This window comes from Quercus suber, unplaced genomic scaffold (assembly GCF_002906115.3).
Source record: "Quercus suber isolate HL8 unplaced genomic scaffold, Cork oak 2.0 scaffold_236, whole genome shotgun sequence".
NCBI lineage: Eukaryota > Viridiplantae > Streptophyta > Magnoliopsida > Fagales > Fagaceae > Quercus > Quercus suber.
In genome coordinates this window covers 247,786-319,874 of record NW_027069693.1, presented here as the reverse complement: position 1 = coordinate 319,874, position 72,089 = coordinate 247,786, and the positions used below count along the sequence as shown (strand labels likewise).

The window sequence follows — 72,089 nt, the reverse complement described above, 5'->3', positions numbered from 1 at the left end:
TTAAATATGTTTTATAAATATATAAAATAGTTCAATTGATGTATTAAATTATTATAAAAGGTTGGATTCTTTTTTCTAATTCATATATCGCTTATAAAATATTAAGTAACAGTACATGTTGCTTATAAAATATTAAGTAACAATACATCTTACATTCGTGTTTGGTCCCAAAATGTGTTGAATCAACCCTAGACTAGACTCTATTTTTGCAAACCGTGAATTTTGAATAAAATCAATAACCTTATGATCTAACTATTACTACATATTTAGCAAGATACCAAACAAAGAGTACAGGAAGATTGAGTAAACACAGAGAAAAGAGAGAGAATAATTATTATCTGAGTAAAAAATCCTATTGATCTTACTTAAACTAAGTAATACAGAAAAACATGTATTTATATATAATTACCCGCCTAACTGAACCCAAGAAATATGGAAACTAACTCCAAAAAATACGGAAAGCTCTAACGAAAGTAAAATGAAATTTCTCACACGTATATGAAAAGCTTTCATAAAAAGTGGTCATATTTTGTATGAAAGACTTTTAACATGCTAATAATATGGTTCGTATTGCATAAATTTTTCATGATTATAGTGATGTGTTGGTTAATAGAAGTTTATTTGTAATATGTTTAGGTTGCGTGAGGAGAGAGAAGAATTTTGACAATGATGTGACAAAAGGAGGAGAAAGGAGAGAGAAATGATGTGACCAAAAGGAGGAGAGAGAAAAAGAAATTTCGACAATGGTATTGGCATAATTACTGCTGCTGAATTTTTTATTGTCACATTTACCAATTGCCTAACTTCCCATGATTGAAAAAGAGGGGAGAAGCATTTGTATTGTGGCAATACCATTACTGACATAGGAGAGAGGAAAAAAAATTATATTGTGGCAATACCAATGCCAATATAGGAGAGAAGAGAGAGGAAAAAAAAATTTATATTATGGAAAAACCATTGCCCAAATAAGAGAGAGCAAAGAGAAAAAAAAGTTGTATTATGACTCTTAATTGTGCTATTAATTTGTTTTTTATGTTGTTATTATTAATTTATAGGAAACTTAATAATAACATGTAGTAAATCCTACATTTGTGATTTTTTTTTTCAATTTCATTAAAGTTCGTTGATATCAAAAGACAAATAAGTTTCTTTACTTTTTTATGGTGGTTATTGGTAATAATTTATTGTATATATGCTTTGTAAATATTATAAGAAGCATTGTAAATAATATGTGTAGGAGCATTTTTAATATTAAATAAATAAAATGAATAAATGTAATAACATAAATGTAAAGATGTGGGAGTAAATATGGGAGATGAGGAGTTAGTGTAAATGTTTAATCCCACATTGAAAAGGAGAGAGACTTTTTTATTCTTTTTAATTGTGGTGATTAATGGGCTAAAATGTATTGACTCAGATATTGGGCTAGATACGTGCGCAAGGGGGAGGTGAAGAGTGGAGGTATCAAATTTGGACCTAATTAATCAAAATAAATTGGGTAGTAATTTCGTGAGGCCCATTGAGCCTATAAATAGACTCATTCAGACTCAATCCAAGTTACTGAAATTACAATACACACAAAAGAAAAAATTAGAGAGATTCTTGGCAAGAAAGGGTGTTCTTTCTGGTGGAGCTTTGGGCTTGAACACTTTGTGCAGAAGTTGTTCTAGTCATACGACACTTGATTAGAGAGATTCTTGGCAAGGAAGGGTGTTCTTTCTGGTGGAGCTTTGGGCTTGAACACTTTGTGCAGAAGTTGTTCTAGTCATACGACACTTGTTGGGCTGTTGTATCCTGGGGGAGACAAGTCATAGAAGGTCTGCACCGGTTACAAAGTTTAGCCAACCAAGGGCTTGAATCTCCTTAAAGAGAGCGAGTGCCGCGCCTCAGTCCAAATAGTGTTGTGTAATTTCTCTTTACGTTAATAATATTCAGAAGTATTTTCAGTTTCTCTTTGTGTTATTTCTATTACCATTGTATTTGCACCAATATTAGAGAGATTCTTGGCAAGGAAGGGTGTTCTTTCTGGTGGAGCTTTGGGCTTGAACACTTTGTGCAGAAGTTGTTCTAGTCATACGACACTTGTTGGGCTGTTGTATCCTGGGGGAGACAAGTCATAGAAGGTCTGCACCGGTTACAAAGTTTAGCCAACCAAGGGCTTGAATCTCCTTAAAGAGAGCGAGTGCCGCGCCTCAGTCCAAATAGTGTTGTGTAATTTCTCTTTACGTTAATAATATTCAGAAGTATTTTCAGTTTCTCTTTGTGTTATTTCTATTACCATTGTATTTGCACCAACAATATGTATTATTATATTATAGTTAATATTGTGTGTATGACTACAATTTTCTTCTTCTTCTCTTTACTCCCTCCTATTTCGGCAATGATATTGCGACAATTCAAATATTTCTCCTTGCTCCTTTTCAGTCATGGGCAGTCAGGCAGTCATAGGCAATTGAAAATTGGGCAGCATCAATTGTTGTAATATCATTGCCGAAATTATTTTTTTCTCTCTTCTCCTTTGGTCACATCATTTCTCTCTCATTTCTCTTATTTTTTCTCACAATTTCGGCAATAGCATTGTCGAAATTTGTCTCTCTCCTCACACAGCTAAAAAACTTTGAACAATACACATATCATAAATAAACTCCTATTTAACCAATATTTAGCCAAAAGACTTAGCTGCAATACCTTATCAATTATTCACACTTTCTTGTATTAATTTACAACTCTTGGTATAGCGTGATTGGTAAATGTGTTGTTTTTCTTTTTGCAAAATTTCTTGATGAGCAATATATAGTGGATGATTCAAAATTTCTTAAAAGTTTAGTGAATGGCCTTAAAGCACGTGAAAGATGAATTTGGGAAAACTTTTCATCTGAAATGAGCTTTGAGGTAATTATTAGTCTTTACTTTTGCTGGTGGTTATATAATTGATTATAAAAGACATTTCTTTTTTGGAACCCTATGTAATTTTGCTAGTTGATGGCTTGATGCAATAGTTCTGCTTCAAAGTTTAGGCCGCCCTTTTACGAAAGTGTTATATTATTTTATTTTATTTAGTTCTTGTCATAAGTATGCATTAATTATACTTATTATTAAAATTTCAGTTTGACGGCCCCTACGATTATTCACATTCATGGACGCGATTAATGGAATTTGTGGTCCTTGATTTGGATATTAGCGAGCGACTTATAGATGCTCTTGAGCAATTTCTTGTTGGCAAAATGGCTGATGTTGTTTGTATACTTTATAATTTTGTTGTGAAAAAATCCACATTTTTACTAAGCTGCCTCAAATTTTGGCCTTCAAATGGCAGCTATTGGCTGAAAATGATGGATAGTTGGAAACAGAGTCCTTCATTTATGAAACTAATATCATTCTTAGAGATCCGAACAGAAATTTATGCTATAGTTTAGTTTGATTGATTCTTTTGTTAGTCAGTGATTAGTAAGATATGATATCTAGTGTTAAAAACTTATTTGACCGGGACATTTTTATACATTGTATGGAGTGTTAATGCGAATAGATGGAAATTACATCTCCTACATCAGGCATAATGATGGATGGCTGTGTGTTCATAAACACATCGTAAGTCATTTCTAACTTGTGAGTTGTGATAGGTTATCTTCTATAAACAATTCTATCTGAAAGAAAATTTACCACCTTTTTATAACTTTGAACTTAGCTACTTGGTTGAGGAAATTAAGCATAAAGAGGATCCATACATGCTCTTACAGACTCTTCTTTGTTTATCTTTAGACAAGGGCCAATATTGATCTACCTTTTGGTTTATGTTGATGATATTGTCCTTATTGCTTTTGAGCTCATCGGCCTTGGGGATCTCCATTACTTCCTTGGTCTTCATATCACTCGTACCTCAAAAGGCCTATTCCTCAGTCAATCTAAATATGCTCATGATTTACTTACCAACCACAATATGCTTCGGTCTAAGCACACCTTGTGCTCCTAATCTAAGTCTGATTCCCACTGATGGTACTCCCCTTGCTGATCCCCATGTTTATCGTTCGGAATCCAAAGCTTATAGATTATTCTTAAGAAATTATATAAATAGATTATGATTGTATTGTATTATTTTCAGTGCTTTCCAATATAATTTCACACAATTTTATTCAGAGTTTTCTCTCTACTTTTTGTTTCACCATTTTCATTTTCCTCTTAAGCTTACATTCTAATAGATTGTTGGGTCATTAAATAACGATCAAACTTGATTTGGCTTAGGTTCGTGTGCTTGACTGATTGTTCTGTTCAAATGTGTTTTTATTCTAAAAATTTAGTTTCTGGTTATCAATCATAGATAAACATCCTTGAAACTGAAAAAGGGAAATATCAAATGCATACTATAGGGGAAGTCCAAAATATATCAAATGGGCCTGTGATAGTAAGCCGAAAGGCCTAAAGGAAGAGCCCAAGAAAGAAAGCAAGACCAACTCAAGTAGAGCTGGCCCAACCCTGAGGAATCTTGAAGGCATACCAAGGAGGAAAAAGAAAAAAGGCATGATCACTAATAAGGACTCTGAAAGGAACCATCCGAGGTCCAACCCTTCATTGACAAATCACCGAGGATCTCCTTGTCCTCGGCTACGCACTAAAAGCCCTCCCACATCGAGAAGGCAAACAAGGGACTAAATGGATCAAAAAGCGAACAAGTATGAGTGCTCAATTTAATTATTGCTACTATGTACGTTATCTCACAATCTTTTCGATATCTTTTACTTGATTAAACTTTTCACTCATGTTTACTAAATTAATTGTGGTGGTTATTTAAATTATTCTTCCTTTTTTATATATATATATATATATATATATTTTTTTTTTTGGACACAGACATTATGTAGCAACACATACATTATGTGGCTACTTAAGAATATGTCCCATATCATTTTCTATGCTTTATTCTCTTAATATATTTATTATTGAGACCCCAATTCCAATAGAATAGAAGTGATTTTATATGATAATACATATCTTTGGCGTGAATAAAAGTGAAATCATTTTATATGAAACACACCATACTTTTTGTTGTTTTATGTAAGTGAAATTGAGAATCCTTTTAAGTTGTAATTAAATATAATTAACTAGGTCCTCGGAAAAAATATATACTTAATGAGGATCCTTTCCTAGCGGCTTCGGTTTGCTTTATGTTTTTGACATCCAATAGCTTCACTTGACTTTGCCCAACGTGTTGTATGCACTGAACTGAACATCAATTCCCTAGTGAGCTTCCAGAAACACAATGCCGAAGGCAATTGTGCGTATCTACTATCTACTCTCTTTTCCAATAGTGTTTCGCAGAAAAGCCGTAATTCTGTGTTAAGCAAGAGAATAGAAAACTGAAAAAGCCTAGAAAACTGAAAAAGAAAAGAAAAAGAAACTATCAGTGATCTGTCATCTTCTATTTCATTTCAGCAAAATAAAAGTAATAGTAGTAATAATAATAGTAATAATAAAGGAAAAGGAAAAAACAATATAAAAAAAAAAATCTCTTCTTGTTCTGCTAACCAAAATATTAAAGAGACCAAGCGGCTAAAGGTTATTCGCCAAGGTTATTCACCAATGGCATTACTGAAGGCCCATATTGTATTGCTTTGTCCATTATAACTTAAACTCATTTCATATATTTTTTATATTGTCCCTTATATATCTGATCCAATCAGCTAAAAAAGACTTGAATATCGGATAAAAAATGGCATATTACATAGTAACATAGGTTTGGTCTATCAAATTATAATGGACAAAGTATTTTTTATTATTCATCTTGAAGTGGGAAGGAGGGATTAATTTTTTAATTTTTTTTAGAGGGAAAGAGGTGAGATTAATTGAATTTGGACATCTCTATTAAAAATACCAAATTATATACAATTTGATTATAAGGGTCTTTGAAATTATAATGGGCTAAGCTTGTAGGGCATTTTGGAGCCGTAAATGGATGAGAAGGGCATTGTTAAATGTTTTAATATTAATTAATTTATTAAAATATTCCAACATATAGAAACATGTGAGGATGTTTCTGTAAGAGCATCTCCAATAGGATCGGTATCTGCGTATATTAGCTAAAGTTTGGAGAATTTATGCACTGTTTAGAGCATCTCCAGCAATACATGTATAAGCAACTTATTAGCTATAATAGAGAATGGAACCCAAAAAAACAACTCTAACAACTTCTCTGTACCCAATTTTTTTTTTTGGCTTATGAATAGTAGCCCATCAAGTCTGATGGGCGACTGTACATTAGCTATTAAATTTGTTGAATTAAAATATTACCAATAGTTCTATTATATTAATTCTTTCTCTCTCCTCCTTTGGATTTTTTTTTTCTCTCCGACATTCTCTCCGTTGCTTCTTTTTTTTTTTTTTTCTTCTCATTCTCTCCATTGCCGTTGCTTCTTTTTTTCTCTCCATTGTTTTTTTTTTTTTTTTTTGTTTGATTGTTTATTTCCAGGTTTGGGACTGAGTTCAAAATGGGTTCAGATTTAAGTTAATCTTGAAATGAATTTGGATTTGTGTTTGTGTTTGTTCCCCTGTTTTTGATTCTTGGTGGATACCGTGATGGGTTTGTGTTCTGTTTGCTATTGATTTGGATTTTAGGGTTTCAAGGGAATAGGGTTAATTGTTTATTTCCAGGTTTGGGACTTAGTTCAAAATGGGTTCAGATTTAGGTTAATCTTGAAATGAATTTGGATTTGTGTTTGTGTTTGTTCTATAATTTATTGTTCCCCTGTTTTTGATTCTTGGTGGATACTTGACATTAGTGTGAACAATGGTCCAAAGTTTCAATTTATAAGACACTGACAGTAGGGAATAAACTTTGAGGAAATAATGGCCCAAAGTTTCAATTAGAGAAAGCTTAACCATTAAGTACTTGTGCAATGATTGTGTGTTTTTTTGGTGGCAACAACTTGGGAAATTTGTTCCATGAGTCTAATGCAAATTATGCACATAATATGCTTCTAAATGACTCGGATTCTGATGATGATTTTGAGATAATTGCACTTCTTGCATTGGAAGAAGAACGATTAGAAAGAGAGGGGGCGTCAACATCACATCATGGTTCTTTCTAGACCGTAGGATCATCCAACGTGATCATGGGCAAGGCCACCAAAGACTTTTTCAAGACTATTTTGCAGAATCACCAGTATATCCTCTTAACGTATTTTGAAGGAGGTTTCGAATGAGTTGTTCTCTTTTTCTACGTATTAAATCTAATCTAGAAGAGAAAGATGAATATTTTGTTCAAAAAAGAAATGTTGCCGGAGTGCTTGGTTTGTTTCCCTTCAAAAGATGACTGCCGCACTAAGGATGCTTGCCTATGGAGTAGCGGCAGATTTTATAGATGAATATGTGAGAATTGGAGAAAGCACTACAATAGAGAGTCTCAAAAAATTTGTTGAAGCCATAGTCAATATTTATTCTACAAAGTACTTGAGGTCACCAAATAGCAATGACATTGCTAGGTTGCTAAAAGTTGGTGAAAGTTGTGGATTTCCAAGGATGCTAGGGAGCATTGACTGCATGCGCTGAAATGGAAGAATTGCCCATCAGGGTGGAAAGGTCAGTATACTGGTCATAGTTGTGAGCCAACAATTATTTTGGAAGCAGTACATCATATGATCTTTGGAAATGACATGCATTTTTGGGTTACCTGGGTCTCATAATGACATCAATGTGCTAGACCATTCTTTTATATTTACCAAGCTCGCTCAAGGCCTTGCACCTTCGGTGAATTACTCAATCAATGGTCATGATTATACGATGGGATACTATCTTGCTGATGGTATATATCCTTCATGGTCCACTTTTGTAAAGACAATCTGAGCTCCACAAGGTAAAAAGAATAGTCTTTTTANCTCCGTGGCTTCTTTTTTTTCTCTCTCTCTCTCCGGAACAATATTCTCTCCTCTTTTTCTCTTTCTGCTACAAAGGGATCTACAAACGATCACAGATCTCTCTCTGGAAAGATTAACAATCTTGGATTTCTCTCACAAAGCTGAAATCAAACGGGTATCAATCATCATTGAAATCATATTTCTAATTTGCTATTTTTTGAGTTTAGAAAAATGGGTTTTTGGGTGGATACGTATATGATGTTCACCTGTTTATTGTTTCTGGGTTTCATATTTCTGGGTTTCTGGATATCATATTTCTGGGTTTCTGCAAACGATCACAAATATGCCAACTTCAATCATTTGAAATCATATTTCTAATTTGCTATTTTTTGAGTTTAGAAAAATGGGTTTCTAGGTGGATACCGTATATGATGTTCCCCTGTTTATTGTTTCTGGATATCATATTTCTGGGTTTCTAATTTGCTATAATTTATTGTTCCCCTATTTTTTATTCTTGGTGGATACGTATATGATGGTTTGTGTTCTGTTTGCTATTGATTTGGATTTTGGGGTTTCAAGGGAATAGGTTTTGATTGTTTATTTCCAGGTTTGGGACTGAGTTCAAAATGGGTTCAGATTTAAGTTAATCTTGAAATGAATTTGGATTTGTGTTTGTGTTTGTTCCCCTGTTTTTGATTCTTGGTGGATACCGTGATGGGTTTGTGTTCTGTTTGCTATTGATTTGGATTTTAGGGTTTCAAGGGAATAGGGTTAATTGTTTATTTCCAGGTTTGGGACTTAGTTCAAAATGGGTTCAGATTTAGGTTAATCTTGAAATGAATTTGGATTTGTGTTTGTGTTTGTTCTATAATTTATTGTTCCCCTGTTTTTGATTCTTGGTGGATACTTGACATTAGTGTGAACAATGGTCCAAAGTTTCAATTTATAAGACACTGACAGTAGGGAATAAACTTTGAGGAAATAATGGCCCAAAGTTTCAATTAGAGAAAGCTTAACCATTAAGTACTTGCTGCAATGATTGTGTGTTTTTTTGGTGGCAACAACTTGGGAAATTTGTTCCATGAGTCTAATGCAAATTATGCACATAATATGCTTCTAAATGACTCGGATTCTGATGATGATTTTGAGATATATGCACTTCTTGCATTGGAAGAAGAACGATTAGAAAGAGAGGGGGCGTCAACATCACATCATGGTTCTTTCTAGACCGTAGGATCATCCAACGTGATCATGGGCAAGGCCACCAAAGACTTTTTCAAGACTATTTTGCAGAATCACCAGTATATCCTCTTAACGTATTTTGAAGGAGGTTTCGAATGAGTTGTTCTCTTTTTCTACGTATTAAATCTAATCTAGAAGAGAAAGATGAATATTTTGTTCAAAAAAGAAATGTTGCCGAGTGTCTTGGTTTGTCTTCCCTTCAAAAGATGACTGCCGCACTAAGGATGCTTGCCTATGGAGTAGCGGCAGATTTTATAGATGAATATGTGAGAATTGGAGAAAGCAACTAGTAGAGTCTCAAAAAATTTGTTGAAGCCATAGTCAATATTTATTCTACAAAGTACTTGAGGTCACCAAATAGCAATGACATTGCTAGGTTGCTAAAAGTTGGTGAAAGTTGTGGATTTCCAAGGATGCTAGGGAGCATTGACTGCATGCGCTGAAATGGAAGAATTGCCCATCAGGGTGGAAAGGTCAGTATACTGGTCATAGTTGTGAGCCAACAATTATTCACAAGGTAAAAAGAATAGTCTTTTTGCTACAACTCAAGAGTCAACAAGGAAGGATGTAGAGCGTGCATTTGGAGTGCTTCAAGCACGATTTGCAATTGTTCATGGGCCTACACGTCTTTGGAGAACAAAGGTTCTTGATTACATTATGAAGGCATGCATAATATTGCATAACATGATAATTGAAGATGAACGTGATGCCAATGGAGCAGAAGACTTTGATTATGAACAAGTGCCAGAAAGCATCCCTACAACAGTGTCCCACGAGCCTACAGAAGAATTTAGTCAATTTGCAGCGTTCATTACAACCCATGAAAAAAATTAGAAATAGAGAAACTCATTATAAACTCCAATTGGATCTTCTTGAGCACTTGTGGCAAAGATATGGCGAGATGTAGGATCATCTAATTTTAAGTCTTATGCTTGCATTAATTTTTACGTCTTTAGTCTTTATTGTAATTTGAAATTTCTCTTCATTTATGTTAGTCTTGTATAGGTAAAATTCAATGTAATTTGAAATTTATCAAATCTATGTTAATCTTTAAATTTATCAAGTCTTTTTGAAAAATATGACTATTGAGAAATATTACCATTTGAAAAAATGACCCTTTAAAAAAAGGGTATAGAAAAAAATATAATTGTTGAAAAATTTGAAAATGTTACCGTTGGGAAATTTAAAAATATAGCTGTTAGGAATTTGAAATATAATTGTTGTGAATGAATAAAGAAAGATTAAAGAAAGAACAAAGAATGAATTAAGAAATAATATTTAAATGAGATAGAGAATCGGACAGAGAATTTGTTGAAAGTGTATTTGAAAAAGTTTGTAGCTAAAAAGTAAAAGTCACTGTTCATTCTCCAAATAGTACAAAAATTTGGAGAATCTGTTGGAGATGCTCTTATGCTCCAACAGATTTGGTAAACCTGGATTTTTTTTTTTGGCTCATGAACAGTAGCCCATCAAGTCTGATGGGCTACTGTTCATTCTTCAAATTCTTTTTTTCTATTATAATAATTAGGTGTTGAATAAAAAAATGTTGGAAGATGTGTAGTTGTTAAAAAAAATAAATAATGAATGAATAAATAATATTTAAATGAGATAGAAAATCTGTTGGAAAGTGTATTTAAAAAAGTGGGTAGATAAAGATAAAAGTCACTGTTCATTCTCCAAACAATACAAAAATATAGAGCATGTCAAATGCACAAGCACAACACTATGTTCCCTTGTCATTTTTTCCTGCCCACCACCACTGCAAAATTTGAAACAATTCAAATTCATTTTCATACTACAAATATTAGAATAACAAAACCTTGCCATCATGACGTTAGTAGCATATTATGCATAGACGTAATATACTCTTCTTTTATAGATTCACACTTATATAATGAAACTTATAACAAAAAGTACAAAACCATCACTCGTCACGTGTCAAAGTTATGTTATGGCGTGGGATCTAGACTTTTTTTTTTTTTTTCTTTCTTTTTGGGTTTGCATAGTATGAGATTATGTGGAGCCACGTAATTCCATAGTAATCTTATTAATCTCTTAAACTTCATCACCTAACACCAACGTGTACATTTGGTGTGAGTTTGGATAGCGCGTTAATTTTGCGCTATTTAGTGTGGCTGTGTTATTTTTTAGTGGGTCCATAGGTACTGTTTATGGGATTTGCAACTTGAGAAGAATGTAAATTTAACTTTAAAACTGGGTTTCACAGTACTATTTATATATTTTAAAATTATTTTATTACAATGTTTTTGGTTTTTAGTTTTCAATTTTGAGTAATAAGCAGTATCTAAAGACCCTTGATAACAAAGCTTCCTCATTAAATGCAGGCGTAATTTGTTTTTAGTAAAGAAAGGGACGCGGCTTCGCGTCGCCACTAACGCAATGAAAGTAGCCTACTGGCATAGTGTACACGTTTGCTTTCCAAAAATAGCTATCTAATTTCAACCAAACATTTAATAAAAACCTGTCCTCTCTCTCTCTTAGCTACTACTTGCATCGCAAGAAAGAAAAAAGAAAAAAGAAAAAACTGGCAAATGCTGAGTTGGTAAGCTCAATCTCTGTTCTTTCTCGTGTCCCAACTTCAATGCACTTATGACTAATATTCCCACTTAGTTTTATGAGTCACTGGTAAATTTCCTGGTAAACTTGTTGAGCAAAGGGGCATATCATATATGAAATATGTACACATTGTGTGGCTTATTTTTATATAAGAATATATGAAATATTCATACATTTAAAAATTCATATATTTAAAAATTATTTTACTATAATATTTTTAGTTTTTAGTTTTTAATTTTCAGTAATAAGCAGTATCCCAAAACCCTTGATATCAAAGCTTCCTCATTAAATGCAGGTGTAATTTGTTTTCAGTAAAAAGAGGGACGCGGCTTCGCGTCGCTGCTAACACAATAAGAGTAGCCAGCTGGCGTAGTGTACACGTTTGCCTTCCAAAAACAGCTATCTAATTTCAACCAAACATTTAATAAAAACCTGTCCTGTCTCTCTCTTAGCTACTACTTGCAGCGCAAGAAAGAAAAAAGAAAAAAGAAAAAACTGGCAAATGCTTAGTTGGTAAGCTCAATCTCTATTCTTTCTCATGTCCCAACCTCAATGCGCTTATGACTAATATTCCCACATAGTTTTATGAGTCACTGGTAAATTTCTTGGTAGCTTGTTGTGCAAAGGGACATATCATATATGAAATATGTACACATTGTGTGGCTTATTTTTATATAAGAATATATGAAATATTCATACATTTAAAAATTTATATATTTAAAAATTATTTTATTACAATGTTTTTAGTTTTGAGTTTTCAATTTTCAGTAATAAGCAGTATTCAAAGACCCTTGATATCAAAGCTTTCTCATTAAATGCAGATGTAATTTGTTTTCAGTAAAGAGAGAGATGCGGCTTCGCGACACCGCGAACACAATGAGAGTAGCCAGCTGGCGTAGTGTACACGTTTGCCTTCCAAAAACAGCTATCTAATTTCAACCAAACATTTAATAAAAAGCTATCCTGTCTCTCTCTTAGCTACTGCTTGCATCGCAAGAAAGAAAAAAGAAAAAAGAAAAAACTGGCCAATGCTGAGTTGGTAACCTCAATCTCTGTTCTTTCTCTTGTCCCAACTTCAATGCCCTTATGACTAATATTCCCACTTAGTTTTATGAGTTACTGGTAAATTTCCTGGTAGCTTGTTGAGCAAAGGGACATATCATATATGAAATATGTACACATTGTGTGGCTTATTTTTATATAAGAATATGTCCTAATGTCATTTTCAGATTTTCTTTGCTTTATTCTCTTAATATATTTATTGAGACCCCAATCCAATAGAAGTGGTTTTATATGGTAAGTACATATATATCTTTGGCATGAATGGAAGTGGATAGTTTTTTGTGGCACACACAAACTATACTTTTTGTTGTTTAATATGTAAGTGAAACTGAGAATACTGCTAATTAAATATAATTAATGAATAAACCTTTCCTAGGGGCTTTGTTTTGCTTTGCTTTATGTTTTTTTTTTATTCAGTGGGTTCACTGGTTTTGAACAAAATGGTGCATGCGATGAACATGAATTACCTAATTAGCTTCAAAACACAAACACAAAGCCAAAGACAAATCAATTGGGCTCCTCTTTTCCAATAGACAGTGGCACAGACAAAAAAGCAAGCTAGCCAACTGTAAAACTATGTTAATAGCACAAAACATTGGGAAATTAAAGAAAAAGAAGCTATCATTTCTTTCAGAAATTTGACTGTAAGTAACTGGGAAGATCAAACTCCGTCATCTCATCTCCTATTTTATCTCAGCAAAATTTACTATCTCCGAATTCTATAACCAAAAAAGAAAAAGAAAAAAAAAATTCCAAAACCTTCAAAAAGGAAATGAAAATGAAAAAACTCTCTTTGCTCCGGTGGGCAAAAATTAAAGAAACCAAGCCGCTCACTGGTTGTGATCTTGGACTTCTTGGTTCCCTGGGGACTCTCTAGTTTCTTCAGTGGTAGCTTGTTCATGGTCACTCATCTCCTTTTTCATTGTCTCACAATTCTCAGCCTTGTTGTCCCCATCTTTTTTCTCACCCTTAACGTTAACTCCATCACCAAAAGAAGCAGCTTTGGAATACATAGGTGTGGCCAAGAAAGTTGGCTTCTCATCTCCAGCCATAATCACCAAGAATTTCTCTTCGAACACCTTCACTGCCTTGCTTTCAGAATCACCTGCGTCTTTTTCATCACCATTCTCCAAGTCTCTCTCTTGTCCACCTTCCCTCTCATCCAATTGCCCTGCAAGCTTCCAATAAGAACAAGCCAAGATCAAAAGCGCAAACGCTATCAGACCCAGCATCGCTGCAAGCCCTCCGAAGAGGTATGGCACCGGAGAGTGCCACGGAGACGGCTGTGCCCGTGTCTGCATCACTGACATAGATGGTGTTGGTGACACTATTGAAGTCTCTGCTGTTGTTGTTGTTGTTGAGCTAACTCTTGCCAACTGTAAAACTATGTTAATAGCACAAAACATTGGGAAATTAAAGAAAAAGAAGCTATCATTTCTTTCAGAAATTTGACTGTAAGTAACTGGGAAGATCAAACTCCGTCATCTCATCTCCTATTTTATCTCAGCAAAATTTACTATCTCCGAATACTATAACCAAAAAAGAAAAAGAAAAAAAAAATTCCAAAACCTTCAAAAAGGAAATGAAAATGAAAAAACTCTCTTTGCTCCGGTGGGCAAAAATTAAAGAAACCAAGCCGCTCACTGGTTGTGATCTTGGGCTTCTTGGTTCCCTGGGGACTCTCTAGTTTCTTCAGTGGTAGCTTGTTCATGGTCACTCATCTCCTTTTTCATTGTCTCACGATTCTCAGCCTTGTTGTCCCCATCTTTTTTCTCACCCTTAACGTTAACTCCATCACCAAAAGAAGCAGCTTTGGAATACATAGGTGTGGCCAAGAAAGTTGGCTTCTCATCTCCAGCCATAATCACCAAGAATTTCTCTTCTAACACCTTCACTGCCTTGCTTTCAGAATCACCTGCGTCTTTTTCATCACCATTCTCCAAGTCTCTCTCTTGTCCACCTTCCCTCTCATCCAATTGCCCTGCAAGCTTCCAATAAGAACAAGCCAAGATCAAAAGCGCAAACGCTATCAGACCCAGCATCGCTGCAAGCCCTCCGAAGAGGTATGGCACCGGAGAGTGCCACGGAGACGGCTGTGCTTGTGTCTGCATCACTGACATAGATGGTGTTGGTGACACTATTGAAGTCTCTGCTGTTGTTGTTGTTGTTGAGCTAACTCTGGCAATGGTTCTCATTTTTTCTTTTGCTTTTTTTTTTTTTCTTTTCTTTTCTTTTCAAAAAGCTGTTTCTCTTTGGTTTTGGGGTTTTAGGCAAGTGTAGAAAGCAAAGAATGTGAGTTTGAGAAAAGAGAGACGGTGAGGGGGCGTATTTATAGCTCAATAAAAAAGAGAGGGAAGAGAAAGATAAATAAATAAAACACTTTAATTTTATATATTTTGTGTTTCTGCTTTTGCTTTTTATTGGGGTCACGGAATTGGGCGTGTTATGTTGTTGTAACTTGTAAGCAGGATTCCTTTAAACTTGATCCTCTGCATCCGGATAGTGTCCCTATGGGGTGAGTTGGTGGGGCCAGGTTCAGGATTATTGGACCAGTGGTTGGTGTGGGCCCAACAACGACTAATCGTGACCCTATGATTGAACTTTATTTGGATCAATGCCCGTCCTTTTTTTTTTTCTTTTTTTTTTTTCCCATTTTAAGTATTTTACCTTTTGTCAATATTAGCATTTTAAGAATACAGCTGATTGTTGGACTGTAATCAGTTAATTCATGTGAAAGTAATTGCCCAGCTTTGTTTTTGTCTAGGCTATAAATGATTTGAGCCAAGATTAGATGTTTAAAATTAGTTTTTTTTTTTGTCAAACAAGCTTGGGTTTGTTTATGGGTTACTTAATTAATTTATTCATTTCTCATGTATAGTAAATAAGTAAAACCATAATTAAAATGCTCATATATTATCAATAAACTAAAAAAATTATTTGAAATAATATAAATGTATTTACAAACTTATACATTACAACCTCAAGTCTATACTAATATATTTTTAGAAAAATATATATATAAAATTATAATATTATATATAGTTAAATCGAGTTCTATATTTACAAGCTTATTCACAAACATATTATTATGTTTGAGTTTTGCTTATTTGCTAAATAAGAAAATATAAACAAACATTTTCTTAAGCCAAGCTCAAGTTACAAACAACTTGATTCATTTATAATATTGTTGCGACTAGGTGATGCATCGTAGATTTTAGTTTCAAAATTAGAGTGATAAAAAAAATTAGTTACAGACCATCACTAATAGACGTAAAAACAAGAGTGTTGTACACTGTGATCATATATATTTTATATTTGAAACGAAGATAAGAATTCACTTTTAGATTAGATTAGATAGGAAGTCAATTTAGTGTCTTAGTAAAGATGTTACTCACTCATATCAGAAATGACTACGGTGACTAAACCTTAAATAAAAATAACTGATTTTGTTCATGAATAAACTCATTGATTAATGAAGCATGGGTAAAATTGTATTTGCACTAAATGGGGGTACTTTTAGAGAGATAAGAGAGGGAGTAATACCATTTGCAAAACAATCTGTTCTTTGGGTATGATTGGTGTTTGAGAAAAACAAATTACCTACAAAAGATCACAATCTTGCTTTTTACAGATTTGGAGAAATGGGTATTATTCTAAACCTCCACTAATGTGTACTAGAATATGATGTTTTTGTTTGCGATGTCATATCTCCACATTAACAATCGAAATTATATCAATATATTAGGAGAGGCATTTTCTAATTTGTTGCTAGTGTCCCTATCTAAAATATAGACACAGTTAAAACGCACTTCGTTTCAACGCAATGAGATGTTAGTATAGTGAAAAGCGATCATAATCATTAAGCAGGGATAAAAGAGAATAAAAACAGTGTAAAGTGGCAACAAAGTAGAGTGACTCTCCTTTGGTTTCATAATTTGCATTGTGATTTGATTTCATGTTGTCTGGCTTGAAATCACCACAACAACTATCTTTATCTGCAGCAATCCACCACAGCATGCCTTTTTTATTTTTTAATGTTTTCATTTCATTTTGTTATTATTTTTAAGAGGACCATCATATGCAACTGAAAGGTATTAGACCATGCTCAGTGTGCTGCATGGGTGTGGCACTGTGGATAAGATATTTTCGATCATTTTTCAGTTCAATCACTATATGGCCCCCACTAGGATAGAGGATTCCATTTCGGCGGTAATGATCTTATGATGAATAATGAAAATAATGTAGCATGGTATCATCTCAAGAAGGTTTGGCTTTAGCTTTTTGTTTTCTTTTGAGGTTCTACATTTTTTTTTTTGTTGGATGAACTTGGGGTGTATCTTTTGGTTGTATAAAGGAAAGTAGAAAACTGTTGTGATTAGGGCTAACAAAAGTACACTCATACAAACAATAATATAAAACAAACACACAAGATAAACAATATTTAACGTGATTAAGCTAATTTCAAATTTACGTTCACAAGCAACACCAACCAAATTCACCATCAAAGATGTAGATTATACTTAATTTTAACCAAGCCACTTCAACCAAGCTTATACAAATAACACTACCAACCTCACAAATACAAATTAACTAATAAACCTCAAACACAAATTCACAATTCCAAAACTCCAATAAACCCAATAAATACTCTCTTACACAAAAAGAGACAAACAATCAAACTACTATTTTTAAAAAAATCTACTCTATGTTATTCTAAACATTTTCTCCTCTCTTCATATGGAAGGACTTTTGGGCAAAACCCCCAAACCCTTTGCAATAATGTCTATTTATAAGATGATTCTATTCATTGATGGACAAGGAATATTCTTCAATAAGGAACTTTCATTTTCAGATCAAGGAAAATTCTTTTTTTTTCCACACCAAGGAAACCTAATAATGAAATAAATCTAAATAAAATTTGTGACAATCTCTAATAAAAAGGAACTTCATTATTCATAATCTTTTATGAATAGAGAAAATTAATTCCAAAAGTTGGCAAATGATTTATATATGTAAAAGATGTGTAAATTGGAGCATCTCAAGCTTTAGTTGCAGTTGCACCGAAGTTGGCTACCTTCTTTGATTTGCTCTCACAAAAATTATGAACAAGAATTTATTATCCTACTTTTAGTGTTTCACTCTGAATTTTAATAAGTACAATATCTCATGTGTGATTTGTTTCCATTTTAAATTTTGGTTACTTTATAAGGAAAAAAAGACGTGACAAACTACAATTGATGAAATTTAAAGTAGAACAGAGGATTTTTATTTTGAATTATAATCTCACTTTTGAATCACATGACATATGAACTCAATTTTATCAAGATATATCATATATGATATCAAGTAAGTAAAAAAAAAAAAATCTTACTATAAGTTAATAATTTGACTAATGTACATGTTTGGCTCTTAAAATTTGGTGTTGGTTTCGTTTTGGACATTTACGTTTTTATTTTCATATTAGTTATACTATTTTTTGTTAACACCAATTGCTTTTTAATGTAGGTAGAAATTGAACCCCAAAATCTCAAATATCTTATTCAATGAGAAGAGATTTTATCAATTAAACTAACTGAGACTCATGATTGTTAAGTGCTAAATAAGTGGTATCTATTAAAACATGTCACTCATATAATATTAGGTGTCACTAGATTACGAACGAAAATAAACAACATGACCAATGTGAAAATGAAATCAACAATTACAAGTCAAAATGAAAATTTTAAAATGTAAAAAACCAAACGAAAAAACAAGCAAAATTTAAAGGATTGAAAGTATACTTTAGTATAATAATTTATAATGTTAGATTGAGATGGTTTGGTGAGCAACCATGTTGATCCCAAATGAGCTAGGTTTACACTCTTGCTTTGATTATAATTAGGTTAGTTGGGAGCTCTCCAGCCTCCCCTTAATTAAAACAGTTAAATACCATCTCTATCAACGTCTTGCTTTTACTCGCATTATTTGATCCACATCAGTACGGTCATAGGAAAATGGTTCACTAAATTGATTGGAGAGCAATTGCAAGCCATCCAAATGCAACGATGACTTTTTTGGTTGATTTTCTTGTGATCTAGGATCAGCTTGTGTTTATTAATGGTGGTGATACAGAACGACCTACATTGCTACCTAAATTCACCATCCAAATTTCAGTTTTCCCATGAGAAACATGTGAGATATCAAAGGTGTCATAGCCCAAATTCTTTCCTTAAAAAATAAAATAAACAGAGAAGATTCGTGGCCTCCTATATTTTTTGTTAGCCTCGATCTCATTTGTGGTTGCTCTAAAATATTTGATTGGGCGCGTACCTTAGGGCTAGCAGGTTACTGAGTCATTGTCGTAATCATAGTTACACTTAATGCAAAATGTTGATGGTGTCATTGTCCAAATATATTCACATCAAAAGATATGCAGCCGCAATTGTTATTCACTGTCTAGGGCGCCCAGGATGATTTCATCAATATTAATTGCACCCACTTTTGATAATCTAGCTCCAATCTCAGAATTAGATCCAATCTCAGAATTAGATATTAAGGGTTATACTAACATATGTCCTTTGGACATACATTAATAAACTATTTTAAAATTTTTTTATGTGAAATAAAAAAGTAACTCATTTTTTTGACAAAATTTTCAATTTTTTTTTATTATTTTATTTTATAAAAAGATTATTAAAGAGCCTTAACTGAGCTTGACAAGTAGCACTCACTGTGAAAAAAAGAGCATGCGTTTAGGTTGGTTTTGTGTCATGGGATAGGATAGAATCAATGAGATTGACTATAGGAAAAAAAAAAAGGATCCAACCGACCGACGTAATCAATTACAAAAAGTCTAGAGACGCACACTCTTGCAGACACTTTCTTACAATAAGTAGTACGCATATGTAGTGGTGAACATATTAATTTTCACAAGTACAGTAGTTGTCTTCTATGCGTAAGTGATATAATCTAATAACACATTAATAAATATATAAGTTGTGTCAAAGTGTGTGACATAAAATGTGTTCACCCGGTGAATTAAGCAATAATAGGAAGGAAGGAATTTTTGGTTTGCGCAGGAGGCCAGGAAAGTCGCAAGGAAATTGATGGAACAATAAGACATATAGTGCATCAGCAATAACCCCACAAGCACAAGCACAAGCACCAGCACCAGCACTAGTTAATTCTTTGCCTGCCACCCTACTGGCCTCTCCGCCCAGCAGGCCCCATTGCTCGCGGCATTTTGGCACTCACTGTGTGGGTACCCTCCTCAATGCCTCTCAATCATATCATCATTTTGGATTCACATCAGGTGCAACACTTAGGGTATTGCACCTGGTGCAATACCAAATGAATGGTTTAGATTGAAAGTTGAAAAAACAACTTTCAATCTCAATCATTGAATAAAATATATTAAGAACAAAGTTAAAAAGTTAAAGATAACAAGTAAAAAAAGTAAAAAAAAATTGTGAAGGAAATGAGTGAATTGCACCAGGTGCAATGCCCTAGGTATTGCACCTGGGAATCCCATCATTTTATCCCCATTTCCATTTCTATAAGTGTGTGGGTCCCTCTACTTATATTCCATTTGGACAAGTGTGTGGTCCCTATATTTTCCATTTTAACAAGTATACTTGGTAGGGTCCCCTATTTCATCATCTTCCACCAATTATTATTATACCATCGCGAGGATTAATCAGTTTTGTGTAGTACAATTGTGCCTTAATGCTTTCATTTGTCAACATTGAACATTCTTTTTAGCCATGAACTTAATCAATTTTGAGTTATGTTAGCCGCATTACAAATTCTATTGCATAAAATTTTTGGTAAATTCCATTTACAATTCTTAAGGTTTTGGGCTAATATCAACCAAATTTAAGAATTGGTTGACATTAGCTCAAATCTTATGGTATGTTAGTGGAATTTACCTTAAATTTGATAATTTAATGATGATTCACACAAATTAATATTATTTATTATGTTGTTAAAGTGTCACTAATCAAAATTTACTATATGCATTTTTTAGTAAAATTTGTATTAAATGTAACATCTTCCATCAATTATTTTATAATTTGTCCTATAAGATTTTTAGTTAAGGAAGTCCCTTCTAATCTCTTATTATTATAGGCATTACAATGAGTGCAATTATATTGCCTCCACTCCAATGAGATCTTTTGGTTGTGCGAAATGTGTATTGGATAATATTGTCTATAAACTAGTAAACCTACTAAAGATGAGAACCATTTTTTTAAAGATTCTTTTTTTAACTTAATAGTTTCAAGTTACAACGGGAGATAAAAGATTTGAACCCTTGAATGTCTTATTTAAAAACATCAAAATTTGCTAATCAATTGAATTACAAAACTCTTGGCATTTTTATTAAAGATTTTAAGAGTATTTTATCTAAAATTTTTGCACGGACATCATATCTTTGCAATTTTCTTATTGGGATTAAGGTCTTCTCAATTATTAAAACAACATAATAATATTTAACATTTATATTCTTACCACACCCATAAACAAAATGAAAAATCAAGATAGATCTTGTGGTAGGGCAAGCATAATTTAGGGTTCTACAAATTTTTTAAAAGTAAAGTACATAAAATTATCCTTTGATTCCACTCAGTTTATAATATACACATAATTATAATAATTTTATATGATTTTTTTTATTTTGAAAGATTTTATTCATTTTGATAGGATGATTTCGATCAAATTTAGACAATCTTAAGCATATTCATCAATTAAAGTGACGTACAATAAAGTAGATCTTGATCTTCACTTGGTACTAACTTGATAGGAATCTAGTGATAGATAGAAAAATAATAGACTTTGCATTACTTTCTTAGTAATGGAGGAACCAAAATCTTTTTTATTATATAGAAGTATAATAACCATACCATGGAATGACAGGGCACTCATATTAATGGCAAGTGACTTCACACACACTTTGGATGGGACCAAGAGAATTGAGAGAGGAAAAGAGTCTTATCTACAATAAATAGCTATATATATACTTTTGAATTCTATTACAAATTATAGTTTCCGGGTCCAGCTATCCATTGTATTAGCACAAACTTTTGATTCATTATGTTATGGAAATTTCATACATTTGGAATCCTCTACTTTAACAGAACTAGTTAGAATATTAATAAAACCTTCTTTTAATTTGGGGGGGTGACTTGGGGCATATGCTTTCCATGTATCCAAAGCCAGGCTTTGCATTAATTGTCTTGCTATCTATATTTCTATCTTGTTATTACCTCAAGGACAAAAATACAATCATTCAAAAGGATAGAGGCAATATGTGCTTTGGGGTAGTGTCAAAGCAATGCTAGATTGTTTGCTTGCTGCAACCACAACAAAAAGACCTGAAATATTATAATTATAATAAACAAGGAAAGAGAGAAAGAAAGAATAGAAAACCTATCAAATTTGGTTTTATGAGCCTGACAAGAAGATCCTGAAGTGAACTTCCTAGGAATTGGACCTTACTAAAAATACCTCTCTCATTCATGTTGCTCTCTCTCTCTCTCTCTCTCTCTCTCTCTCTCTCTCTCTATATGCAGAATCTTTGTTTGTCACTTGGCCTCTTGGCTCCGAGAGTGCTTATATGATCAACTTTTCTTTTATCAATTTCTTCATGCTAACACCAAATCAACTTTACCTTTTATTTTTCCTTGTTCCTCATTAACAATTATTCTTTTGTAACCGTTAATTGACTTTTGTAGAGCCTTTTTCTGCGTAAGTGGCATCTTATTTTGCTTAAACTTCAACTTCATCAACTTAATAAACTCATCACATCCAACATGTTTCACATTTGTTTGTCAACTTTTCCCATGTTGATGAATCAACTAACCCAGCCTAAAGAGTACTTATATTATTCTCCATTTCTTTTTTCTTCTTTTTCTTATTTTGTTCTATGGATTCCATATTCTATTTGGTTAGTAGTTTCATACTTTCACATACATACCAAAGTCTGATAGTGCATCCGGATCCGATCCCTCTCTCTCTGCACTATGATTTGTATCTATTTTGATGCTCCATTTTTGCTTTTATCACATCATTAGATATTCTGTTTTCCTTCACTCAACGCCACTTGGAGTTGAATTTTTTTGTGAAATTTTGATTCTCCAAATTTAGTAGTTTTCTTTTCACGAAATCAGCAATCTCTCAACCTGCATGAATGAGGTTGAATCCAATATGGAAACTTCCATAGCGTGGTCTAATTAGGTGATTAGAAAAGAAAACGCCTAAATTAAAATTTGGACATTTTTTTCCTTTCAACTTTTTAGCTTATTTATTTATGTACAACTTTTTAAAATCTAACCCTTTTTTTTTTTTTTAATTATAAAACTTTTTAAAATCTAACAGTAGCTTAGCTAGAAGAAGTTTCACATGATTTGCAAGTGTTTATTAAATTCATTCTCTAATGAACTTTTGTCTCTATCCACTGCGCCTGGTGGCTTTTCTCTCTTTCTCATTTCACATGAAAAGTGAAACAGATTTCGGCTTGTACTCATAGACTCTCAGAAACCTAAAAATAAGAGAGAGAGAATATTGTATCCATTCATCATAATAATTGTTGCAATGACGTTAAATATTTTGGTTGATATTATAATAAACACAAAAAGCTCATAGTGGATAGGGCACTTAGATATGGCTAAACTTTCTATTTAATTTAAAGGTTAGCGTCCAAACTAATCTAGTTTAACATAATAAAGAAACGCACGTAACGATCTATCAGTGGAATCTTTTGAGTTTTGCCTCAAGAAATATGAGAGAGAGACAGATAGAAAGGTACTTGTTCCTAGTTCCCACTTTCCACCACTTGGTGGATCTGTGACGTTGAGATCCATTTAACAATGCTTCTAATCCTAAAACCACAGGTGGGTTCTTGTTTCAGAGTTTCCCAAGTGTCAAAAGTCTCATCTCATGCATCTTCTATGGCACTGGCACTAGCACTTTTTACACATTTTTTAGCCTCTAAAGCTTCATTTTTTTTTTTTTTTTTTCTTTTGCTTGGTGCAGGTAGGGCTTGTACCAAAGGTGTTAATATGGATGATAGAAGGGTTTTGTTTTAGAAGAATAGGGGATCCATATTACACATATTTTTGCCTCTAAATTTTTTTTCTAAGGCTATTATGCTTGTGTCACCACCAAAGGTGTTCATGGTAGTTGGTTCTATCTTCTGTGGTTTGCGAATCCATACAGCTCATGCACAGAGAAGTGCCCAGTATCTCACATGCACATTTGAAAACAGAAGATAAAAGCCTTGATGTACATTTCCCACATGAAAAAGCATGTAAGTCATCAATTTTCAGTCACTAAAATGATTATTCTATCAGAAACAATGGTCGACAAACACATGCGCATAATTAGCGCATGTTATTACATCAAAATCAAAACATGAAATGATCATCAAACCTTTATTACTCACTAACAGCATAAACCATGTTTTTTTCATTCAGCAACAATTTTTTAACAGCTTAGAGTCAACTCTATATGGATAAACAAAAAGAGAAAAAAAATGACTTGACATTTTTATGATGACTTTTGTTGGCTATAACGTTGTATTCCGGGGACGTCTATGATGCCGGGAGGAAAAACTGGATCCGTGGCTGCTCTAACAGCAACTTGCGCCACTGCGGTAACATTGACAGGAGAAATGAACAGAGGCCCAACAAGTGGCAGCTGGCTCATCGGTTTTGCATGTTGGAGAACCTGCAACGTTTGAGAATAATTTAGTTAAAACTCTATAAGACATTAGGATTCTTGAACTAAAAAATTTAAACATAATGGCTATAACTGTTTCCACATGAGTCGCATTCTCAAAAAAGCTTTATCACACTATGAGGTCCTTACTGGATCATTAAAATAGAGGAACATGTTGTCAATAAGCACAGAACCTTTTTTGATGTTGGGTTACTGGAAATGGGGCTTGGCATTCAAACTTGGGCTTAAGGCTTCTCAGTCCCCAATGTCGATATGATTTGGTACCCAGACCTAAATGAATTTTAGGTTGTTTCCCAAGCAGCCAATGTAGAAATTTAAAAGATACATAATATCTCAAAAAAATGCTTAACTGCCCGTTAGGTTCAATAATCAACATTTATACTGAATTAAAAAATTTATAGTATTATAGCAGAGAATGAGATCATTGTTTGACACAAAAAAAGGTCTTATGCAGCGAACAGTTGAAGATGTAAATAATTTATGCTGGAAGAAACAGAATTGCTTATATTTTTTAGGGTCCCATTAGATACTTAGGGTCCAGGGATCTTTTACCTACAATATTGAACCTTGAAAAAATTGACTGATTGTTTGGACATGTAAATCCTTTGCAACACATTAATGAAGAATACTACTATAAGACGCATTATGGTGCAAAAAAGCCATTTATTAACTACACTCCAGGTGACGCAAACCATCTCAAGCTGTTAGAAACTATTCTCCCCCCTCCTTTAGAAGCTCTAAAAGCCTCCAAAATAAATCTAGAGTCCTCCAACAAGTAGTCTGGAAGCACTCTGCAAATAACACCACCTTAAAACTACCTTACCCTCATATGTGAAGAAAAGCATGGAACACATAACTAACAAGAATATTGTTAAAATACTGGTTAAATGATTAAATTACCATTTTCTAACAGCTTAAACTTTTGGATTTATCATAGTATCAAACCAGGTGGCCCTAAATTTGAAGCATGTCTCCACTCTACCCAATTTAAAAAATAAAAAATCTCACATATTGGGCCCCATTTATTAAGTGGGAGTCTGAGCTCACATGTAAGGAGTGTTAGTTTAACGATTAAACTCAACATTTTCTAACCACTTAAGCTTTTGAGACAAATCATAATTTATCAAGTAAGATATAAGTTGTTAAGTGGAAAGACATGTACTGATTGAGTCATGAACAGTAATTATGGAATTTCAGGTGGAAAACAATGTGATTGCAGAAGAAAGGTGCCCTCTTTGGCTAAATCTAGCTGAACCAGGTACTCATATGAATCAGGCATGCTTTCATCTTGGTTCCAGCATAGATGGGGAACATAAGAAAAAACAAAGAATATATTATATATGATGCACAGTGAGTTTACCATCTCCAAAGGAGAACCGATTACACCTAAAGGTATCTTCATGCTCCCAACACTGCGAGTCCCATAAATAAACCCAGGCCTCAGAATCACTCCTGAAAAAAGGCAGATAACATGCTTTATCATGTAAATAGAAGTTCCCATTGTACTGAGATCATAAACTAGTGCTTAGACTCCACTGGTCAGCTACAACAAGATGATAATTTCATATTTCAAGAAAATACTTCAGGATGTAGAACTGAAATATTACACCATAACTGGCAAATATGAGTGACCAATGTCAGTTCAAAAGTTCAACTAGGTCTCAAAGGAATTCCAATTAAAACACACACACACACACACACAAACATATATATATATATATATATATTAGGTGTAATATATAACACCAGTCACCGTGAAAGAATGAGAAAGCTCACCACTATAAGGGAATTTGCTTAGCAGCTCTGTCTCAGCAGCTCTCTACATTAAAAAAAAAGATGCAACAAAGGATTTTCCATAAGATGAAATTGAAAATTAAACAAACTTTACTTAGCTCAGCATGTTGTATTCTATGATGCTAGTTTTCAATTTGCTGCTCTCTGCGATGCTGTTTTTGCAGCTTGTTTCAATAAAAGTTTCTCTTGATTATCAAAAAATATATCTAGCTCATGTCATTACCAAGTATTCCCTTACATGTTTAAGGTTCTAACTAGCTACACTTGAAAATTTTAAAGAAAAGAAAGGACTAATACTTTTTGAGAGAGAGAGAGATAGAGAGAGAGAGAATGACCAAAAAAAAGTAGCTTTGATCATTAGTACACCATTTTATTGGTAGATTACGCTAATGATTCTGAGCCTTATGTAAATAGAAAGGCATATAATAGGACAGAAATAACCAATGAGCTCTTGCTCATTCTTTGTAATAATAATGAGTGTGTCCTAATTTGTATGTTAATTTCCAATTGTTATGGTCTGCTAGAGCAGTTGACAAAAATCGACTAAAGAATTTGTTTCAATGTAAAAATTGATGTCCTTAATTACTGACATTATTATTTCTGGTACTTCTCAACTTAGAGCATTGAAGTAAATGATCTAGTTTCTTTTCCTACTATTACTTAAATAGGCAAAATCCAATGCACTTTAGAATAAAATGGAAAATAATGACCACACACATTTAAATCGTCAAAACCCAAAAATTTTTAAAACAAAAATATTAAATCATACACAATATTAAACCTAAACCATACACATCATAGGGTGCAATTGATGACCCAAGTACGACTTCAATATGGCATTTAAAACAGCCTTCAAAGGGAGAAATGTTTTATAAGGCATTTTTCCAATGCTTGCAATCCTGGATTAATTTTACCAAGAGCCTTGTAGCTCATCCAACATCTCCTAGTGTTTTCAACGAAGATATCCAAGGTTCAAATCCCCCCTCCCCCATTTAACAATTAAAAAAACCATCCAGAATTAATTTTCAGATATTGTCATTGCAATACCTTTCCCGCATAATATCCTTGCAGTAAGTAATTTGCCACGCCAAAATCAGTAGCAGAGACATACACAAATCTTTTCACACCTGCAGGATCAAGAGCCAATCATCTTCCCCCCTCCTTTAGAAGCTCTAAAAGCCTCCAAAATAAATCTAGAGTCCTCCAACAAGTAGTCTGGAAGCACTCTGCAAATAACACCACCTTAAAACTACCTTACCCTCATATGTGAAGAAAAGCATGGAACACATAACTAACAAGAATATTGTTAAAATACTGGTTAAATGATTAAATTACCATTTTCTAACAGCTTAAACTTTTGGATTTATCATAGTATCAAACCAGGTGGCCCTAAATTTGAAGCATGTCTCCACTCTACCCAATTTAAAAAATAAAAAATCTCACATATTGGGCCCCATTTATTAAGTGGGAGTCTGAGCTCACATGTAAGGAGTGTTAGTTTAATGATTAAACTCAACATTTTCTGACCACTTAAGCTTTTGAGACAAATCATAATTTATCAAGATATAAGTTGTTAAGTGGAAAGACATGTACTGATTGAGTCATGAACAGTAATTATGGAATTTCAGGTGGAAAACAATGTGATTGCAGAAGAAAGGTGCCCTCTTTGGCTAAATCTAGCTGAACCAGGTACTCATATGAATCAGGCATGCTTTCATCTTGGTTCCAGCATAGATGGGGAACATAAGAAAAAACAAAGAATATATTATATATGATGCACAGTGAGTTTACCATCTCCAAAGGAGAACCGATTACACCTAAAGGTATCTTCATGCTCCCAACACTGCGAGTCCCATAAATAAACCCAGGCCTCAGAATCACTCCTGAAAAAAGGCAGATAACATGCTTTATCATGTAAATAGAAGTTCCCATTGTACTGAGATCTTAAACTAGTGCTTAGACTCCACTGGTCAGCTACAACAAGATGATAATTTCATATTTCAAGAAAATACTTCAGGATGTAGAACTGAAATATTACACTATAACTGGCAAATATGAGTGACCAATGTCAGTTCAAAAGTTCAACTAGGTCTCAAAGGAATTCCAATTAAAACACACACACACACACACACAAACATATATATATATATATTAGGTGTAATATATAACACCAGTCACCGTGAAAGAATGAGAAAGCTCACCACTATAAGGGAATTTGCTTAGCAGCTCTGTCTCAGCAGCTCTCTACATTAAAAAAAAAGATGCAACAAAGGATTTTCCATAAGATGAAATTGAAAATTAAACAAACTTTACTTAGCTCAGCATGTTGTATTCTATGATGCTAGTTTTCAATTTGCTGCTCTCTGCGATGCTGTTTTTGCAGCTTGTTTCAATAAAAGTTTCTCTTGATTATCAAAAAATATATCTAGCTCATGTCATTACCAAGTATTCCCTTACATGTTTAAGGTTCTAACTAGCTACACTTGAAAATTTTAAAGAAAAGAAAGGACTAATACTTTTTGAGAGAGAGAGAGATAGAGAGAGAGAGAATGACCAAAAAAAAGTAGCTTTGATCATTAGTACACCATTTTATTGGTAGATTACGCTAATGATTCTGAGCCTTATGTAAATAGAAAGGCATATAATAGGACAGAAATAACCAATGAGCTCTTGCTCATTCTTTGTAATAATAATGAGTGTGTCCTAATTTGTATGTTAATTTCCAATTGTTATGGTCTGCTAGAGCAGTTGACAAAAATCGACTAAAGAATTTGTTTCAATGTAAAAATTGATGTCCTTAATTACTGACATTATTATTTCTGGTACTTCTCAACTTAGAGCATTGAAGTAAATGATCTAGTTTCTTTTCCTACTATTACTTAAATAGGCAAAATCCAATGCACTTTAGAATAAAATGGAAAATAATGACCACACACATTTAAATCGTCAAAACCCAAAAATTTTTAAAACAAAAATATTAAATCATACACAATATTAAACCTAAACCATACACATCATAGGGTGCAATTGATGACCCAAGTACGACTTCAATATGGCATTTAAAACAGCCTTCAAAGGGAGAAATGTTTTATAAGGCATTTTTCCAATGCTTGCAATCCTGGATTAATTTTACCAAGAGCCTTGTAGCTCATCCAACATCTCCTAGTGTTTTCAACGAAGATATCCAAGGTTCAAATCCCCCCTCCCCCATTTAACAATTAAAAAAACCATCCAGAATTAATTTTCAGATATTGTCATTGCAATACCTTTCCCGCATAATATCCTTGCAGTAAGTAATTTGCCACGCCAAAATCAGTAGCAGAGACATACACAAATCTTTTCACACCTGCAGGATCAAGAGCCAATCATCCGGCAAATAAAAAAAAAAAAAAAAAAACCTTCAAATTGCTCTTCACAGAAGAAATCTGCACCACCATCATGAAGACTAGAATATTTACAAAATTTTGGTTTTGAACTCAAATCCAAACACTCAGATTCAGGCTTTTCAGGTCAGGTGAGGAGGCTTAGATCCACTTATAGTATAAACCTAGATTTCTTCTCACTATCCCATTCGTAAACATCTATTTGCATTGATTTCCGCAGTCCCATTAAAATCACACATAAGTCACCAACACAAAATATCTAGGATTTTTTCCATAAGTAAATTCATTGAAAACGCACAAAAGGGGGTGCAACCCTAGTTCATGTGAAATGTACAAAGGAATAGCCAACTAGAGAAAATAAAGAAAAAAATAAACAGTACAAGCTAAAGTTCATATCAGCTAGGAAATAGAGGAGTCAAGACAGTGAAAGCGGAATTATTTGATATCCCCTCATAGAGGGACATGTGGAACAAAAATTTCTGCCGTACAAAAAAATGCTCCTTTCCATAAAAAGCATGTCTAATCTTCTCACTCCAAATGTTTCACATTAAGCACAATGAATTCTCTTTCCAAATTTCTCCACTAGCATGTTTACTAGTGCGAATAGATATAAAATCATTGTCCATAACTCATGAGCCATTGGACAATGTAGAAATAAATGATCTATAGATTCACCATCAGCTTTGCATGCACAGCACTAATCCATAACTCAAATTGTACATTGTCAAAACCCTCCCTAGGGCTTTTGGTCCAAGTGAAGAAAGCAAACCCCGGCAAAGCTCTTGCTTTACATATTCTTTTCCATGGAAAGAACCGGTTACCTTCTGATTGCAACATCTTCAAATAACTTTAAACCTGGAAACCGTATGTCTTTGAGGGATACAAAAACATTTTGTCCTCTCCCTCTAATCTAATTTCAGTAGAATAGAGATTATCCAAAACAAGCTCCATAAATTCCATTTCCCAATCCTGAAATTATTTGATGAATAAACACTGAATAACTCAATTTGATCAATCCATACAATTTGCAACTCAAGCATCTCTATATTTGCAATCATGAGAAGCTTAGGATATTTTTCCTTGAAAATTTTACATAGCTATGTAAAACCCTTTCTACTCCCACCAGCTCACTAGAGAAGTGAGTGGTGTTATGGTCACCTGCTATGCACCATGGAATTCTGCACCAGCTGTATACACCTGCAAGTTCTTTACATAGTTTTCGTCTTTCCCCAGCTACATTGGGCCATACACTCCTGAGAAAGACCACAGAATACCATCAGAGGCATCTAAATTTACAAAAAACTGAAAATCACCCCCCACCTCTTCCAGTTTTTCTACAACCCCTTTGTCTTATAATACCAAAATGACACATGAAGCCCCCAATGAACTTGAAAAGGGCTAATGTACAAATTGGCTTCCCCAAATGCTCCTCACAATTTCCTGAGTTATTATTTCCCTCTTTGTCACCTGAATGCTCACAATATCTGCCCTCCAATCTCAGAGGAGATATTAACTTGAGCTACATTATGGCAAAATGAGACCTGTACCATTTCTTGATGCAGAAATCCCACACTCCCCTTTCTTTCCATAATTGACAGAGGACAGCAATTTCTTCAATTCCCTTTATCCCTTTGTTGACTCCTTTGGACCCTGATTCCCTGTTTCTGCTTTTGCTACATTGCTCCTCATATTTTTCTCAATTTTCATGAACAGAGTCCAAGCTCGACAAATGAGGTTCCCAGAAATATACTAAACCTATTAATGTGGTTTTTGACCCATTCTATGAAATGAACTTAAACAGACCAATCCAAATCTTGCCAGAACTTAAGAAGACCTCCTTTAGTGTATACTACTCTAAACAGCATGGACACTTTCAGCAGAAAAACAGAACATTTTTATTCAGGTTACGTTTAACATCCAAATGTTAAAGCATATTCAGAAGTTGCCACATGATACCTATGTTGGTATTGCAACAAGTCAACAGATTTGATAATCACCTATGAAGCACGGGTGCTTTTTGAGACTCGGGTGCGGGTGCGGGACTCAGCAATTTTTGAAAAAGGTGGGTGCGGGTGCGGCGGGACTCGATAATTAAAAAATTATTAAAAATATTTTTATTTATATTTTTAATATATTGCTAAGCATACTTTTTTATATAATAATAATAGAATACTCATATAATAATAATAATAGTAATAAAATAAATAGATAGATAATAATAAGTACACTAAAGTTTTTGACACTTGAATTATAGACAAATGTATCAAAATAGATGAAACATCCCATAAATAAATAAAAAAATGTGGCTTAGTGGCTCACGTATTTGGCCAACCCAAAAACAAATTAAATGATATAGGTGGCAGATATTAAAATAGGTGTAGCTTCTTCCCATTACCCAAAAAAAAAAAAAAGGAAAAAAAAAAAGAGGAAAGTTGTGGCTGGCTCACGTGTTTGGTCAGAGAGCCACAAAAAAACAAAATAAAGTTAACAAAGTCCTATCGTTTTACGGTAAAAAAAAAAAAACAAAACTTTTCAAAAAAAGAAACAGAACAGAGTTACAGAAGGCAGGGGCTCTGGCGAAAAAAAAGGAAGAAGAAAACGAAGAAGCAAAGAAGAAGAAAGGGGTTAAGGCCACCGGTATTACAATCTAACCTCTTTCCTCTCCATCTTCGCTGGCTCAAGAGACAGTCAGTCACAAGTTTTTATCCATTTTTTTGTTTGTTTTCATTTTCTTGTTCGGCGCTGGCACGGTGTGTTTCGGTGGTTTCGCCCGATATGTCCGATATGGCTCGAGTCGGCGCGAATCTGCCCGAGTCTGAGCCGAGTCAGCGCGAGTCGTGATAAAAAATAAAAAAAAAAAACACGTTGCAGGATGCGGCCCGACGCGCGGTCAGCGGCATCCCTCCTGCGTCGCTGCATCGTGCCGCGTCGGACGCGGGTGCGGCTCCTCTGGCGCCGCGTCCGTGCTTCCTAGATAATCACCAGTGCTGTTGTCAATCAATAGTGGCAAAGCACTGGGAAGAAGAAAACTAAAAGCTCACCCCCCCCCCCTCCCCTCTTCCCCTCCCCCACCTCCACCTCTAGCCACAACGGGAGGAAAACATAAAGAAAAGAGAAGGAACTGACAAAGAAATTTATGAGACACAAGTCAAAGTATTTCCCCCATCCAAATTAAAAATACATTGTCACCATAATTAGTTTCCATCAAAAGATACAAAACAACTTACAACAGCAGTCGCCCCACTAAGAGCTTCCTTCAATGTATCAGGTAAAAGAAGGTTTCCTGGAAATGGGAAGAATTTTTTGGAGGCATTAAACAAAATCCCAAAAATGAAGTCATCAAGAAATAGGCCAATTCGAGAAGGCATACCTTGATGCCAGGTAACGTGGTTAGCCCAAGAATCACGTATAGATGATCTACCAGACCTAAAAGGAAGAAGAAAAAATTAAGGAAAAGATGGTGAATCTTTAAAGAACCAGAAAGTTCCCACAACGGCTTCTACAGCATTATTAAAATTTTCACTGAAATTGCTGAAATTAAATTTCCATTTTTTTAATCATATGTGCAGGTTTACAAGACATTATAAATGCCTATCTCAACTGATTTGCTTTATACTTATCCAAAAAGAAATAGAAGTCATTTGCTTCATGATAATAAGTCAGCTTATGAAGACTGATGGACACAAACACATTAGATTCTAAGAAATTGAAAATCATTAACAAAGGTCCAAGTAAATCAAGTTAGTTGCACATATATCAGGGAAATGCAGCATTTGGTAGCACAAGCAAGCAGTGATAGGTAGAAGAACCAAGAGGACAAAATGCAAGATGCACAAAATTATATCATTTCTGGTACTTGCAGCAATGTATACAAATATCAATACTTTGATTTTCCAAATAAAATTATGCATAACTTTCACGCCATCAGAGCATCCTTGGACTTCTACTAATCCAAGTTCATATACGATGAAAATAGATTATGCTGCATTTTATACCAACAGGCCAGTCCTATCCAAAATGTCATTAGCATCAGCAGGCACATTAAGTTGCATCCACCTAGATAAGAACCATTGGCAACAGAGACAAAAAATATTTATGAAAATATTAAGAGTTCTGTACCTGCTGAGGCTAGCAACAGTCAATCCCCGATCTAAAGCTTCTCTACAAACATGTGATCCAACAAATCCACTTCCACCCAACACAAGTAACTGAATCAAATTTCATTCAAGGCAAAGTCAAGAGAGCACAAGAATCCATACAACATGATTAATGGATTACAAAATTCATAGTAATCTGCATCCTCACAGTGTAATACCTTCTGTGTTGGAGGTGGGGGAACATCTACCGCCTCTGCTTCCTCAACTTTGGATGTTTTGTCAACCTTGAATGATTCATCAACCTTGGTAGAATCTGTTGTCATATATCTCCCATTTCCGGATACAGCCATTGTACTATATTAATTGGAATGAGAATATAAAAAAATTAACATCATAGTAAGCATGAGTGAACCACATAGTCAACATGCTATCTCAATTGAACATAAGATACAAATCCACTATTATGTTATAGAACAAAAGCAACTAAAGTCACTTGACCTAATAGCCCAGCCAATGATGTCAAAAGAGATTAAAAAAAGTGCAACACATTACAACATGAGCAATATTTGTTGAAGCAACATAGCTTTACAAAATGTTTGTTATAACAACACTAATATTTCAAAAGTAGTACCTGAAAGCTACATAAAATGCAAGACCTAAAATATTTGACATGCCCAATGGCATAAGCTAAGCTTCGTTAACAGAGGTATAAAAAGGTGAAGCAGCTGATAATACAAACACCAAGTGGAACAAAAAATAAAAATAACAACTACGGAGCTAACAATGACATCCACATTCAAAATGGGCTCACCTATAATTAACAGTCATTTGCACAATTTGAGTTTCCCATATTGGCAAATATAGTTTGGATATTAGAAGGATCAGTAGCACTATGATGCAGCACAAAAAATAAGAAAAGGTTGGATATTGTTCTACCTAGACAAAACCCTTGATTCCACCATAAAATAAAAGGATCTGTCAACAAATATTTTGAATGAACCATAACAATCACTTCTTCTTCTTTTTTTTTCACATGTAAGCCTATTTATATCATAAACTTTAAATGTCATTAACATTAAACAGACCCAAACCAATACAGTGTCCAGCTATGGCTGTATTTTGACAAGTAAAGTCATAAAAGCTAAAAATAAATAAAAGCCCCCCTTGCTCCCCTTCCTCTTCCCTCCAAATATCTTGATCACATTGGCATTGTTAAGCTGCAAAATCAATTTATCTCCAAATCATTGTCAATAGCCTTATAGTTCAACTGACATTTCTTGGGGTGTTTTCAACATAAACATCTAAGGTTCAAATCCCCACAACACCCCCCCCACCCCCAAACTATTGAATTAAAAAAAAATTAAAAAATTAAAAATCACCAAATTATAGATTCAGTCATTCCAGCGTTGAGTGTACACTCACTAATAAGAATCATTAACAAAACAAAAAAATATATATATATATATATATATTAAAAAAAAACCCACAATTTACATAATCAAATGAAATTCAATAACGCATACAAAAAAACAAAAAAAAAAAGTGAGTTAAACACGTACTACATGTAACAGTTTCTAGACAACCCAGTTTCACATATTTTTCAAAAACTTAGTTTCACAGCAATATCCTACAAACTTTAATTACTAAAAATTAGAAGCAAATGAAACCCAGAAATTTCGGAGACCCGGTTACTTTTATATCCAAATTCATCAATGCAGTCGAACCCATGTCATATATCAGACAAAAAAATTACAGCACATACATAAACTCATACAATACAGAAAAAATGTTGCCATAAAAGCCCCATAATTAGTATTAAAAACCCAAGTAGCATTTGGGTCAAAATGTAAAATTGTTACAGAAAAGAGAGACTTACTTGAGTCTGGGAATCGATTGTTTTGAAAAGATCAACCGAGAAATAACTGACCTCATTTGATATTGCCCTTTTTTTTTCTCTAAAGTTGATATTAGCTATAAAATCCTCTCTCTCTCTCTCTCTCTCTCTCTCTCTCTCTCTCTGTGTTTGTTTTTTTCTTCACTGGAGCAGAAGTGGGAATCAAAGATTGCCTTGAGGCACAAGTAGTGAATGGAGACTGAGGCAAGTGGGTTCACAAAGATGAAGAACAGTTTGGTTCAGAGAGACACATGGCGGGTGGTACTGCTGACAGGTAAGGTAGCACATGTGGCTCAACGTAAGCCTAGAGAAACTATTGTAGGCTTTGTAGCGGAAAACTCTGTCTATGGTGTTTTGGGCCGACTAGGTTTTGCCATGTAGCTGGGCTTAGGACCCCAAATAAATCTTCATCATTTATGTATCTTATATTAATATAATATTAGCTAAAACTTAAAGAAAATTTAATTAGATTCTATAATTAAAATCCAATTTTATGTTGAGTCCTAAATTATTTATTTTTGAGATTTTTATTTCTTAATTTTGGAGTTAAATGTGAGACTCCATTATAAATATTCATCCAAGTGAGTTATTGAGTACAAAAACTAAAGAGTCTAGAACTAATGAACATAATTTTTTTTAAATTAAAAATTTACATTTTTTACTTAATAATATTCTTACATGGCTTTTTAAAGAGTTAAAAAAATATATAAGAATGACTATTAATAGTATTTAAGTTATATATGTAGGAATTATATTATGCATATTAATGTATATCGTTTAAGTATATTTATGTATATACATGAGATTACAAGCTACTTTGAAAAATAATAATAATAAACACAATCTTATATTATTTGGATTTGAATTCTAAAAGGATTTTTGTAAATTCTCATGTTTGTACGTCATCAAATTTTAGTTAAATTTAAGAATATATTGGTTTCCATAGTGTCCACAAAATTGTAACAATTAAAAAAATGTTGAATGTTAACCCATATTTTAATTCTCTACCTCAAGTGTGGGAGAGTGGTAAAAATCTAGAAGTTATGTTTAGATGGTATTTTTCTCTAAGTACTGAGAAATTAGAAAATTAAGTGAATTAAGCAATCTTAGAAGTTGCTTAACAAGGCTAAGAGTTATGTAGTTCAATATCACAACTTGTTTTCCTTCATTAGAAAAATAAGGGTTAAATTTCCCTGTTTCATTGTTGTAATTATTGAATTATTAAAAAATAAAAACAAAAGACATTGCTTAACAAGTATGGTTTTTTTTTTTTTTGAGAGAATAACAAGACTTTGTTTAGCCACAATGTTTTTCTTAAACTAAGGTTCTCTAATATTTGGAAGATATAAGATTTTTCATCTAATTAGGTGCAATTTTCTGTCATTCTGTCGCTCTCCAGTCTCCCCCTCCAAATCCATATGATAGAGTCAAATCGTTTATATATAGATTTTGTCCCCTTAAAAGCATGAAAGTCGTAAAAAGAAAAAGCTTGAAGAACTAATTTGATTCGGGTTATTAATATATGTAATTTTCAAGTAGGGTTGCCATGTAAATGCAAGTGCATCATCGTAATTTTCAAGTAGGGTTGCCATATAAATGCAAGTGCATCATCGGAGAGAAGGTATGACAAAGGGAATAAAACTCAACATGACATACTTAAAACATGAGATGGGGATTTGTTACTTTGTATAATAATTGTATGCAACATCCTCTCACATAAAGGGATAGCCTCACATGTGTAGAACCTATCTCTAAAACGAGGTGATAGTATCATAATTCAAAAATATAACTGTGGCATGAATATCCTGTAGTTATAGAGATTTAAAATCACAAGGTAGTGTCTAGGACTTAATGACAAGTTTCATAGAAAATTAAGAATGAAACATCACACGACCATTCTATCGCTAAATGACTTCTTAAACCAGGGACACACATCTATGACATAGGATTAAGACTTGGTGTAATAGCCAGGGCTATTGCACCACGTAATACATTCTCAACAGTTCAAATTAAAAGTAAAAAGGTTAATTTTTGATATCAACCATTAAATCAAGGAAGTTAAAAAAGTAAAAAAAGTTGAGAGTTAAAAAAAAGTTAATAATTTTGAAAAAATGAAAATGATGTGAGAGGAATTGCATGATGCAATAGCCCTAACTATTGCATCAGATCCCAATCCCTATGACACATGCCACTAGTTTGGGATTTACTTACAACTTACACCGTATTGTCAGTTGCTTATATCAATTTGAAGATTATTTATTTTCTTAGTTGCTACGTGGTCAAGTGCCTCCTATCGACTTAGCTATAGCCATCTACTCAAACCCTTACCCCCAAGCACATTTGTGAATCGGAGGTGCCAACTTGTCTAAAAAGTGCGGTGGTGTATAGTACTTCTCTTATAGTTAGACCCTATTTTTTCCTATTTATTTGATTTTCAAGAAGAATTTCGTTAGAGAGCCTTATTCAAAACTATTTAGGTATCTAAATTCATTTGGAACTAAAATATTTTAAACTCAAGTTCCTTTAAAAAAAAAAAAAACCTAGAAACTTAAAAAAATCTCGAATTAGGTTTTTTCTACGTAAAATTTGAGTTTGTAAAAATCAAGTTTCAAATGACACTTCATAATTTAATAGTTTTGAAATGATGCTTTTTATCAAAATTGTCCTTGAAAATCAAATACCAATTCTTTGAAAAATAAAATAAATAAAACCATCCAAGGTGGATCCCTCAAAGGCTAAAGCAATCTAATTTAGTAATTTACATAACAAAAATACTAGAACCATAATATTTGATACAAATTACTTATATTGTAAATGGTAGAGTAAAAATAGTAAGCCTATATAGATTGGCGACTCCATAATTTACACACTTGCCATGTGGGCGCGGACAAATTTTGGCGCGGCAATGATTTATTTTTTTATTTTTTATGGGACAAAATTTTATTTATTTATTTATTTTTTATGAAACAAAAATTTATTTTATTTTAAGAGAAAAGTTGCTTAAAAAATGGTGGCACTCGTTTAGTCTTTGTATAATCCAAAGTCCACGAAGGACGAAATAACTAACATATAATTCCACTCAACGATTCGCAAATCACAGATTCACAAACAGAGGTCCAGCGAGGGAGAGGATGAACCATAATAAGCAACAATCAAGCGATGGTGGGCACGACGATGACGCTGCGCTCTCAGATTTCCTCGCATCCTTAATGGATTACACTCCCACTGTAACTCTCCTTTTATTTTGAAAAATTATATTGCCCTTTCTCCTTCTCCTGGAAAAAAAAAAAAAAAAAAAATCCCAATCTAAACCGTTTTCAGCTTCATATTGATATTAATTGAACTGTTTTGTACCGAATGGAATTTCACTTTCAGATACCAGATGAGTTGGTGGAGCATTTCTTAGCTAAGACCGGCTTTCAATCTCCCGATCTGCGACTGTAGGTACTTTCTATTCATCTTCTTTTAATGTTACATTTTCAAATAGTGTCGATGAACTGAAAATAAAAATAAATTTTAAGAAATTTATTTTATGTTGTGCTTTTTTTTTTTTTTGGATTTGATAATATGTGGTCGGTAATTTTCTTTTGAATTTATAAAATGGGTATTGCAGTGTTTAATTCTAAATTTGATGGGCTTATTTTTTATTTATTTATTTTTAATTTTATGGAACTTATTTGTGGCAAAGGCTATCCTTTGGAGATTATCACTTTAGAAACTACATATAAATTTTCACACACACATGTTCATTGTTTGGAAATGCATATGTTTTGCTAACAGATTATTATTATTTCTTTAGAAAAGATTGTAGTCAAATGAAAGCATAGTAGAGTATTAGTTGACTTTCACATTGTTGTCTTAAAAAAATCAGTTTACGTTGTCATTGGGAGGTAGATTTAATAAGAAAAAGGAAGATCATGTAGGTGTCAGTCAACTTCTTGTTCACATAGTTATTTTTGTGGTAGGGATGTCCTGCCAAAGGTTAATGTGATCACCGAGAGTCTGCGTGATGGTGCAGTCGGCACTCAGTTCTGCAGTCAGCAAGTCACGTTGAGTTGACCCTCTTGTATCAATCGTGAGATTACTCGTAAAATTTAAGTAGTCTAGTTAGCACAAGGAAAGCCAGATTCTCTTTTACAGTTGTAGTGGATGTAATTTAGCAAAGGGAAATTTATGAAGGTGTGCAAATTATGTTACGCAGAAGGGACAATCTCTTTATGCCCGTGCTCTTTTCCTTTTGTGCTAGTCTTTTGAGTTGTTTTGCTCCTATTTCTCAATATCATATAGCTACAAGTGTTTGATTGAAGTTAGTGGTTCAAATTTCTGTAGAAGAATTAGGATATCTTGATGATTTTGTCTATTATTATTCACAATCATCAATCAATTGATAGTTAAAAGCTGATGTTTGTGATGTGGTTGACTATTTTCATTGTTTATTGTCAAAGTATTCAGAGTTTAAAACATTTCCCTTTGAGCTGAATATTTTAAGAGCTAATAATCAAGTTTTATTTTGTTTTTTATTTTATTTTATTTATGAAATTGGATGTTTAAGCCCTTGAGCCATAGCTTAGTTTGAGAACTTGGATGGGTTTGGATTCAGCTAGGCCTTAAGTTCAAGTCTACTTTCATGAATGTGCTCTAGCTCAAATGGCATATTCTCCCTTTGTAAGAGTTAAGCGGAGGGTGAGGCTGTGGATTGAGACCCACACTGTGCAAGAGTAAATTATTGATAAAAAAAGTTCAAATTTTCTTAAAAAAGAAAAAAGAAAAGGAAAGAAAAGATATAAGATATTCTATATCTCATGATCTTTGTCTCAAATGACACTTCCTCTTTCTAGAATAGTGGATAGATGGGGAGGTTGTGGGTCCAAAAAATAAAAATAAAATATTTGATGTTATATTTCCTTGGAATTTTTCTTTTCCTGTTAAATCCTGTCTAATTAAATTTCGTTGGCTTCATTTTTGCAGAACTAGGCTGGTAGCCGTTGCTACGCAAAAGTTTATAGCTGAGGTTGCAAGTGATGCTCTTCAGTATGCTGCTTAACACTTATGCTATTTCATCACACACATACATGCAAATACACCAATATACACATGCAAACATAAGATACAATCCTTTTCTATGATCTAGGAATATAAACTGCAATGCATGTTTAGGTTTTGAAGGAGAGGCGTAGCGGTGGGAGTAGAAGTTGGTGAAGTCTTTGTACTTGATATATATATATATATATGTATATATAACCAGTTATTTTGGACATGTAGGGATGTGGGGCTACATTAGATGCTTTCAGCAATTATTTTCTGTGCGTTTGGCTTCTTTTATCTCAATCAAGCTACTTCAAAGTGCAAACTTAGACCTTTTATGGGTTTGTCTAGGGCCCTAGGCATAGAGGCATTGTACATGGGTTTTGAATCTGTGTATTTTTTGGGTTAGTTTGGATCCAACCTTGTTGTCAATTGATTCTAAGATTTTTTCATGGAGTATTTATGGGTCATACTCACTATCAACTCAAAATTGCACTCCTTAATAGTTGCTTTTCTAGTTAGTTATTAATTGTTAACTTCATATGATGTGTAATATAGGCAATGCAAGGCAAGACAGGCAACTGTAGTTAGGGACAAAAGGGATAAGCAGCAAAAGGTGCTCCACATGCACTCTTTCTGTAAATTTGTATTTATATCATGATTATTTTTGGCTAGTCTAAGGCTTTTCTGGGAACAGGATAAGCGCCTTGTATTGACGATGGAGGACCTCTCAAGGGCACTGCATGAGGTAAGTGTTAAAAGTGTTTTTATAACATGTGTTTCGTATTGACGTAGCTTAGTTGTAACTTTGGATGCTAACTTTGTAAATTTAAAATTGAATTTAACACAAGATACACAAATATGCAGCTATATGATTATTTTATATATACAGCTACTGGAATAAATATGGGCTTAAATATGTTAATTGAGCAGCATATATTTGGTAGACATTAGACTGTTAACATTTACGTATAAAAGAAAAATGATTATTTAGTATGTCTTACACCAACCATAGGTGAAAAAAATGCAATATCCATATTTGGTATTTTTTTTTTTTTTGATATAACAATATAAAAGAAAATAAGACACATGAATGGAGAGGACCGTGGAGAATAGGATTTCAAATAAATAGATGTACAGTAGTAGAAGGAAAAAAACTTGAAGTTGAGCGTAGGATTGTATGATCTTACGATTTGAAAGAATAAACAATTTGGATGGGATAAAAATTCACTTTCTGGTGGGACTGTTGTAGGATTGCTTTCCAAGTCATAGAATCGTGTGAAATCTTGAATAGGAATTTTGGGTAAAAGATTAGCCACCCAACTCCAATCTATACAAGAGGCCATCGTCGGTGCCCATGTTTATGCCTAACTCACGTGTGCTTGGGGTATAGCTGAAATCTAGGAGTACTTTTAAGGATAGAACAAATTCATACTTTCGGCCTTTTCTCTCGGGAGTCCCTTTTTGTTGGGCATCTTGTGGAAGCCCATTAAGATTAGACCAGCCAAATGGCCACTAAAGTCTAAGGCATGTTCATATCATCATATGTGTTTTAAAAAATTTGTATCTGAATATGCCAAGAGCCTTTGAAGGGGTGCTTAATGAATCACACGGTGTAAGCCTTTCTAGCGGATTACATCTTCTGCCATGATGGGGACGTTCATTGGGCTATTATGTTTATTTGATCCTTTCATGATTGGGAGTTGAAATCCTTCACTCCTTTTGATCTCCTAAATTCCTCCAATATTAAGAGGGGTGGATGAAGTGAAGAAACACATCACAAGTAATGTGTGACTGTAAAATACCTATTAAGTTAAATGGTAAATTTTATAAGATTGCTATATGGCCAACCATGCTCTATGGTACCGAATGTTGGGCTGTTAAGACATAACGTACCCATAAAATGAGTGTAGCTTAAATGAGCAGGGTGGATAAAGTGAAGAAGCACATCACACGTAATGTGTGACTGTAAAATACCTATTATGTTAAACGGTAAGTTTTATAAGATTGCTATACGGCCAACTATGTTCTATGGTACCAAATGTTGGGCTGTTAAGACGTAACATATCGATAAAATGAGTATAGCTGAAATTAGAATGTTAAGATGGATAAGTGGAAATACACAGAAAGATAGGATTCAAAATGAGGAAATCCGCTTGAAGATAGCGGTAGTCCCTATTGATGAAAAGATGAGGGAGTCTCTTGAGATGGTTTGGTCATGTTCAGAGGAAAGCGATTAATGAACTAGCAAGAAAGGGTGAGTTGATCTAAGTTGAGGGACTAAAAAAAGATAGAGAAAGAGGAAGAGGAAGGCTGAAAATAACATTATTAGAAGGAATGAAAAAGGACATGTCAATTAGGGAAGTAATAGAGTGTATAACTTCAGATAGAATAGAATGGAGGAAAAGAATTCATGTGGACGACCCTAACTTATCTGTTGAGGATCCATAGCCAACCCCAAAAATTTTGGGACTAAGACTTTGTTGTTGTCGCCATTGTATTCCTTTACACATGATGTGTACTATTTGGAGAGGACGCAACAATTGCATGTTCGAAGGGACAAAGTGATCCCTGTTGGAGTTAAAAATTTTGTTATTACATGGTATGTATGATTAAATGGCTGCTTTAAAAGTAGTCATTTTATTTTTCTAATATGATGAAAGTTTTGGATTTGTTACTTATCATATTTTTTTTTGGATTTGTCATTTTTGTACTTTTAATAATATTTTTAGCAATCCCTGTACACTTCCAGCCTACATAGGTTCAGATGTTTCTCTTTTTTCTTCTTTTCAATATAAATTTTCAGTTACTTATCAAAAGTAAAAGTAAGGTATTTGATGACGTGGAAAAAAACAATAGATATGGCCCAAATGAATTGTTTCATAGGTACTGATACATTGCAATAGCTTATAACAAATGCATTGGCCAAAGTATTGAAAAAAAAAAAAAAAAAAATCGAATGTGAAGCAAGATAGGTAATCAATTGGTCACTAGCTTGAGTGTGACCACAAGTGGAGGGATTGGTTTTAAATCACCTCCCATTATTTTAGCATGAATTTAATCATTTTTTTTTTTTTTAATAAGTAAGCATGAATTTTATCATTTGGAACATGAGTGTTTAAATGACTCCTTGAAGTAAAAGGAGGTAAAGGCTATGAGATCGCATTGGTGTGCCTTGTGGAGACTCAGGTTAAGATGCAGTAATGGAGAATGTTATGAGGGTCAAGGAAATAAAGGAATGTATGGTATCTGGATGGGGTCTTCTAAATAATTATGAGAATCTTTATTTTGGAAGAATTTGAATATGCTGGGATAAAGATATCTAAATGTTTCTTTGCTGCAGAAGCCTGAACAGGTGATGCATTGTGTAGTGGAAATTAATAGTGATTCTTTTTATGCTTCCTTTATGAAATGTTCAAATAATGGGATATTAGGAGGCAATTATGGAGTGAACTAAGATCCTTTAATGCTTAGGTAGCTGATATATCTAAAGTTAAAGTGGCTGTTGAGCCAAATAGTACCCAATTGCTGAGTTGTTAACCGCTAGCAACCGTTATCAATTTTGGGTCTTCCTCACATTGATGGTGTTAGGAACACAATAATGGTTTGAGTGTTCTTTAGGAAATCCTAGTAGAATCTTGAATGGGAACAATGAGGGATTAGAGTTTCTTGGATCTCAGGTTTGGTTTATGGTTGAATGCGGAAGTGTGGATGTGAGTAGTTGATAGTTTGGAGGACTTGGATGAGGGATTTAGAACATGGGAGGGTCAGCCAAGGCTAGGGCGGAAAGTGTGGATGTGATTTGGGATGGGTTCTTGAAGGAAAATGACTTAGGGATTGATGGTAATGCTATAGCATTTTGGAATGGAAAGTGGAAGATTGATGGTTGACTTGGTTTGAATGTATGTATGAGTTGAGACATTGAATGGGTTGACTTCTTTGAGAGAGCCACTTTCTCCTATTGAGACCTCTAAGGGAGTCTCTTCCTCCAATGCAAGGCAATTAAGTCTAAGCAACAAATTGGTAATTTCATTCAATGAATTGGAAGTGTGATTGCAATTTGATCATTTATAGAACCATAGAGCTAATCCTATTGGCCCACATTACCTCATCTTATTGGTTCTATTATTCCCTATGTGCAACTAATAATTTCAGTGTGTCAATATTATTAACATGTGATAAATGTGATTAGCATGCTAGGAATTGTAACTACCTACTCTATCTTATCCTACTAACAACTAACCAACTCAAGCTAATCAAGTGTACTCCCGGAATCTCTACAATCTGAGATCTTAATTGTCATCCCAAGCCTACCAATCAAAAAAAAAAAAAAAAAAAAAAGTCATCCCAAGCCTAAATCATGTGCATGGAAGTGATGGAGAACCACCATTTGAAAACAGAGAACTGAGCAAGGATTGTCAAGTGCCATCTGGCACTTAGGTCTAGGAACTCAAAACTTCTTCAAGTTCTGCCCTGTTCCTCAAATCAGCTTGTGTTCCCTATCAGTTGGGCTCAATTTTTGCAAATCCCAATATATCATTGCCAAATTGCAATAGAAACCCAAGTTGCTGCAACGTCCCTAAAACCTCCATCACTGTTGATGTCCATCAATTCGTCAACCTTCCTGGGTTGATCGTCAGTCACGAACATCTAATGCCCTTTACAGATTGTGGAGCTATTGGTCTCGGAGAGGCATGGTTGATGGATTTATTTTGGTCATGATACCAAAATTTGACATGGCACAAATCAAAATTAATGCCACATCAAAATCGAAGAACAAAAAAATAAAATATCCAAGAAATCAATACCAAGTTCGCTTGGAATCAACACCAAGTGAGAGGAAACAAACTTAGGAATCAAAACCTAGAGTTGATAGGAATCAATACCAAACCATTGAAAAAACTTCAGCGGAAATTTTATTAATTTAGCAAATTATATACTACTATAATTTACCCTAATTCTAATTTATTTAGGAAATCTCAATTATTGAATTACAAAAAATACAATTGACACTAGAAAATTAAATATAAATACTATTAATGTTATTAACTAATAAGACCTAAATAAATTCAAACAGACCAATAGAAAAAAAAAATTGCAATTGACTTCTTAAATAAAACTGTTTTTGTGCTTCCCACATCAAATTCACTCATGGATGAGAGGCAGTTTGGAGGTAAGAACAATTGAAGGGAAAAAGCTCTTAGTAAGCTCGTCGTAGATTTTTGGTGGGAGGATAGGGTATGTTTGGTAATCCCTTATTTTCTGTTTTTAGAAAAATTTTCTATTTTTGAAACTAAAAACCTTTTTGGCAACTCAAAATAGACAGAAAACAAAAACTGTCTCAAAACTCAATTTGTAAGGAAACTGAAAACATACAAAAGACTTTTTTAGTTTCTAATTTTCAAAAGTCAATGAAAATAACATTTAATTTAATGAATCTGTTTCATTTAATAAGTTACATTAAAGTTCAAATCTTAGTAACAACATATTTTAGTATTTTTTATTTTTTTCTTCAAAAAACTTTTTTTTTTTTTTTTTTTAATTTCAACTAACCAAACATGTTTTTGATTTCAAAAATACAAGAAAATTGTTTTTTTCTTTATATTTTCAAAAACAAGTTTTTAAAAATAAAAAATAAAAACTGTTACCAAACATAATCTTATTTTTTGGGATATGTTTCAGGCAAAGTAGAGTTTTTCTCGGCATATACACAGTAGCTTAAAGTAACCATTTGATATAGACTTTGATGAAACATTACATGCGTTTATCTATAAAAAGGAAGTATTCAGCGAACAATGTTCCTGATTTTGGTGTTTTGAGAAAGGTGATTGGTAAGTGGACTGACTCTCAACTTTGGAGAGGTTGATTTTTGTTCTCAAACCCGTGACTCTTCTTTTGGGTAAGAGAATATTTGCTATCACAGCAAGGTCTGACATGGGTCCATCTATTCTTTTGTAAACTATATCCCATGGAACTGTTCTGTGACCAGTGTAATGCTTCACCTCGTTGATTCACTGTCATATCCTGTCATTTCTTAGTAACCCAATGCATTCAGTAAAACGTTTACTTTTCTTAGAACCTGTTCTACTGACAGCTAACAGATTTTATATGACAATGGACACATTTTATTGGGGCAGTGTTGTGGGTAAACACCCATGGAAGCATAACCCACATTAGATACACAGATGTAAGATCATGATGTTATATACTCTGATATGAATAGAAGCATTTTATTTTTACAATATTTTTTAGAGCATATGGAATATAATTGTTCAATAGCTTTGGATCCATTTATTTAAAGGCGATACTAGAAATAATTGAATGCCAGTTATGTCGCTTTGTTGGTGTTTAGAATTGTTCCAGATGCCATTGTCACTGATTTAGATGATCTGTAGTTCTTTCCCTTGATTTTAAACTGCATACTGGTTTTGCTATTATTTTCAGCATCTTAGTCATCATCGTAATCAGAATCTGATCTATTAGTTTTTATTTTTATTTTTATAAGTAATCCCTTAGTTGTTGTTAATGAGCAGCATGGCGTGAATGTGAAGCACCAAGAGTATTTTGCTGATAGCCCTTCAATTGGTATGGATCCTGCTTCAAGAGATGAGTGAGTATTGGATTGGATCTAAGCCAGAAGTTTAAATATACTACCCTATTTAGGGGTTTCAAAAATACTGCGAGAAGCTGAGGTTCACTGTATCTTTATCATTATGTTAGCCAATGGAGATATGTTTAATATCCAGTACCTGCTATTTTTCATTCATGCATTATATTGTGAAAAAGTGTGTTAATTTTATAGTTATGTTAACCAGAAATCCTCCCCTTTGTCTGTATATTTTTTTCCGTCTTTCATTTATTCTATTGGGGCAAAGTCTTTGGTTCTATAATTAATTGAATTCAGCAATACAGTCCTTCACAAAATTCTTTTTTCGGCAAATTGATCCCTGTCCAAATTCAAGTTAACAGAATTAATGTCGAATATCAAATTGCTGATATGGTAATTAGAGTAAGACTTAGGTACAGTACTTAAGTGTTGTTTTTTAAGTTCTCATTTTAAGATTTTGTCATGTGGATTTTTTCTCATAGGATGAAAGTGTATTTTTTAATTAAGTAGACACATGGCTGAATCTTAAAAGAGAAACTTAAAGAATAGCACCAAAGGTATTGTACTTAAGTTTTATCCTAGTAATTACATCCCTTGTCCACTAAATTATTTTAGTTGTGTTTTAAATAAAATATATATTATTAATTAACAAAAAATGGACCTCTCTCTCTCTCTCTCTCTCGCTCTCTCTCTCTCTTTATATATACATATATAAGGAAGCTAATTTTGTTGCTCAAAATATTGTTAACTGGGCTCTTTTGTGTAACCCTGATCCTTGATTTTTGTTTGGGGAGTTGGGAGCAAGATGGTCAGTGTTTCCTTTCTTTGTAATTGTTTCACTTTTTAATGAAAAGTATTATTTAGGGATGAAGGGCCAAAACCTTATAAATGATAACCACTCAAGATCTAATGATTGCTCACCCAACCTATAGTGCATGTCGTTCCAACCATTGGGTTCCAAGCCTCATTTAAAAAAAGGGTTGGCCCATTATCCATCTGGGACAAGCTCAAGACTACAGAAGAAGGCTATTCCCCAGCTCATGCCAACATCAAAGTGACTTGAATTAAAAAACAACAGCCCGAACCTTATGCATGACTCATACACATGGGACAAGGTCAAGACTACAAAAAAAGGCTGTATGGAAGCTCGTACCAACATCAAAGTGACTTGCTAAAGAATTGAAAAACAACAACAGCCTGAACCTTCAAGAAATGATCGATATCAATGGGTGACAATCCAACGATAGCATAAAGAGTCAAAAGAATAGGTTAAAGGATATGGAGTCAAAGAATAGGTTAAAGGATATGTGAATTGGAATGAATGTATAGGAATTCTGAAATTGTGTCTCCGTCCCCAAATGTGCACGTATGGTTAAACCCTTAAAGGTATGCATGCATACCCAAAAACCTGTGTATGCAACCTTCTCGATGCGCACGAGTGTGCAGCTTGACTCAGGAAAAGCAAAATCTATGTTTTTAATTTTTTGATTTGATTTCTTTGATACTCTTCATGTTTGGTTATCATGTTTGACTCTGATTTAGTTAGAAAATAATAATTAATTGCCATAATTATCTCTTTGATTTTTACATAATAAATTAGATTTAACATATTTAGAATAGGATGTTTTCTTACTAATGCATGAGCTGATTTTTTTATTTGATTGCTAATTAATTAGGAATATTGGATTTGATTTATTTAATTTTGATATGTTGTGTCTTACTTTGTTTTGAATAATGAATTAAATGAATAAGTTAAACATGAAACGTGAATTGGAATAAATGTAAAGGAATTTTGAAATTGTGTCTCTGTAATACTAGCATACAAAGCATTCTCCATGTGTATGCAGCTTGACCTAGAAAAGGTCGAATCCATGGTTTGATTGTTTGATTTGATTTCTTTGATACTTTTCATGTTTGGTTATCATGTATGACTCTGATTAGGTTAGAGAATAATAATTAAGTAAAGTCATAATTTTTTCTTTTAACTTTTTCATAATAAATTAGATTTGACATATTTAGAATAAGATGTTTCCAGTGGGTTCTAGTTAGCTCAGCTAGTAAAGTATTTGATGGTTGTGTAAGAGATTTGTGATTCAATCCCTGCCTATACCAAAAACTGATTAGTGTCTTGGTCTGATGATAAAGAACTATCATCAGGAGTGGACAAAAATATAGATGTTTACTTATTAATGCATGGGTTGATTTTGTATGATTTAATTGCTAAAATAGTTAAACGAACAAAAAATGGGGCAAAACACCTAGAAATTGTCTTTACACACTAGTGCAAATCATCGCTGAAGAATTGCTCAAGCAAAAGAAAATTCAACATTGCAATCGGAAGCAGCTTCTTATAAGGACTCAAACACCCCTATGAACTCGGCAAGTACAAAGTATCATCTCATTGGCAACAAGAACCAAATACAATCTACTTCATTTCAAAGTCAAATACATCAAGCATTCATGGTAGGATAGGTTTTGAGTAACCTAATCTACAACCCTTAACAGATTTTCACAACGTAATGTTTAATCTAAATCCTACAAAAGGGTTCTCATTGCCCAACTTTCATTATTTTGCACTTTGAAATAAAATTGATCCATGTTAATCCTTCAAGATTGGTGTTAGGGTGTTTATAAAAAAAATGGTGTTAGGGCTTGTTTGGTTCAGCTTTTGGTTTTGGGTGTTTTGAAAACCTATATTTATTAAGTATGTTTTTCAATTGCAGTTTGAAAGGTGCAACACAAAAAAGCAAAAAATAATTATGTTGGAGCCATTAAGTACGATTTTGAAATCTTACCAACCGTCAAAATATATGAATTTAGAAAATGTTATGATGTTTTTTTTTAGCAAAAAGTAAAACCAAACAGACACTTACTCTTATTGCTTAAACTCAATTACATCATTCACACACACACACACACTCATTTAGATAAAAACCCAAATATTTTTTTTTCTCTCTATTTAATTCTTTCTCCTTTATTGTTTCATCTTTGTTTGTTTGTTTATTAAATTTTTCTGGCTTTGAATCTAATTACAAGTCGATCTCTGACCTAAACACTCATATTTGAGCTTAAGCATAGACTACTTTAATTCTCTTGGGCCACATTTTATGCCCCATGCCCATTCCGCGTTCCATGACTCGGTAGAGTCTAATTGATTTAGCAAATAGTTGTAATTATTTTTGGTATATCTGACATAATTGATTAAATAGAAAGAAAATGAGAAGTTTATATAGTTCAACTATCAAAGAAAGCAATTATCAAATAGAAAAAAAATCAAAGAAAGCTGAGTAATAACAGTGCTTGGAGACCTCTCATGAATAACAAAAAGTCACTCTTGATGAGAACTTAGCTCAGCTAACGCATCTTCATAATATAGTTAGCTTCCTGATAAGAACTGTGAAACTCACATTTGCTGAATTGATTCTTCAACCACCAGCAGTTGGTCTCAAAAATTCCATTAGTCGAGTGTTGACATTGTTAATGAAATATACAACAACTTCAGCATTCAATTCAACTTAAAAGTTAAAACTAATTCAATCCATGGTGAGAGCTAGCTGTAACAAAGACGACCTTACTGCTCACAATTCAGCAGCGATACTCTGTTTTTAGGCCGACTGAATAAGCACAAAATTTTCGTACAACACATGGTATGAGACCGTATAAATATAATGGATCAACAACCACTACAGGACAAGATAGACTGTCTTTCCTTTCCTTTTATTTATTTTTGGATAGTTAAGTTAGTTGTGTTCATATCTTCAATGTTGTGCAAGATATTGGTCCTTTGGTTCTTAGATTTTCTTATTATTTTGCCTCTTGGTTTGGTGTTGAAATATTAATTAAAAAAGGGATAAGCACACTTTGTTTCACGCATAATTGTGTGTAGAATCTTTTTAATCTGAAATCACAATTTTAGTTTTAAAAAATTAAACACTACCAATAAAAAAAGAAGATTGTACTCATTGTACAAATCTCCCACTTTAGCGAGATTTAGGAGAGATCATGATAAATCACCTTAACTCCAATTTTTTTGGGAGAGGTTAATTTCCCAACTCGAGCCCCTAACCTAACACTTTTGGTAAAAGGCACTTACCATCGCTGGTATTTGAAATATTGTAGAATGGATTATGGGAGACTTGGGGATTATTTCATTATTTGGAGGGGGAAAAAAAACTACTAAAATAAACCCAAAAAAAGAAAGAAAGATTAGTATTATTTGGACATTATATAATTTAGTTTCAGTTAAAGTCTATCAAAACTGGAAAAGTGGGTAACATGTATTTGTTTGAGTGGGACAAATTGCATACAAGTTGATAATAGGTACTAGGTACGTAGTATTATCCATCATCAGAATTGACAATGTGAGTATATATATAATATATATAGCGCCTCAAGGCTATCATTAGGGGTAGATTTTTATGTTCAAACGTTGAGAACAGATAGAGATTGAGAGTAATCCGGCTCTTATTAGTAACTATTTTCCTATAATTCGACTCTTCGTTTCTTTGTAAGGACTTACGGTTAATTGTGATAAACCAAATTTCTAAGAAAGGAGAAGGCAATGCATCTCTTAGATACTGGATTCCTCCACTTTGTCTCTTCCTGTTTTGTAAGGACTAGGTTGATCTGATAATGAAACCAAACTTTTTACATGAAAGTAAAAGTTGCATGTGGAAATGAGGGGAATCAACAATTTCAGTGTTATATTCTAGCTTGAAAAATGGTTTAATATTAATAAAGAAATGGTTATGCAAGCACAAACATCATCCTTTTATTCATTTTCTTTTTTAATTCTTTTCCTTTCAAATCATATTGAACGTTTCAATAAAATATTCTTTTTACCATTAAATATAATTTAGGTTCTATTTTTGTTCCGAAAATAAATTAATTTTTTTAATATTTCTGAAGATTTAAAGTGTTGTACATTTTTCCCTTTTGTCCGCTCCTATCATATGTTTTTATTAATTAGGACATGTAGTTGATGAATTGATAAAATAGAAGATAAAATGATATTTTAGAGACGAAAATAAAACTTAAACTAAATCTTTTTTATCCCTTAAATATAGTTTAGGTTATATTTTCACCCCTAAAATATTAGACACGCCAATAAAGAACAGCTTAACGAAAGCAAATGGAAGGATGAAATGAGCGACATCTAATTTTTAAAAAATGAAAATAGAATGTTTTAATTTTTAAGGAAAAAACTAGAGTATAAACTATATTTCAAGAATGAAAACATTATTTTTGTCATGAATGTTTTGAGTAGGATGAACTTATGAGAGTTTTGTGTTGCAATCCTTATATATCATATCTAGTTATTCTAAGATCATAACTTTTATCACACTTTTTCCGACAACTATTTTATATAGTAGACTACGAACTTATGAGAGTTTTATGAACTTATGAGAGTTTTATGTTGCAACCCTTAGATATCATATTAAGCTATTCTAGGACTACAACATTTATTATACTCTTTCCCCTAGCTATCCTATGTAGTAGATTGTGACTATTTACCTATTACTTTTATATGAGCTCACTCAGTGGTGGTTCTAGGAATTTTGTTCATTGTGATTATTATGAAAACTTAAATTATACAAAATCTAATTTAAAAAAAAAAAAACTTCATATATTGGTTAAAAAAAAAAAAAACACGCAAATACATAAAATGTTACAATTTCCTTATATAAGTTTTCTTATTTTGAAATAATCACATAATAGTCTACATCTCTTTCAAAATTTCAGTTCAATAAACTTTTTTGGGCTTTTCCTTTTTATCTGTAAGGGCCTAATATATTGTTAAGAGGACCAAAATTTAAGAACAAAGTTTGACTATAAACTTAGTTGTAGTCTTAGGCTACAACTCTCACTAAACAAATTAAATTAACATGATTATATTTTTCAAAATCTAACTGTTAATTGCATGATTTTTGTGCTTTTAAAAACATGTCAAATTTTATGCCAATTGAGTGCTATTTATTATTCGATTTATAAACATATTTTTTTATGTATAATTTTAGACTACAAAAACTCGAAATTTAAACATTTGATTGATGACATAACTATTGATCTTTGATCTTATTGAAAGTTTGTAAGCATAGAAGATATAAGAAGAAAATGTAATCCAATGGTGTATTTGTCAAAATTCATAACTGTAGGGTTGGGATTTTTGGCCCAAGCTCAAAACAATTAATTTGTAGAGTATGGGTGAAAGAGCTAGGTTAAGTATGAGATTAACAACAACGAATCACAACTTTCAAGCACAAGCTAACATGAGTCTACACGTAAAGAATGAATATCCAAAAAGCTATATTATTGATTATCTGATGAACACAGATCTTAGGGTTACAGTCAAGTTCTTTCTTTTTCTGTTTTTTTTCTCTCCCCCCCCCTTACGTTAGGAACTTCTTTCCTTTATATAACCTCCCTTCTCTTCATCTCCATCGTCCACTTGTACCTCATCCGTGAGTTTACTTGAGAATGTGTCACGTCAAGCATCTTCTTTAGCTCTGTGTGAGTGGCGGTAGGTGAGGATACACTGTTCAGGGGTGTTCTCCACATAAATGCAGGCAGAAAAGTTGCTGCAGAACATTAAATACGGTGGTAATAGCTTTCCCTTTAGATATTTCTTCATCCTTATCGTCTCCCAGTGTACTCAGAACTTATCTTGATCAGGAGGAGTCCTCGGAAGATCATTTTGACCTCTTATACGTTCAATTGATCTATACTATTCACGTCAGAAGAATATAACCTCTTCGGACAGAAGATGACCTTTTTGGATTGTAATCATTCTTCCTTCTGAGGGTCCCACTTCCAGATGGGCCTTGCCCTTACCATCTCTTTTTCTTGGTCGCACAATAGCTCTCATATGGGCTCTCGGCCCACTATGTTGGATTGGGCCATTTTCCCCCCACAATAGCCCCTTAAAATTTTAATTTTTCCCTCGCATCCGAGGAGAAAGAATAAGATTTTGATATGTCACGTAAGGAAAAAGAAATAAAAATAAAGAAATTTTAAAAGAGGGAAGTCATAAATACCCCCGTTTACACGCGCGCAAGCATAGAGACAAGCGCTTCATTATTGCCGCTGCTAGTTCCGTATTCCCAAAGCGCTGTATTAATTCCTCCAGGCAGCGTTTTGTCCTTTGCATCCAACGGTGGGTTGTTGATCTAACGGACAGGGTTCTTCTTCGGGATTTGGACGGAATGAATGACACCCTTTTGCCTATCGCCGTATATAAACCCCTGGAGGAGGTTATTCTTCTTTACTTTACGCATCCTCAGAGTACCTAGAGAGTTCTTTCATTCAAAACCTTTCAAGCTTCTTCGAATTTCTGTATTCTTTGCTTCCAGGATCCACAAAGAGTCCATTTCGAATCCAGGGATTTTACTTCAATCTTGTTTGTGTAAGTTTCAGCACCTCCTAATCCTTTATTTTCTTCTCGACTAACATTTTCTACCCTCAAAACCCCTTTCCTGTCCACTGCTTCGGTCATTCTCTAAGAATGGGCAAATTCCAACATCTCGTCGACAGTCTAGCGTTGATAGAGGAATTTAAGTAAAATTATGGTATACCGTGGGGGTGAATCTGAGATATTGCCCTCCGGAGCGGATACTAACGGCCCGAAGAGAGGGAGAGGTCGTAATCCCAATGATAGCCTTCATTGAAGGCGGAATGACCCTCCCAATGGGTTCCATTACTTTAAACTACCTTCGCAACTACAGGCTATCTCCTGAGCAGTGCGTGCCCAACACCTTTAGGATACTAGGAGCCATCGATGCCTTGAATGAACAGTTAGGACTAGGGCTGACCTGGCATGACTTGGCATATATGTATGAATGTCATAGCCAAAAAAGGGCGGGATACTACCTTAAATCCCGATCCGACATCGTTAGATTGTTCTCCTGCCTTCCCAAATCAAATAAAGGGATGAAAGACGACTATTTAATCGTCTCGGGCACCTGTCACGATGGTCTACACTGTCCGACCGAGCCAAGAGAGCCAGGTGTGACTTCTTAGACTTAGGATCTCTAACAATAGTCTTAGGATCTTCATTCTCCATAACCTGTTTTTTATGTCATTCTATTTCAATCTTCTGACCATATTTGTTTGTTTGTTTTACAGATAAGGCACATATTGCTCCTCGGCTTAGCCTTATCAACGTCCCTGCCCTCAATTATCTACTACGCTCGGAGATATTCGTAAGTGAAGACGGACAGATCCGGTCCATCCCACTTATACTTGGCTACACGCTCAAGAAAGCAGACATCCAGCCAGCTGGCAACGCCATCACACAGTGTGATCATCGGCTACAGCGAATAGACGTCGCTCGGCGACACTTTTTGGCGCCATACGACCTTGCACCTGTTCCACACCCCAACCCACAGGGCATTCCCTTGCTAATCCGACCAGTTCAACAAGTTCCTCTCAAACCGGCGGCCGTAGGAGAAAGGGTCGGCTCCTTATCCATTTCGTTAGAGGAACAGATTGACAAATTTAAATTTGAAGGGGACACTTTGGGGGGGGGGGTGGGTACAGGTAATACCTTATTTAGATTCCGAGGAGGAGGCCGACAGGCAATCCAGCGTCCGCCAACCACTTCTACTGACTACAGTCCCTCAGGACTCATCCGAGGAAGAAGAGATGTCCAATTTGAAGCTTCTTCAGAAGAAAAGGGGTACTAAGGCTGAGTCCAAGGGGACGGGGACTTCTCGACCAGTGGTGAACCTACCTCCACCCCCACCCCCACTTCAGGTCTCTGATCCGTCCCTGAAACCGATACCGGATCTAAAGAAAAAGAGGCCTATCGAGCCCGAGGAGCAGGAGGTGGTGGTACCACCAAAGACCAAGCAGCAGAAGGTGGTAAAGGACCACCGCAGCAAGAGGGCCTCTTCCGTGGAGAGCAGGGAGGAGCCTCTAGTGGTCGACGTGTGCCGAGGGCAACGCACGTGGTCTCCCAGGTTGGAACTAGATGACGTTCTTTTTTCCTGGGAGACCTCTGTTAGGAATTATGACGGGGGTAGAGTTGGGCTCATAGCTGAAGCTTTGGAGCAACCACTACTCCTCCCTCGAGATATGGAGTCATACAGGCGCTTCAGCCAGTATGATCTTTTCATGTCCCTGAAGAGGGACCTGGCCATGGTAAGCGTGCTCATTCGGCTCTTTGGTTGGAGTATTAATTTTCTATATTTTATGCTAACTTTATTATTTTACTTGTTCAGATTACATAGCAAGTCTTCGTGCCTGAAGAGTGGAATCGAAAAGCCTATGTTGAAGCCCAAGCGGAGGCCCACTCTAGGTCCAAGGCGGAAAAGGCACTGGGCAGCCTAAAGGAGGAGATCTCTCAAATCTCAGACCAGCTAAAGAGGGTGACCCAGGAGAGGGATAGCCTCAATGCTGATCTCAGAAATGCTGATACCCAGGCCGAAGCCCAACGCAAGCTGCTGAATGACACTCAGAACAACCTGGCATCTGAGAAAGCGCTTGTGAAGGAACTTCGCGCCGAGCTCCAGAAGGCCAGGGAGGCTACCAAGCAAGCTCGGAGGGATGCTCAGCTGGCAAAGGAGGCGACCGAGGCCGAAAAGAAAGTGGCCTACCAGTTGGGAGTGGAGACGACCGAAAAGGGTCTTACTGAGCAATTCGCTTTGGTTGCTCGGGACTACTGTGACATGACATGGGGCAAGGCGATGGATGCTACTGGGGTGTCTGCTGATTCGGAGCTGAGGTTGCCTAAGAGCATTTATTATGACCCAGACATTCGAGAGCTTCTAGAGTCTGATCCCCCTCCTCCAACATAACTCCCAGAGGTCTCGGAGCAACCTTTGGTTGGCGAAACTCCCCCAATCATCCTTGAGCCTCCCAAGGATTTCAGCTAGTCAGGTGATCAGAGCACCCCCGCTGAGCCACCTAAGGAAAAGGGCAAGGTCTTGGAAGAAAAGAAAACATCCTCGGAGCCCAAGGACCAAGCCCCAGTAGAAACTTAGACTTTAGTTGTTTTTGTTTTGTTTTTGTTTTTTTTTTTTTTTTTTGTTTTTTTTACTCTTGTTCTCCCTTTATGTAGGGGATTGTAAACTATCTTCTTTTAATCAATGAAGTATTTTCTCTTTTACTTTTGGTGTATTTGTAGCATACCATATGATTTTCCTTTGCTGCAAGTAACTTTACTTTGTAATTATAGTAATGTAGGCAAACATAATTACTCTACCTTTGCTGATAATATATGCAACTAAAATTGATTCTGAAGAGGACAGTACATAAAGATTACTGCTAAGTGATGATCATAACAAGTATTATAAGGGTTGGATAGATCCTTTTGCATGTATACTAGGAACAGGGACGGACCCAGGTGAAAGGCAAAGGGGGCCCGGGCCCCTCCGGGTCCCAAAAAAAAAAATTTTAGTATGTAAAATTTTAAAAAAACAGGTTTGGGCCTCTTGGTTTTTAGCTTGGGCCCCTCTTGGTTTTTAGCTCAGGCCCCCCAGCCAGCTAGTCTAAGAGTTTTCAAAAGCCCATGAAAACCTTAAAAAAAAAATTGTATAAATCTATTTATAATAATAATTCTAAGAGTTTTCAAAAGCCCATGAAAACCTTAAAAAAAAAATTGTATAAATCTATTTATAATAATAATAATAATAATAATAATAATATAATATATAATAATGTGGTTTATATTAGAATATTAGATTATCTATTTATATTTGATAATAGTAGGAGGACAAATAATTTTTAAATTGTTTGATTTGATCTAATTGCACTTAAATAGTAATTTGCACCTCATTGTTCACACTTTTTTATAACAAAAATTATTGTATAAATCTTCAAAATTTCATACCTATTAATCAATTTTTTTATCCTAAATGCTGAAACATTAGATGTAACTTCTTAGAAAAGCTCTAAAATGTAAAAAGGTAAGTTCAAACCTATTAACCTAAGCACAAATAATTTAGTACAGCGAAAAAAATGTAGGCACAAGTTTACTTAAAGTTAGTTTGTGAAATAAAGTAATTTAATTTTGGCCATAATTTGGGCCAAATTAACTTGAGTTTTTTGCATTTTGAGCCAATGTAGGCTTAACCTATTAACACAATGTAGGCATAACTAACTTACTCCTCCTAAGAAAATTTCCTGGCTCCGCCAGTGACTATATGGATGTGCGTTTGATTTTTTTTTTTTTCCACTTATCTCCGGCCCCCCCTAGCTTGAAATCCTGTGTCCGTCCCTGACTAGGAATGCTAACACAAGTTAGAGTTGACATTAAACACAGTTAATAATGTCAGGCAAGATTTATCCCAAAAATAACCTTCAGTATTAATAACAGCACAAGGATATTAATTAACTAAAAATCACCTGGTCCGAGGGTCACAGACATGATTGGGTTTAGGTTAAAATACTTAGGGGGAATACCCAAAGGGTGTCAACTAACCCAAATCATCTGGTCCGAGGACTATAGGCATGATTGAGTTTAAGTTTAAACACGTAGAGAACCGATAAGAAGTGTTAACTGACCCAAAATCATCTGGTCTGAGGACTACAGGCATGATTGGATTTAAGTTTAAACACTTAGAGAACAAATAAGGAGTGTTAACTGACCCAAAATCATCTGTTCTGAGGACTAAAGGCATGATTGGATTTAAGTTTAAACACTTAGAGAACAAATAAAGAGTGTTAATTAACCCAAATCATCTGGTCCGAGGACTATAGGCATGATTGGATTTAAGTTTAAACACTTAGAGAACAAATAAGGAGTGTTAACTAATCCAAAATCATCTGGTCTGAGGACTACATGCATGATTGAATTTAAGTTTAAACACTCAGAGAACAAATAAGGAGTGTTAACTAACCCAAATCATCTGGTCCGAGGACTACAGGCATGATTGGATTTAAGTTTAAACACTTACAGAACAAATAAGGAGTGTTAACTAACCCAAATCATCTGGTCCGAGGACTACAGGTATGATTGGATTTAAGTTTAAACTCTTAGAGAACAAATAAGGATGACAAGTTATCATAATGGACAAAGAAATGATTCGATTAATAATATTACCTTTTGAGGTTATTTACATTCCAGGGGCGTGGTATTACATGACTATCCAAGTCCTTTAGGAAATATGCCCCAATGCTAGCCCCTGAAGTAATGCGATATGGTCCCTCCCAGTTTGGTCTTAATTTCCCCCAAGCTGGGTTTTTCGCAGTGCCTACAACTTTTCTGAGTACCAAATCACCGAGTTCTAAGGGTCTTAGCTTGACGTTGGCATCATAGCCCTGCCTGAGTTTCTGCTAGTAATGCGCCAGCCGAACCATTGCGTTTTCTCTTCTTTCTTCGATCAAATCCAAGCTTGCTTCGAGGAGTTCATCATTGCTGGTCGGACTGAACGAGCTAGTTTTTAAAGTTGGGAACCCCGTTTCCAAAGGAATGACAGCTTCAGCGCCATAAGTCATCGAAAAAGGAGTTTCTCTAGTAGATCTGTGAGGCATAGTTCTGTAAGCCCAAAGTACGTGTGGCAACTCTTCAACCCACTTGCCCTTCGCATCATCCAATATCTTTTTTAATCCATTAACTATGACTTTATTAACTGCCTTAGCTTGCCCATTCCCCTGAGAATAGGAAGGGGTAGAGTATCTGTTCGTGATTCCCAGTTTGCTACAATAACTCCGAAATGCATTACTGTCGAACTGTAAGTCGTTGTCCGAGATGAGAGTATGAGGAACTCCAAAACGGGTAACGATACTCTTCCATACAAATTTTTGCACATCTATGTCTCGGATATTGGCCAGAGGCTCAGCTTCGACTCATTTCGTGAAATAGTTTGTGCCGACTAGAAGGTACTTCCTGTTTCCTGCAGCCTTTGGGAATGGACCCACTATGTCCAAACCCCACTGAGCAAAAGGCCACGGACTAGATAGTGGGTTGAGGACTCCACCTGGTTGGTGTATGTTTAGCGCAAATCGCTGACATTGATCGCGCTTCTTTACATAATTATGGGCTTCTTTTTGCATGTTCGGCCACTAATACCCTTGAGTAATGGCTCGGTGGGCCAACGACCTACCTCCAGTGTGACTCCCACAAATTCCTTCATGCAACTCTTCTAGTAGCGACTCAGCCGTCTCTGGATGAATACATAATAGGTATGGTCCTGAGTAGGAACATTTGTATAACTTTTGGTCTTCAGACAACCAAAATCTGGTAGCCTTCCTTTGGATCTTGTCAGCCTCTCCCCGCTCTTCCGGCAAAGTGTCATCCTTCAAGAATTTGATTATGGGATCCATCCAGCAGAGACTATCTCAGATCTGGTGGACTCGGACTGCATCCCTTCCTGTTCCAGTGGGCTCATGGAAATCCTCGACGAGGATAACTCTCGGCAAGTCTTGCTCCTAAGAGGTGGCTAGTGTGGCCAAAGAATCTGCGTGCGCGTTACTACTTCTAGAAACATGCAGCAAGTTGAAAAATTCGAATTCCGCCTGCAGACGTTTGACTCGATTCAAGTATCCTTGCATTCTTTCATCCTTCGCTTCAAACTCCCCCTGTACTTGGCCCACAACTAATCTTGAATCCGAGAACAACTCCACGACCTTTCCTCCCATTCTTCGGACCATAGACATTCCCATCAATAGGGCTTTATACTCTGCCTCATTATTGGTTGCACCGAAATCCAGCCTTAATGACTTTTCAATGACGATTCCTTCTGGAGATATCAAGATTAGCCCTATTTCAGAACCTTTTCGATTTGCAGCACCATCTACATACACTTCCCAACGGGCAGGATCTTGTTGAGAAATCATGCCAACCGATTTTCCATCCATGTCTCTCTTTGTCGTTACTTCTTCTAAGCTGGGCTCCGGGAACTCGGCCACTAAGTTCGCAAGGATCTGCCCTTTAACTGAAGTGCGAGGCATATACTTGATATCGAAGGCTCCTAAAATAGTACCCCACTTGGCTATCCTCCCCGTGTAGTCGGCAGTTCGGAGTATTGTCTTAAGTGGGAGTTGCGTGAGCACAACGACAGTATGTGCTTGGAAGTAGTGGGGCAATTTTCGTGTTCCAAGTACTATTGCCAAAATAGCTTTTTCCAATGGCAAGTATTTAATCTCGGCCTCATGTAGAGACTTACTTACACAGTAAACTGGCCTTTGTATACCTTGATCCACTCTTATTAGCACTAAACTTACAGCATGGGGGACCACCGCGATATAGGCAAATAAGACCTCATCTGGTTCAAGGCTAGACATAATTGGTGGCCGAGCCAAGTAGCCTTTAAGTTGTTGGAAAGCTGAGGCACATTTTTCAGTCCATTCAAATCCCTTCCACTTGTTGATCAGCAAGAAAAAGGGTTTACACTTATCTGCGGACCTGGAGATGAATCGGTTCAAAGCAGCTGCCATCCCTGTTAACTTCTGAACCTCTTTTGGATTTCGAGGAGGCTGCAGATTTTGAATAGCCTTTATTTGATCGGGATTAACCTTAATTCCCCTGTGCGTTACCATGTAACCTAAAAATTTTCTTGATCCCATACCAAATGAGCACTTCGAGGCGTTCAAGCGCAACTTATGTCTCATCAGGGTTTCAAAAACGTTATCAAGGTCCTTCAAATTCTCAGAAATAATCTTGCTTTTGACCACCATGTCATCTATATAGACCTCAATGCTTTTGCCCAATTGTGATTCAAACATCTTGGTCATCATCTGCTGTTAAGTAGAACCTGCATTTTTCAGACCGAATGGCATCACTTTATAGTGGTAATTACCAATGGGGGTAACAAAAGTGGTTTTCTCCTGGTCATCTGGGGCTAACGGTATCTGATGGTAACCTTAGAAAGCATCCAAGAAACTCATCCGAGGATGGCTGACAGTAGCATCTACTAATTGATCAATCTTTGGCATAGGGAAAGGATCCTTAGGACAAGTCTTATTCAAGTCCGTGAAGTCCACACAAACTCACCACTTTCCGCTCTTCTTCTTTACCACCACAGTATTTGCTAACCATTCGGGGTAAAAAAACTTCTTTAATAGCCCCAGCTTGTTTGAGCTTCATCACCTCCTCTTTGACTGCATCTGCATGCTCTTTGGATGGCCGCCGAGGAGGCTGCTTCTTGGGTACACTCAGTGAGTTAACCCTCAAATGATGGCAAATGAACTCTGGGTCCACTCTTGGGGCTTTATAAGTACTCTAGGCGAATACGTCAATATTTATTTTAAGGAAATCAATTAGCTCTTCTTTCTCTGGTTGAGGTATCTGAGATCCGATTTGAAAGTACCTTTCAGGATTGGTCCCAATTAAAACCTACACTAGGTCCTCGCATTTAGCACCTTCATCATGTCATTCGACGGGTGATAACCGATCCCTTAACTGCTATAGGTCTCCTTCCGCCCTGGCTGAGGATTCAATCTCAGGCTTGTGTCGTATGGTAGCCACCAAACATTGCCTAGCCGAGGATTGATCTCTGCGAATTTCACAAACGCGTCCTTCGGATAGATATTTGACTTTTTGATGCAGAGTGGAGGAAACAGCCCTTAGCGTGTGTAGCCAAGGTCTGGCTACAATTGCCGTATAAGGGGAATAAACATCTACAACAATGAAGTCCACTTCAACCACTTCTGAGCCAGTCTGTACGGGCAGCCGTATTTGTCCTTTCGGGGTGACCATCCTCCCCTCGAAACTGACCAGGGGAGAACAGTATGGAGTTAAGTCATCAAGCCTGAGGTTCAGCCCCTTGAAAAGGTCAGGATACATAATCTCCACCGCGCTATCCTACTCCACCATCACCCTCTTCACATCATATCCCCCGATCCTGAGTGTGACTACCAAAGTATCGTCGTGAGGTTGGATGGTTCTAGCTTTATCCTCGTCCGAAAAGCCTAACACGGGCGGGACAGCCTGTCTAGGGCTCTTCGGATCTCGGCTAATATTCCCTGCTGGTAGCCGATCCACTGACATAACTTTGGACGGCCAGGACCTTGTTCTTCCTGGTGCTGCGAAAATGACGTTAATAGTACCTAATGGAGGTTTCGTAGAGTCCCTCTTCTCGGACTCGAAATTCACTTGACCTCCTCGGCCATTAGAGTGGTGCAAAAGGTGCTTTAACTTGCCTTCACGGACCAACTGGTCCCAATGATCCCACAAACTTCTGCAGTCTTCAGTGGCATGCCCATGGTCTTGGTGGTACTGACAATAGAGAGTGTGATTGCATCTCTCAGGGTTCCCTACCATTTTACTCGGCCACCTAAAGAATGATTCATTCTTGATCTTTTCTAGGACTTGATGAACTGGCTCCTTGAACACTGTATTGACTGTTTGAGCATTTGCTGAGCCCGACTGCCCAGCGAAATCTCTCCTCGGCTTATTGTTGTTGTAACGATCCGACCTGAAGTCCTTCCTGTCCTGGGGGATAACCTTATCCTTACCCTTCCCTTGCTGCTGATCTTCTTCAACCCTTTTATATTTTTCAATACGGTCCATAAGTTGACACATGTTAGTGACAGGCTTGCCGGACAAGGATGTCCTTAAACCATGATCAGTGGAGAGACCCAGCTTAAATGTGTCTAGGGCCATTGCATCAAAGTTGCCCTTCATATCATTAAACATCTCCCAATATCTATCCGAATACACTTTAAGGGACTCACCTTCACGCATGCTCAAGGATAGCAGAGAAGACAAGGGCCTGGCCACCCTTCGGCACGTGACGAAACGTGAACCAAAAGCCTGAGTGAGCTCTTGGTAGGAATTGATGGAGTTTGCTTTCAAGTTGTCAAACCACCTTATGGCCACGGGTCCAAGGCTAAAGGGAATTCCTTGCACATCAGAGCTTCATCTCTGGAGTAGACAGCCATCCTTTGGTTGAAATGACTCACATGCTCCACAGGGGCAGTTTTACCGTTGTAAATAGTAAAGGTTGGCCGGTTGAAATGTCGAGGAAGCTTCGCTCCTTCAATCCTACGCGTGAACGGTGACCTAGAGATTTGGTTCAATGCCTTGCTCATGGCATCATTTCCCACCCCTCCATGTGATGGCCTTTGAGGTTGCTTCTTGCGAGGATGTTCATCCTCATATGAAAAAGATTCACTAATTGGAGTTCGAGACCTTTGTTCATAAGTGATGTCTTGTTCGTCACCTGAGTCATCATCAGAGTGCGAGGCAGCACGTTTTCTTTTCGCATGGCGCAGCTCCCTTCTTAACGTTTCAATCTCTATTTGCATGCTGTTTTTCTCTGCATGAGAAACATGACTTCCGCCACGAGGTTGAGTTCGTTCAGTGTGTGTAGTATGCACACTGCCTTCACAGTCTTGTCTCCGCTCTAAATTGAGAAAAGGGTTTATATGTTGGGACGCCCCAGATTCTGTTGGTTGTTGCCCTGGTTCAGCCATGATCAACTGTTGCTACTTCCCCCTACACTCAAGCTCTCCCCACAGACGGCGCCAATTGTAGGGTTGGGATTTTTGGCCTAAGCCCAAAACAATTAATTTGTAAAGTATGGGTGAAAGAGCTAGGTTAAGTATGAGATTAACAACAATGAATCACAACTTTCAAGCACAAGCTAACATGAGTCTACACATAAAGAATGAATATCCGAAGAGCTATATTATTGACTATCTGATGAACACAGATCTTAGGGTTACAGTCAAGTTCTCTATTTTTCTGTTTTTTTTTTCTCCCCCCCTTACGTTAGGAGCTTCTTTCCTTTATATAACCTCCCTTCTCTTCATCTCCATCATCCACTTGTACCTCATCCGTGAGTCTACTTGAGTATGTGTCACGTCAAGTATCTTCTTTAGCTCTGTGTGAGTGGCGGTAGGTGAGAATACATTGTTCAGGAGTCTTCTCCACATAAATGCGGCTAGAAAAGTTGCTGCAGAACATTAAATTCGATGGTAGCAGCTTTCCCTTTAGATATTTCTTCATCCTTATTGTCTCTCAGTATACTCAGAGCTTATCTTGATCAGGAGGAGTCCTCGGAAGATCATTTTGACCTCTTATACGTTCAATTGATCTATACTATTCGTGTCAGAGGAATATAACCTCTTCGGACAGAAGATGACCTTTTCGGATTGTAATCATTCTTCCTTCTGAGGGTCCCACTTCCAGATGGGCCTTGCCCTTACCATCTCTTTTTCTCGGTCGCACAATAGCTCTCATATGGGCTCTCGGCCCACTATGTTGGATTGGGCCCTTTTCCCCCCCACAATAACCAATAAAAAAATTATTAAGTAGAGTTGTAGCCTTAGACTACTATAACCAAGTTTGTTACCAAATTTTGTTCAAAGTTTAATTATATTAGGCCTTAAAAATTTTAGGATGATAACAAATTTTTTTAAGGGTAAAAAGATCATACAAATTTTAAATTTTATATATAATAAATATTTTTGTTTTTAGGTTAGGGTAGTCTTGTGACCACCCTAGCTTTAATGTGGAGCTGGCCCTAGGCTCATTATTTTTTATCTACTACTCATAGTTAGTCACATAAGAGACTTGTGGTAAAGAGTGAGTAAAATGATGTGGTCATATTGGTATCATTATCCTATCTGTTTTTTTTCATGCGACTTCTCCTTTCACCGAAAAGATATAGGCTTTCTCTTTTCTTCTAATTGAAATTTTTGGAAGAAAATAAAGTCGTGACCTAAAATGCTAGAAGTAGCAGCAAGGACTAAAGATCACGCAAGCAATTTTTTTTTTTAATTGATTAAAATGTTTTTTCTTAGTCGAGACACATGGCTCCTATATTTTCAAATCATTTTGAATGTTTGGAGTGGAATGGACTTAAACTTAGTAATGTTTTATGTAATAGCCTATCATTGTCCAATCTTCTCATGCAATTTTCCTTTCTTGTAAAGATTTTTTCCCCCTATTCTAATCAAAATCTCTACAAAATAATAATAATGTGGGAAAAATATAAAAAAGTAGCACCAAGGGCTAATTTTCTTTGTTGATTGATTACTTTTCTTTTCTTCCTTCAAACGATGGGACATAATATATATACATTTTGTGGAAGCGCTAGTGTCAAAGTAGTGTCATTGCCTAGAAAATCTTGGAAATTTGGACCGGCCCATTTTGTCCCAAAGAAATCTCACTTTGTGATGAACCAAAATAGTAATAAAGGAATTTGAAGAATACTTATTAGTAGCACAAACTGTTTTATATGAATTTTAATAATAAAAGAATTGAAATTCGAAGATTTTTTTTTTCTCAACAAACATTTTTTTTGAAGCACTCAACAAACATTTTTTAAAATAAAGGTACATTACAAACTTTATTAAAAAGTTATAGTAATTTTTAAGGAAACATATGCTAAGTTATACTATACATAATACACTTTCTTAAATAATGTAAGATAATTACCCTTTATTTTAGAGGAACAAACACACGCACACATTCTCAACAAACACTTGCATTATGAATTTGAAATAATATCTTATATATAATCATTTTCAAACTTAAAGGACAAAGTTTAGCAACAAAATTGGTTTATAGTTTCAGGCTACAAACTCACTTAATAAAATAAATATTACTGCATATTTTGAAAATCTAAAGTTGAATTACATGTTCTTTTCACTCTTAATGTACATGTCAATTTTTGTGTCAATCGGATATCATTTACTATATAATCTATAATCTTATATTTTATGCATAATTTTATATTACAAAAACTTGCAATTTAAAAATTTATTGATGATATAACTATTGATCTTTAATTTTCTTGAAATTTTGCAAACATGGAGGATATAAGAAGAAGATGCAATCCAATGGTGAATTTGTCAAAAGGACAAAATTTAGCTACAAAACTAGTTGTAGCTTAAGGCTACAAACTGCTCTAATAAATTGACATGTGTAAAAAATTACATGTGCATTGCACATGATTACTTAGGTAAACTTAATCCTATTAACCCTAGTTAACTGCATCATCTATTAAAAAAAAATAAAAATAAAAAATAAAAACCTAAACCTATACGTATTCTCTATTTCTCCCAAACAAAACCAGAAAATCCAAAACTCCACCAGCACCCCCAATCCCTCTTCATATACCTCCCAACACTGATCAACACATCTGAGCTTCACCAACCCATCCAAACAAAAATTGCAAGCAACTACACTAGGGACAAAACCAACCTCCACAGACCTCTTAAAAGTCCTAAAACCTTGCTCAATCATGTTGGCTTTCACATAAGCCTTAATAAGCATATCAAAGACAACTGGATCCTAATTACAATCTTTAGAGCACAAATCCAAACTTTCAAAAACATCACCATCATCTGGTGAAACAACCTTAACCATTTCTATCAATTCAGACAACAAGTTTGTGGCTTGATAAATTTTTTTAGACCAAGTCAGAATATGAACAATAATACAGTAATTCTGAATAGTGGGTCTAAGACTTAAATCATTCTTGACCAAATTGAAGAAAGTTAGACTTGATAAGGAATCAGATTGAAACCTCAACAGAACTTAAAAAAAAACAGCTAGCAAATCCTCTTCAATTCTTGAAGGAATCACGGTTATCAAGGAAAAAGGGAAATTTATAGTTTTGATCGGTGAAGTGGCAAGAGGTGGCTTTGAGCTGTGAAGAATGGGTGAGCCGATGGTGGAGATAAAGGAGGGTTTGGGTATGCCGGTGATGGAGATAGGATGGTTTGGGGTGACCGGAGGTGGAGGGAGAAGAAGGCCTAGGGTGACCGGTGAGAGTTGGGTTTTTGGGTTACAGCTTAGAGAGAGAGAGAGAGAGAGAGAGAGAGAGAGAGAGAGAGTATACGTATAGGTAATAGGTTTTTTATTTTTTAGTTTTTTAATAGGTGGTGTAGTTAACTAGGGTTAGTTGGGTTAAGATTACTTAAGTAATCATGTGCAGTGCATGTGTCTTTTTTACACATGTCAATTTATTAGAGCAGTTTGTAGCCTAAGGCTATAACTTGTTTTGTAGCTAAATTTTGTCCTTGTTAAAATTCACCTTCAATAAAAAGATATTGAGTGAGTTTGTAGCCTAAGGCTACAATCGATTTTGTAGCTAAACTTTGTCCAAACTTAAATGGACAAAGTTTAGCTACAAAATTAGTTGTAGTTTAAGCCTACAAACTCACTCAATAAAATAAATATTACAACATATTTTGAAAATCTAACAGTTGAATTGCATGTTCTTTATACCCTTAATACACATGTTAAATTTTGTGTTAATCGAATATCATTTACTATATAATCTATAAATTTATATTTTGTGCATAATGTTAAATTACAAAAACTTGCAATTTAAAAAATTTATTAATGACATTGATGGAAATTAAAGATGAGTGCAGCGGAAAATAAGTTTTAAACGGATCTACTTCATTCGATATTGATAACACGTACTAAGTAAATTTCAGAATTTTGAGAACAAGAGATCGTACCTTGAAGCGGTGAATTTCAAAACCAAAGATTGAAGTACTCGGGAATACTTTTAATCTTCACTCCAATTCCACTAACGCCCAAGATGTGTGGTCTCTCAATTGGTAACAAAAGGGATGACTAGTGAGTGACAAAAACTCACATGCACACCATTTCAATGTTGTTTTTCACACCCAGAAAAATCTGAACGTTTTTCCCTTTGTATCTAACCAATTTATCTAATTGGGTTGGCCTTTTGGGCCTTACCAATTGGGCTTAAGTGTGTGGCTTGGAGTGGGACCAAAAGGGACCAATAAGACACTAGCTCCAATGGGCCTTGGGCTTTTCTGTCAACTCTTGACAAGTCCAAAGTTACCATTAACTATATTTAATACCACTATATAAATATCGTTGCACTCTAAGTCTTATCTATAAATTATATCCCAAGACTTTATTATACATGCAATCCCTTCATAAAATATTCGTAGTAATACAAAGTCATTAATGTAGACTGCTACTTTGTAAATTACTACATCTTAATCCTTGAGTACCCGGTTTAATCCTTTAATGTTATTCATTATATATTTATGAAATCCAATTCCATAAATATATACTTTAGTCTTACTAAAGTGTTTAGGCCTAACTCTTTGAATAACAAACTTATTAAACTTATTTCAAGGGAATATTTTATATCTTCATTAAGAGACTATGAATTCCATCTTGAGAATACATGTTCCATCAACACTAAATGTGGCTGCCCAACATACTGAGGTTTTGACCATAACTTTAGATCTCACTCCTGATATATCAAAGCAACCTACACCTCATGATCAGGTTCTCTCAGGATTAAGAGTTCATGCAAATATAAGTCGTGAGATTTATTATTCCTTTGACAGTCTTTAGGAGAATAATAAATCTCACAGCGGTGCAGTTCAATATGTCTTAACTCTTAAAACATATTAACACATCAACCAGAAGTCACCACTTCCATGATCAAGACAAATCATCATGATTGATATGTTATAGTCTTCGCAGATGAAAAGCCTAATTTCATCACCGACTACGAACTATAATTTTGAGTTTACAAAGAACTTGTGATTTATATCTTCTGTGACTCTTCACATAAATCACATACTATGCATCTCATGGACTATATGATAATGTCCGAATATTCATGTTGCCATTATTTTAGATAATAATAAAAAAAATTCATTAAACACAATATTAAGTCATACATAATGTCATACACAATGTCAAACTTAATATCATACATAGCATCATACAATAGGATTTAAGGGCACTAATCCTAACAGACATAGTTATTGATCTTTCATTTTCTTGAAATTTTGCAAGCATGGAGGATATAAGAAAATGATATAATCCAATGGTGGATTTGTCAAAATTCAAATCCAATAAAAAGATATTAAGTAAGTTTGTAGCCTAAAACTACAACTAATTTTGTAACTAAATTTTGTCCAACTTAAATCTATTCATAAATTTTATCAACAGAAAAAATTTGTACTTATCAATAAAACTTATATTAAAAAAAAAAAAAAGACCAAAAACCAAACCCAAATCATTCTTTTAAAATGCTTTCATTACAATGAATGAACAAAAATTGCAGCAAAAACATACTTAAAAATTACTATTTGACTGTTGTGGGGGACCTGATCCACCATTGAAAGGATAGTTTTACGATGGAACAAAAATTTATAGTGAGAAATAAATAATAAATAAATAAATAAGGAAATATATATGACGTGTTGGAAAGCATAGCTATTCCAAACTTTTGGAAATTAAGGGTCCATTTGGTAATGTTGTTCTAGTAACGTTATTTGTATTTTTTGTAAATACGTGTGGGTGAAAGTGTGTGAAAATACATGTAATATTGTTTAAAAATTGAAAACATATGTTTAAACACATGTATAGACGGAGCTTAATAGGCCATCTTATACAAGGTTCTTGATTTTGGGGTTTTGAGAAAGGTGATTGGTAAGTGGACTGACTCTCAACTTTGGAGAGGTTGATTTTTGGTCTCAAACCTGTGACCATTACAAAAAATGAGGGCTATAGTCGGGTTTGAAAAACGCAGCTATAGATTGAATCTATAGTTGCGTTTCTTAGAAACACGGCTATAGATCAGCTATAGCCGCGTTTTTTGTAAACACGGCTAAAAAAAACACAGCTATATTTGCCATCACAACAAGGTCTGACGTGGGTCCATCTATTCTTTTGTAAACTATATCCCATGGAACTATTGTGTGACCAATATAATGCTTCACCTCGTTGATTCACTATCATATCCTGTCATTTCTCAGTAACCCAATGCATTCGTTTTATTTTTCTTAATTAGAACCTATACTACTGACAGCTAACAGATTTTATATGACAATGGACACATTTTATTGGGGTAGTGTTGTGGGTAAACACCCATGGAAGCATAACCCACATTAGATACACAGATGTAAGATCATGATGTTATATACTCTGATATGAATAATAGAAGCTTTTTTTTTTTCCAATATTTTTTTTTTGGAGCATATGGAATATAATTGTTCAATTGCTTTGGATCCATTTATTTAAAGGTGATTCTAGAAATAATTGAATGCCAGTTATGTCGCTTTGTTGGACTTGGAGTGTAGTAGTGTTCTAGATGTCATTGTCGCTGATTTAGATGTTCTATAATTCTTTCCCTTGATTTTAAAGTGCATACTGATTTTGCTATTATTATCAGCATCTTAGTCATTATCATAACCAGAATCTGATCCATTAGTTACCTTTCATTTTGGGTAAGTAATCCCTTAGTTGTTGTTAATGAGTAGCATGGCGTGAATGTGAAGCACCAAGAGTATTTTGCTGATAGCCCTTCAATTGGTATGGATCTTGCTTCAAGAGATGAGTGAGTATTGGATTGGATCAATGCCAGAAGTTTAATAAATATAATGAACACGCGTACGGACGAGGTGGCATTGGAATATAATAAATTTTGGGCTTTTCACACCTTCTTTTCACGGATGATATCATTTTATTTTGCGAGGTTGATTTCACTGCCAGTGAAGCAATCTTGGAAGTGCTTGAGAAATTTGGCGCAGAATTTGGAAAAAAAATTAGCTCGGAAAAGTCTCGTATATATTTTTCTCCAAATGTTAATGAAAGCTTGAAGGAGGAAGTTTGTGATAAATTGGGCATCTGGGAGACTTATGATATTGGGAAGTACCTTGGCTTCCCAATAAGACATAGAAGGGCTATGAGGATTCCTTACAAATTTATAGTAGAGAAGGTCATGAGCAAATTGGCGGGGTGGAAGGCTAAATACCTCTCCTTTGTTGGTCGAATGGTGTTGATTAAGTCTGTGATGTCTGCCATCCCAAATTATGTGATGCAAGGGGTGGCTTTGCCAGTCCATTTATGTGAAAAATTAGATAAATTTAATTGGGATTTTCTATGGGGCTCCACGAGTGAAAAAAAGAGGCTGCACATGGTGAGTTAGGGCAAAATTGTGAGGTCCAAAG

At 34.9% G+C, this 72,089-nt stretch overlaps 5 protein-coding genes across 5 annotated transcripts; 1 reads left to right on the top strand and 4 right to left on the bottom strand.

Annotated features, from left to right (window-relative positions):
- Positions 1-13,328: 13,328 nt before the first annotated feature.
- Positions 13,329-14,131, bottom strand: LOC112003136 (protein GLUTAMINE DUMPER 5). The gene has a single exon (XM_024035317.2). It carries the CDS (start codon positions 14,129-14,131, stop codon positions 13,556-13,558), a length of 576 nt encoding a protein of 191 aa, XP_023891085.2. The 3' UTR covers positions 13,329-13,555.
- Positions 14,132-14,138: 7 nt separating this feature from the next.
- Positions 14,139-15,044, bottom strand: LOC112003138 (protein GLUTAMINE DUMPER 5). The gene has a single exon (XM_024035319.2). The coding sequence runs from the start codon at positions 14,918-14,920 to the stop codon at positions 14,366-14,368; it is 555 nt and encodes a 184-aa protein (XP_023891087.2). The 5' UTR covers positions 14,921-15,044; the 3' UTR covers positions 14,139-14,365.
- An 8,922-nt stretch (positions 15,045-23,966) lies between these two features.
- Positions 23,967-35,960, bottom strand: LOC112003124 (uncharacterized). The gene is made up of 12 exons (XM_065780475.1): positions 35,591-35,960; positions 33,933-34,068; positions 33,737-33,825; positions 32,988-33,043; positions 32,815-32,900; positions 30,988-31,136; positions 30,741-30,870; positions 30,473-30,586; positions 29,501-29,599; positions 28,436-28,478; positions 28,026-28,117; positions 23,967-24,428 (listed from the first exon to the last, which is right to left on the bottom strand). Exons 1-12 carry the CDS (start codon positions 35,644-35,646, stop codon positions 24,249-24,251), a joined length of 1,230 nt encoding a protein of 409 aa, XP_065636547.1. The 5' UTR covers positions 35,647-35,960; the 3' UTR covers positions 23,967-24,248.
- Positions 35,961-38,623: 2,663 nt separating this feature from the next.
- LOC112017936 (transcription initiation factor TFIID subunit 10) lies at positions 38,624-47,469 on the top strand. Its single transcript, XM_024050396.2, has 6 exons — positions 38,624-38,835; positions 38,984-39,048; positions 40,577-40,639; positions 41,192-41,249; positions 41,331-41,381; positions 47,167-47,469. The coding sequence occupies exons 1-6, from the start codon at positions 38,740-38,742 to the stop codon at positions 47,245-47,247; spliced, it is 414 nt and encodes a 137-aa protein (XP_023906164.1). The 5' UTR covers positions 38,624-38,739; the 3' UTR covers positions 47,248-47,469.
- Positions 47,470-62,982: 15,513 nt separating this feature from the next.
- Positions 62,983-63,864, bottom strand: LOC136070476 (uncharacterized). The gene has a single exon (XM_065780474.1). It carries the CDS (start codon positions 63,862-63,864, stop codon positions 62,983-62,985), a length of 882 nt encoding a protein of 293 aa, XP_065636546.1.
- Between the last annotated feature and the right edge of the window lie 8,225 nt (positions 63,865-72,089).

Excerpts from the sequence above, each read along its gene's own strand:
- LOC136070476 (XM_065780474.1), bottom strand. The coding sequence starts at position 63,864 with ATGCGTGAAGGTGAGTCCCTTAAAGTGTATTCGGATAGATATTGGGAG.
- LOC112003138 (XM_024035319.2), bottom strand. The coding sequence starts at position 14,920 with ATGAGAACCATTGCCAGAGTTAGCTCAACAACAACAACAACAGCAGAG.
- LOC112017936 (XM_024050396.2), top strand. The coding sequence starts at position 38,740 with ATGAACCATAATAAGCAACAATCAAGCGATGGTGGGCACGACGATGAC. Across the intron at positions 40,640-41,191 it reads GTTGCAAGTGATGCTCTTCA|GCAATGCAAGGCAAGACAGG; the intron begins GTATGCTGCTTA and ends TGTGTAATATAG. Across the intron at positions 41,382-47,166 it reads TCTCAAGGGCACTGCATGAG|CATGGCGTGAATGTGAAGCA; the intron begins GTAAGTGTTAAA and ends GTTAATGAGCAG.
- LOC112003124 (XM_065780475.1), bottom strand. The coding sequence starts at position 35,646 with ATGAGGTCAGTTATTTCTCGGTTGATCTTTTCAAAACAATCGATTCCC. Across the intron at positions 29,600-30,472 it reads CAAAGACATACGGTTTCCAG|TTGGCTCTTGATCCTGCAGG; the intron begins GTTTAAAGTTAT and ends TTTGCCGGATGA. Across the intron at positions 28,118-28,435 it reads AAGCAAATTCCCTTATAGTG|GAGTGATTCTGAGGCCTGGG; the intron begins GTGAGCTTTCTC and ends GCCTTTTTTCAG.
- LOC112003136 (XM_024035317.2), bottom strand. The coding sequence starts at position 14,131 with ATGTTTTGTGCTATTAACATAGTTTTACAGTTGGCAAGAGTTAGCTCA.